The sequence below is a fragment of the Rattus norvegicus genome, chromosome 12, assembly GCF_021556685.1.
Source record: "Rattus norvegicus strain SHRSP/BbbUtx chromosome 12, alternate assembly SHRSP_T2T, whole genome shotgun sequence".
Taxonomy (NCBI): domain Eukaryota; kingdom Metazoa; phylum Chordata; class Mammalia; order Rodentia; family Muridae; genus Rattus; species Rattus norvegicus.
The window spans coordinates 25,335,488-25,406,441 of record NC_141545.1 but is presented as its reverse complement, the minus strand read 5'-3'; the positions used below and the strand labels follow the sequence as shown (position 1 = coordinate 25,406,441).

The window sequence follows — 70,954 nt, the reverse complement described above, 5'->3', positions numbered from 1 at the left end:
TTAAAACTTTAAGAAAATGCTATAAATATAAGAGTATTTGTAGAATGAATAATTCTGTACCTTACCTCCTTACAACATTAAAACACTACAGAGACAGTGCACAACATTTTCAAATTCTAATGGCAGTTTTGCAAAAGTAAAGGATTTGTTTTCTATTATAATGAGTATTCTAAGAAACAAAAGTGGGGACACAGTGAAAGAGGCCATAATCCCAGCACTAGGCAAGGGGAGAGAGGAGCATCAGGAGTTCAAGGCATCAGCAGTTACATAGCTGTAGGCCACTGGGCTCCAAAGTCCTTGTACACACAACATGAGTCCCAGGCGAGGACCGAGGTCAGAGCATATTTAAAGTCATGGGATCTGGAAGACTATGGAATAAGAACAGAGATTAATAGATGGTGGAATGTGGTGGAAGTTTACAAATAAACATTTAAATTTGCATAGCATCATTTGAGACAGACTCAGCCATCCAATGGGATCAGTAGAGGTGTGGAAGAGCTGCAGCCTGAAAGACAGCAGAAGTCTGACTGAGTCGGTCAGGAAATCAGAGCAGGGGAAGGAAGAAAATGGACACAGGACATGGGTCAGTACATTAGTAGTCATTCCTCTGACTTGCTGTGTTGTACAGAAGGTTAGCTGACTACTGGCTTCAGGTAGTGGTGATTCTCAGACCTGTCCCTGCCTGGGTGGAGCAGAGCTGTTTGCTGCCTGGGTCCCTCCTGTTGTTTGCACACAGAGAACAGCTGAGAGGCAGGACTGAGAACCAGTACTGCTGACACAGGGACACTGTTTCTTCTTCTATAGGTCAACAGAGTAAAGTCTAAACCCCAGGCAGGTGAGTGCCTGTCACCCCAAGGGGCAGCTGAGGGGCTGTTGGGAAGGTTCTAATGAGAGGCATGGAAGGGAGCCAAAGAGATGATTCAGCCAGATATGCATAGGTATCAGGACCTGAGTTTGATGGATCAGGAGCTCACACATTATAAGCCATGGATGTGACAGGAAATTGTAATTCTAGCCCTGGTCAAGCAAGAGACAGGCAGAGTCATGATTTGGCTGTCCACCTAGTCTAGAACAATTGTGAGTCCCAGTCGAATCAAAGAGCATGTCTTTAAAAATGACAGGGATTGCTGATGGTGATAAATCACAGACAATATTTTCTAAATTTATTTGAAGTGAAGTATTTTAAATTACATATTTATCAGCAAAAATAGTATGTGCCAGTGAGATATCTCAGTTGGAAATGGAGCCTGCTGCCTAGCCCAATGACCTGTGTGATTCCTGGGGATCCAAATGGTACAAGGAATAAACTGACTCTGGACAATTGTCCTCTGCCTCTCAGGGTAACCCACAGGCTCCCTGTGAGACATCATCTCTTAGTCCCAAAATAATAGACCTCTTAGTGCCAGGATCTCTCAGCAGAGAGTTCAGTTTACATTGAAGTGGTTATTGGTGACTACATACTGAATTCATTCCTGAATACCACCCCCTTCTATGTCTCCTCTCTGAGAATCAGAACTCATGGCTGCAGGATTGTTCTGTGAAACATCAACATTCTTGGGAAGATGTAGGTAGATAACCCCTCTTCTGCCATGTGGGTTCTGATACCCTCTCCTTGGAAACCAGGCCATCCTGTGTCTCTGGTCCTGAGAGCCTGACTGTGCTGCTATCTCTGTGCTCATGAAATTTTTGACACTTTCTACGAAGATCTTATTCCCAGCATCCCACCTCAATGTATCCTGAGCCCCCACCCCTTGCTCCACATGACACCTCTTAGAGAGGCGCACAATGTATCCAGGATGCAGGTCTCAGGGAATGATGCAAGGACCATGGTCCACCTTGATAACTACTTCCTGAGATCCTGGTTCCCCTCTCCCTTACTCCCTGGCCATGATCATCTTATCCACAACTCTGATCTTTCGGTGCTACCTATCAGATGACCGACTTTGGCTTGCTTGAGTCCCACGTTGGAGTTCCTTTCCTCAGAAGCCAACTAAATGTACTCAATTCCTCATTCCCTGTCATGTTGATATTCTGGTCCCTTTGGTCTTTCTTGGCAAAACTTCTGTCCCATAACCAGTCTGTCTTAATATTTGGTACTCAGCTGGTCAGCTAACAGAAAGCTTGTGGGAACACGGGAAACTATGCAGACTGATCAAGTAAGAGAGAAATCAGGCTTTTGTTTTACCCAGAAGTGGTATATGGTCATGCCTGATAGGTATCTACCAAGGATAGCATGCCATAGATGTAGTGTGGAACAGAAGCAGATCCAGTCCACCAACCACAAGTCTCAAATGAGTAGCGTTCATGGGCATTTTCCAAGGTATTGAGAAAAAGATCTTCAATCCCAAGAGACCAGCTGGAGATAATTGGGGTCAATGGACTGTGCTGCCACAGAGAAAATCTGGTAAGGATGAGAGGATTAAGTATCTCAAACACATGGGCACTGGGGAAAATTTCCTGAACAAAACACCAATGGCTTATGCTCTAAGATCAAGAATCAACAAATGGGACCTCATAAAACTGCAAAGTTTCTGTAAAGCAAAGGACATTGTCATTAGGACAAAACAGCAACCAACAGATTTGTAAAAGATCTTTACCTATCCAACACCTGATAGAGGCTTAATTTTCAATATATACAAAGAACTCAAAAAGTTAGACCCCAGAGAGCCAAATAAACTTATTAAAATGGGGTACATAGCTAAACAAAAAAATTATCAGCTGCGGATTACCAAATGGCTGAGAAGCACCTAAAGAATTGTTCAACATCCTTAGTCATAAGGGAAATGCAAATCAAAACAACCCTGAGATTTCACCTCACACCAGTCAGAATGACTAAGATCAAAAACTCAGGTGACAGCAGATGCTGGCAAGGATGTAGAGAAAGAGGAACATTTCTCCATTGTTGGTGTAACTACAAACTGGTACACCCACTCTGGAAATCAGTCTGGAGGTTCCTCAGAATATTGGACATTCCACTACCTGAGGAACCAGCCATCCTTCTCGTAGGCATATAACCAAAAGATGCTCCAACATACAACAATGCCACATGCTCCACTATGTTCATAGCAGCCTTATTTATAATAGCCAGAAGTTGGAAAGAATCCAGATGCCCTTCAACAGAGGAATGCATTTAAAAAGTTGTACATCGACACAATGGAATACTACTCAGCAATCAAAAACAATGTCTGCATGAAATTCATAGGCATATGGAATGAACTAGAAAATATCATCCTGAGTGAGGTAACCCAATCACAGAAAAACATACATGGTATGCACTCATTGATATATGGCCATTAGCTGAAAAGCTCGAATAGCCCAAGATGCAATCCCCAGAACACAGGAAGCTCAAGAAGAAGGATGACCAAAATTCAGATGTCTCTACTCCTCCTTAAAAGGGGGAACAAAACCATACATAGGAGGGGATATTGAGGCAAAGTTGAGAGCAGTGACTGAAGGAACGGCCATTCAGAGCTTGCCCCACTTCTGGCCCATATATATATATATATATATATATATATATATATATATATATATATATATATATATATATATCTCCACCAAAACTAGGTAAGATTGATGAAGTTAAAAAGTGCGTCCTGAAAGAGACCAGATCTCTCCTGAGAGACATAACCAGAGCATGTCAAATACAGAGGTGAATGCTAGCAGCAAACCACTGAATTGAGAATGGGATCCCCTGTGAGGGAATTAGAGGAAGGATTGAAAGAGCAGAAGGGGCTTACAACCCCATAAGAACAACAATGCCAACCAACCAGAGCTTCCAGGGACTAAAGCACTACACAAAGACTATACATGGGCTGATCCAGGGCTCCCATTGCATATATACCAAACCATAACCAAGGAGAAGTCCTTGGTCCTACCAAGGTTAGATCCCCCAGTGCAGACAAGTGTCGGGGGGGGCAGTAAAGGGGAGGGGATGGGGAAGACAGCCTTATGGGAGAGGGGGATGTGATAGGGGGCTTGTGGACAGGGAACTGGGAAAGGGAATAACATTTGAAGTGTAACTAAAGAAATATAACCAGTAAAAAAAGAAAGCCCATCAATTCTCATATTTGAAAATGGTGTGTGTTTAAATCTACTCCTGACCAGGTTCTTGTTTTGAAACTTGTGACCATGACATCCCATGGACAGGACTGTGACAATCAGTCTAGACGTCCCAAGGCCCCTCCACAAAGGAGGCATCCCTAACATCTCAGACCAAGCCAATAGAAAGCATCTGCCTTTAGACCCCCCACCCCAATACATTTATAAGATTGTATCCATAGGGAATAAAGAACATAAGTTATTTCACCAAAGCCCTCTGAGGCTGCCTGCTTTACTGAACTGTAACACCCTAAGGGAAGAGTATTCTCTCCTGAAGCTTTTGTCACTGGAAGCTGCTCCAGCCTACTGCAGCGACATCCTGTTCTCATGCCCAAGTTCCTCTTAGTACTTTTTCCTACTGTTCCCTCAGGCTAGAAACACGCATTGTGAATAAGTGTAGCCAGGGCAGAAGCCAACATCTCCCCACGTGGACCATAAATTTCCCTTGTAGCAAATCACAGATCCACTCTCCCTAAGTGTATTCAATCAGCGGTAAGCACCTCTGATGTTGAGTATGTTGGCTCTGTGTGAAACGTTGCTGTGGGCTTGTCTATATTTTTTCCCATTTGAGCAATGGAAAAGAACATGGGAAGTCACATGACCGTTTGAGCAACTGCATTAAGGGCCCCTTTCTGTGTGCAGTTGCCTGTGGTGTTGAGCTGAGAATGCACCACTTTGGATGACTACACAGATCACCATCATGACATCTTGCTGTGAGAACGCATCAGGGATGCTCAGAAGAAACATCACCCTTGCTTCCATGATCACTGTGCCCATAAGAGCTACTGAGTTCAACCTCAGAAGGCTTCGATGCAGTCACAACCACTGCAGACACCTCAGAGCTGCCCCAGGACACCTCACTTTAGCTACAACGAGCTTTGGTGGCCTCTCCATGGACCCAGTTATCTAGAACTAGTCTCATGGTATTGGGGATCATTTTCCCAATGCCTCATCAAAGGCCCATGAATAACACCCATTTGAGACTTGTGATTGTTAGACTGGAGTTACATCTGTTCCACACTGGAGCTATGGCTAAATGTGGTTGGTAGATCTTTATCCATGGGTCACTCTGGATGGTTTCTGGTGTTTCAACAGGTTTTCTGGGAGAGGCTGATCTGCTGACTATCAAATGTTAAGACAGAGTAGACATGGGAAAAAAGACCTGTCCTAGGAGATAACCCGGAATTCAGAATATCAACATGGCAGAAAATGAGAAAGTGAGTGTGTATAGCTAAACCTGTGAGGAAAGGAATCCCCACATGGGATTAAGCAACCCATGGTCTTTCACTGGATGTGAAACATAAGGGGATCAAGGCTCTGGGTGAGATGGAAATGGCTAGGGAGAAGGGATATATTATCAATCTATGGTTCTCAATTTGGAACATGGACCTTGTCCCTCTCCTGTGACTTGTATTCTGGAGACAGGCTGCAACTCACTTAGAGGTCTCATATGGGAGAAGAGTGTCTACAGAAACTTCCTGATAGATTGCTTGGAGTAAGACTTTTATTTGTTTGCCTGGTTCTTCTTCTGACCTCAATGTATGCAGGCAAGTTGAACTCAGGGCTGGAATGAAAGGAACTAAACTTATCTGTGTTGATGGGTTGACAGGATCTCTTCTAGATTGAATCCTGTTGAGAAACAGGCTTCTGTGTATTTCTATCAGTTAAGCAGCTGTCTTTTAGTTGGGTAACAAGGTCTATATGAAACTTATTGATTGATTATTGGTTATAGGATGACTGTGCATTATTGGCTTATGCTGAGGTTCTGAGGAACCTTCAATTGCCTGAGGAGGAATTCCAGGTGCTTGATGGACATGTGTCTATGGAGAGAGGGGAAGGAAGAGCTGTAATTCAGCCATCTTGTTATTACTTTTTCAAGGGTGGCAGAGGTGGCGGTGGTATGGGCTTCTTGGATCTGAACATGCAGACTAGAGCAAGCAGGGCACAGTCCTAACTTCTGCTGGTCACAGAATGAGATTTTCTGGTTTGAACTTGTCTTGATCTCAGTATTACTCTGAACCTACTCAAGTTTATTGATTTACGATTCCACATTTATTAAAAAATTTAAAAATTCACAGAGAACAGCAGTCAGGCTCTCAGGACCAGAGACAGACAGGATGACATGGTTTCTAAAGAGACGACATCAGAGCTGACATGGATTCTTAGGATGTGTCACACACAATCCTGAATCCATGGGCTCTTATTCCTATACAGGAGACAGGGAGGATAGTGGTATGCAGGGGGTGTGCCCTCAATCACTACTTTGAAGTAACTCACCTACCTGGTGCGAGATCCTGGCACCAGAAAGTCTGTTCTCTGAGGACAAACAGATGATGTCTTACCAGGGGTCTGTGAGTGATCCTGAGAGGCAGAGGACAATTGTCCACAGTCAGTTTTCTCCATGTACCATTTAAGTCACCAGGAATCACACCCAGGTCACTGTGCTAGGCAGCAGGCTCCATTTCCACTGAGATTTCTCACTGATTACACTGTTCATTAATATATCATTTTAAAATACTTCATTTAACATAAATTTATAAAAGGTTATGACCATAATTGACCATCTTGAGAAATCTACATTTTTTTTATATCATGGCACTCATCGGTTTGGGACTTACCAATTAGTCTTGAGTAGCTACATGGTCAGCCCCATGACTCTCCCTGTCTCTTGCTCATACAGGGCTGGGATTACAAATTCCTGCCATATCCCTGACTTATAGTGTGGCTGCTCTAAGTCAAACTCAGGTCCTGCTACCCATGTACACCTCTCTAGCTGAATCATCTCTCTTGCTACCTTGCATGCTTCTCATACTAAACTTCCTCAAAGGGTCTCAACCTGCCTTAGGGACAGGTGCTCAACTGACAGGTATTTAGGCTGTGGCTTGGCCAAGCTTGCCCTTAAATTTGTTATGTATTCAAGGATGATCTGGAACTCCCACAGATCCTCTCGTCTCTGCCTTCCATTAGTGGTGAATATAAGTGTGCACCATCCTGCTCCTTTGTTTCACAGTGGACAAAGAACATCATTTTCTGTCCATGACAGGCAAGAAAGCACTCTACCAGATGAACATCTTTGGGTCAGTGAAGTCTGTACAAATGTCCTCCTGGCCATGAGAACTCACCTCCAGATTCATCTGCCTTACTTTGTCTGTCTGAGGTTGTGGGCAGAAGGTCATCTGATAACTAACCCACCCAAGAAGGGGACTGGAACTGACAGAACTGCCATAAGTCAGCTGCTGGACCCCAGCATTTGTATACAACAGGCTCTGATGGGTTCTAAGGATGCCAAATACCCATTGTGCTCAGCTGCACTGCTGCCACCTGCTGGCTCCTTAATCCCAAGTCATGCTCTCATTTGGGACCGGAAGTCTGTGGTTTTGGGGTGCACACGGGGCTTTTGCATATCGCAGGACCACGGGGAATGTCAGCCTGCAGGGTTGGAATATGTGTGATGCTCAGGCACATGGGTCCCTACCCACACCACACACCCCAGAATGAATAATTGTTATTTAAAATATCATAACCCATGATAGACATACACATACATGCTTCAAGTCTGAATTTGGTAGGAGGAAGGCAGAGGCACATGGATCTCAGTGAGTTTGAAGCTTGCCTGGTGAAAGCTTGTATGGAAGAATAAACAAACAAACAAAAAAAAAAACCCAACAACATAAACCAAGGAATCCCAGCCAAACCTAAAATAGCCTATGTATCAAACTAAATACCAACCAATCAAAAACAGAAACACAAAATTTATGGTGAATTTGGATGGTGTTGCTAATTACCATACCTGAGGTTGTCCTCTGCACTTCTGTACACGAGCCCAAACTGACTTGCACACACGTGCACTGGATCTCAGAAACAAATCATGTAAGGATCCTTTCATAGCTGATCTGCCACCACATATTAACCCCGTATTTATTCTGACTAAACAAAGCTTCCCTATGTCCAGGCTCTGTTATTCTTCAGAATCTAGTTCTTTTCATTGTCTACAGCATTCGGACTCTGACTTTATACCCAATTAACTTATCCCATGACAGCAGAGGGAGAAAACAGGCTCAAACCTTCCTGTTTGTCTGTGGATGATTCAATTCCAGAACCATCCTTCAGATAATGCCTACTCTAGGCTCTGTGGGTTCAGTAGATACCCTCATAGATGAAACCTGTCCCTGTCTTCTCCAGTCTTTTCACTACTTCCTTACACACACTCTCATTGATCTCTCTTCCTTGGTGACAACACATAGATCCAGCGTCAAAGTAACACTCCGACTGGTGCCTGAGGAGAGTGGAGAAGCTAGAGAGGACGGCAGCTTGTGGTATATACAGGATGCACAGGCTGCAGCTTAATCTTTACAATAGCACAGCTGCCTGCTGCCATCTGACCTTGTGTTTCTTCCCTAGGATGACATCATCATCTTCATCTGCCTCACCTGCTCCTCAGCCTCAGATGAGCTCCTGCGTGAACCCCTACCCAGGGTGTTCCTGGAACTAGGCTCTATACTGTGCCCTAAAGGCCAGGTGAATGGGACTCGGGGAGGAGCTCAGACCCCTCCAACATCTGCTGATAGCCAAGAACAGAGACATTTATAAATGTGTCATCAAGCTTGTGGTCACAGAAGCAGACAAACTCCCACCCTCTCTCAGATTTATTATATTTAGGTTAAAACAAACCAAAACCAAAACAAATAAATGAACAAAAGCCAGAAATGTGTTAATCCCCTGGCATGGAGGTACATTTTATAGAATGCAGAAGGAGGAGATTTTCTGACTTTGAGGCCAGCCATTGTGTGTAAAGCAAGTTCCAGGAGAACTGACCTATATAATAGAGAAACCCCCTCCTCAGACACAGAAGGAAACAAAAACAAACATGCAAAAACTAAAGTATTGGCAGTCACAATTTTTTATGTAAATCTGGAGAGAATACTGGTGCTATATTCGAGTTCTCCATCTCTAACCAAAAGGGAGCTGAGGACCTTTATCCATGACCCTCTTTATTGTTTTCAGTTTTGTTAGGCTTTGCTGTTGATTTAAAGACAGAGTCTCATGCAACCCAGGCTGGCCTAAACTCAAGAGGTACCAAGAATAGCCTCCAATTCTGTGGTTCTCAAGCTTTGTAATGCTGTGATATTTCCTCATGTTGGGGTGACTCCAACCATAAAATTATTTCATTGGTAATTCATGACTGTGATTTTGCTACAGTTATGATCATAATATAAACATCTGATATTCAGGATATCTGAAATTTGACTCCTGTGAAAATGTCCTTCTAACTTCAAAGAGGTAGTGACCCACAGGTTGAGAACCAATATTCCAATTGACAATCTTCACATCACTACCTGTCAATAGTAGGGATGACAGGCATGTTTTGATTCCCAATTTCTTTTAGTACTTTTTTTTTACCAATCATCTCAGTCTAGGGAACACACATACCAAACACTTGTCACCAGGGCAGAAACCAGTGTCAACTTCTAGTTGGCCCATAATGTTCCCTTTGGCACATCAGAGATACAGTCTGCCTAAATGTATTCAACTGGAGCTTAAGCACCTATGTTGTTGAGAACGTTGTTTCTTTATGTCTTTGCTCTGGTTTTGTCTCTTGATTTTCCCTCTTGAGCAATGAAAAAGGACCTGAGAAGTCACATTTGAGCAAGTGGATTAAGGCCCCTTCTCTGAGTACAGATGCCTGAGGCATGGACCTGACAAATGGACTCCTTGTTATGGCTGGGCAGACTACCATCATGGCATCCTGCTGTGAGAACCCTTCAGGAATGCTCAGAGAAAGTATCATCCCTGCTCCAAAGGTCCCTGTAGTCATGAGAGCTGCTGTGTTCAGTCTTAGGGTGTTAGGATGCAGTCACAACAGTAGATACCTCATAGCTGCTCCAGGAGGCTTCACTTTAGCCACATGAGTCTTGGTGACCTTTTCACGACCCCAAGTAGCTCTAGCTTGCCTCATGGGATTGGGAACAGTTTCCCCAATTACCCAGAAAACACCCATGGATGATACTCATTTGAGCCTTGTGATTGGTGAACTGGAGCTGTATTTGTGCCACTTCAATTATGGCTCACTGTCGTTGGTAGATCTGTATTGAGCATGTCCATGAACTTCTTCTGTCATGAGAAGCCTGGTTTCATTCCTCCTGGGTCACTCTGGATGGTTTTCTGTGTCCCCACAGGGTTTTATTAGAAGTTAATGTGCTATCAAATGTTAGGACAGATTGGACTTGCGACAAATGTCCTATTCCAGGAGAGAACCCAGAGTCCAGAATGCCGACATGGTAGGAAATGAGAATGTGAGTGCATACAGTTGAGCTTGTGAGGAAAGGAAGCCTTGGTCTGACACTTGATGTGTAGCATGTGGGGTGGGGGTCGGGCTTTGGATGAGATGTCTGCCTCCTGAAATTAAGGAAGAGGTGAACCTTGATTATCAGGATGTTGGTTTCAATGCAGACTATTTTCCTTATATCTATCCCGGTGACCCACATCCTAGACACAGTGTGCCACTCTCTACGTTGTGTTATGAGGGGGCTCAGGAGAGACATGGAGATGGATTGCGGGAAGTGAGGTATTTATTAAAAGTGTCAATAAGTCCATGAGCAGAGAACGAAGAGCACAGTCAGGCTTTCAGGCCCAGAGACATACGATATGAAGTTGGTCCCAAGCAGAGGGTTTCAGAGACCATGTGGCAGAAGTGGGGGTTATCCAAGTATGGTGATCTTTCACAGCAGAACTTTGCAGCCATGAGCTCTGATTCCCAGAGAGAATCACATGGGAGTTTGTGGGATGCAGGGTGTGTGATCACCAATAACTACTTTGATATAAACTCACCTCCCTGGTGAGAGATCCTAACACTGGGAGGTCTCTTATTTGAGGAAGAAGGGATGATTTCTTATCTGGAGCCTGTGGATGACCATGAGAGGCAGGTGACGATTGTCCTGAGTCAGTTTTCTTTATAATCCATTTCTCTAACTGGAACTCACTGTTTTTGTTCATTAATATGTAATTTAAAATATTTCACATGAATTTATTTTAGAAAATGTTATGACCATGACTTATCACCTTGAGAAACCTCCCTAGTTTTTAAAGTCATGATCTTTCATAGGCCTGAAACTCACCAATTGTTCTAGACTAGGTGTTCAGCCATCCTGTGACTCTCACTGTCTCTTGCTTGACCAGGGCAGGACTTGCAAATTCTAGCCTCATCCCTGGCTTATAATGTGTGAGCTCTGGATACATCAAACTCAGGCCCTCCTACCCATATCCCCTGCGTTTCTGACCAAATCATCTCTCTGGCTCCCTTCCATTCTTCTCATAATAAACTTCCCAACAGCCCCTCATCTGTCCTTTGAGATGACAGTCACTCACCTGGCTGGGGTTTAGGTGTTACTCTGCTGGCCTGTAGGAGAAGAAACTGTGTCAGTGTGTCAACCATGCTGGTTCTCAGTCCTGCATTTCCGCTGTTCTCTGAGTTCAGATAAAATTAGGGGACATGGACACCAAACAGCTCTGCAGCAGCCAGGCAGATACAGGTCTGACAATCACCAGGACCTGAGTCCAGTAGTCAGCAGACCTTTACAACACTGCAAATCAGAGCAATGAACTAGTGTACCAACCCACTTCTATTTCTTCCTCTTCTTTTTTCCCTCTTCTCTGACCTCTTGACACATCTCTGCTTTCTTAGCTCTGTTCACACCATATTTCCCTTTTGCCTTTCTGGAATCTGGCTCTCTAGTTCTTCCTTTGAGTGTAGGCTCCTGCACCCTGCAGACTCAATCTCATGGTTTGAATTCTGGTGAGTCTCTGTTGCCTCCCTGGCTGCTGCTTTTCCACTTCTCACTTCTTCTACTTACGGTAATCGAAGGCAGAGCCTGTCTGAAACTGTCCCATGCACATTTAAATGATCATTTGTAAACTTTCATTACACTTCAACATGTATGCATCTCCATCCTTATCCTGTAGTCCCACAACTTTCAATCTGCTCTGACCTCAGTCCACACGTAGGTATTGTGTTGTGTGTGCAAGGTCTTTGGAGCCCAGTCGCCTACAGTTTGCTGTGTAACCATAGATATCCTTGGACCCATGATTCTCCTGTCTGCATTTTCCGAGGGCTGAGATTATTGTGTCTCCCTCTGTGCCCCCATTTTTATTTCTTAGACTACACACCAATTTTTGAAAACAAATCATTTATTATTACAAAAATGCTATTGGATTTTGAAAAAGAACTTCATTGTATTTTCAGGTGAATGTGTGTGTGTGTGTGTGTGTGTGTGTGTGTGTGTGTTTTGCAGGGACTTAGTGTATAAAATTTTCCATTGTGCAAATATTCTTACATTTATAAGACTTCCCTAATGTTTCTTTTTAAATTCACTTTGAACAGAGCATAACCACATGTGAATATTTGCAAATGTGAACAATCATGTGCTACTGGCGGACCACCTTGGGCATTGTCCTTTAGGAGCTGTCCTCTCTAGATTGTGAGTCAGGTCAGTCATTGGTCTCACGCAGTAGGTAAGGTTGGCAGCCCAGGGAGCCAGAGCGATCCTATTGTCTCCACCTGCCCAAGCATCTGACAACTCTTGTTGTGGCTCCTGGGATGATACTCATGTCCCTGTTTGTGGAGCAATCACTTCAACTGAGACACTTCAATGGGTGTTCCATACTTTTTCAGGGGGGTTAGGTTTCTAGTGTTCAACTCTTTTACTTGTTGTAGTGTTAGGTTCTCCATACACATTTCTTCTGTTTGTGGCTTTATTACACACCAGACTCTTAATTTCCATTTTAGTCACACATACCCAACTAAAGAGGTGTCTCTTTTTATAGCTATCTCTGCCTTTAACATGTTGTCTGCTTGTGCTGGTATACTCTCAGGTACGCGTCATCAGCTATAGCTCTTTCCAGTTAAGCAGTCAGCTCCTGTGTCTCCTGCATGCCTCTTTGAATTCCTTCAGAGCAGGCTCTGTGTTCATCTGCATTTGCTACTCTAATTTCCAGGTGGTCTGGAAGGACATCAGGATCCAGGAATGCAGTCCTTGGGGAGTTCCAGCACCTTTCTTTCCTTCTGTTCTCTTTACTGTGCACTGCCCTTCTCCATCTCCCACAGCTGAGAACACTCCCCGTGGGGAAGCTCGGGTGAAACTTGTCCTGGACCACTTACCTTTTCTTCCACCACAGGAAGATCATCCATCCGTAGAGGGGGATGATGACTACAACTTTGGCCACAACCATCCCAACCATGGCTCCCAGGTTCAGCAGTGAAGGATTCCTCTGGCCCCTTATGTCCTCCAGGCCAGCTGTGGGGTCTGCAGAGGTGATGATGGAGGGGGTCCTCATGGTAGTACTGAGAGCTGTGGAGAGATGAGAAGTGAGCAGATCACTCCTGAATGAGGGAGGGATAGGTGAATGTCACATCTTGTCTTCTGTTGCATGTGGGATGGGGAAGAGCTAGAATTTCTCACAGGGAAGGGAACACATGCTTAAGGCTGAGACTCAAGGAGAATAAGCACAAATACACAGTCCACAACTATCCTGGCTGTGTCCATATTTCCATTGGGACACAGATAAATAAGTTTGAGAAATACAATGATTTTTTTTTACACTTATATATATGTAACATACAGATACACTTATTTCATACAGTGCTTGTTTCTTGGGCCACAGAGCCTGAGTTTGGTCCCTAAAATACATTTCAAGCACCCGGTGAAGTGTGCATGACCCTTGATCCTAGCCCAAGGGACAGTGGCATGCAGAGCTCTGAGAGTGGACAATTAGCCTGATCTGTGTGTCTAGTTCCACACCAAACACAGCCAAATGAGCTGTAATCCTAGTACTGAGGAGGTGGAGACAGAATTGTCTCTGTGGCTCATTCAGTGCCAACCTAGCCTCCATGGGAAACTTAAAGCCAGTGAGAGGGTCTATCCCCCAAAATAAGGTGGCTGAATACCTCAGGATCTCCTCTAGCTTCTACATACATAAACACATAAACATATAAACATAAACAGAAACACACACACACATACACACACAGACCATGACTTTCAAGCACAGATACATACAGACTTTCACACACACACACACACACACACACACACACACACACACACAGAGAGAGAGAGAGAGAGAGAGAGAGAGAGAGAGAGAGAGAGAAACAGACACAGACACAGACACAGACACAGAGACACAGAGAGATGGAAACTTACACACACAAACACACACACACAAACACACACACACAAACACACACACACAAACATACACACACAAATCTGGCTTTACAGACCCACCAGTTCATACACAGTGAATATACCACAATGTTTATGTGTGTAGCTCAGTCCAGGGAAGAATACATTCCTTTGCTTCACACACATAACTAAGAATAATTTCCCAAACATTTACCTATTTTTGAATTCTAGACCCGTGGTTCTCGACCTGTGCATTGTTATTCCAACATGGATTGCATATCAGGTAATAGACATGTCAGGTGTTTAATTGTGATTCATAACAGTAGGATAATTAAAGTTATGAAGTAGCAATGATATACTTTTATGCATGTGGGTCCCCATAACATACAGAATTGTATAAAAGATCTACAGCTTTAGGAAATTAGAGAATGACTGAGCTAGACACATATATGAAATGGCTCCTTTCTCTCTGATTGCAGGCAGCTGCTGACTCTACTACAGGTCAACATGTTAGCTGTAGCCTGCACAGGTAACTGTGCTGTGGGTGTCCTCTTATAGGTTGTCCTAAGTACAGTCAAGAGCCACCTCTGGATGTGGTGACATATGCTCTAATGTCAAGACTCAGGAGGCAGAGGCAAGACAGATTGCTGTGAATTTAAGGCCAGATGGGTATATATTGTGAGTACTAGGACAGCCAGGACTACATGCTGAGACACCAACACAAAATAAATAGAAAAAGACAGAAAGAAAGAAGGAGAAAAAACAGGAAATAAAGAAGTATTCACATAAAAAGTGGGGTTTTGGGGAGCAACAGAGAAAGGTTGTAAGCAACAATGCACAACACACAGTTCCCAGGTTCTGCTGGTCCATATGCAGGAACACACAGTCACTACACTGGGCTCAGGGATCCCAGTACAGGGGACTGCATTTCCTTCTGCATCAGAGGGGCTGGAGGGATCAGAAGACAGAATGGACACATAATGGAAATGGCGATATTTTCTTATTCACTTTCTAATGACTGAAGAGACTGGGGAGAGAAGAAAGATGTGTCCTGGGGAACTATGAGGTGAAATGAGGGACTGTGGTGACATGTGGCAGTTAAAGTTAGACCAGAGGACACCAGAACATCCATGGTCCCTACTATAAGTTCTGAACTGAAGTTGGAGCTGTATGTAGATGCTGCATACAGGGACCAATTGGAGCCCTGCCACAGGAGAGAGTCAGCTACACCCTGGAGAAGCTCATTCACCTTGAGGTCATGGGTCAAAGTGGGCAGGACTGTAGTTAGATTTGGAACAGTAAGGGTGTGAGCAATGGTATACTGAAGCTTAGAGTTAGGTCTGGTTCTGTCTGAGCAGAGGCTGACAGATATAGGAGGCTGCAAAGACTTGTCACAACTACAAAGTAAAGATTTTTTTGCAGATATTTGAACAGATCCAAGGGAACGTAATATGAAAGGAAGATCAGAGTTGTGAAGCCTGAGGTGACAGTAGGAAACAAGAAAGCCATGTGCCATGGTTGCTCACCATGTGTAATATTGAGTTTTGTCCCAGGAATAGACTGCCAACACTTCATGCCTTCTGTTGTTTGCAGACAAACTTTGCTGAAGTATATGGCCTGGTCATTCTCCTTCAAGTTCAGGATTCTGTGGACTCCGGATGTTTGACCCTGTGTCCAGTTTAGGATGAGCCGGTCCTTGAAGTGCTCATGAATGAAAGATAGAGTGGACTTGTAGATGAATTCCCCATGGAAGTTCTTCCATCTCCAGGCTATGCTCATCTGTGGATCCTTGGCCAACTCCCAGGGGAAGTAGAATGAGAAGGGGATCTCAATGGAGCTGCCTTGGAATCCATTGAGGACAGCTGGTTGGTCAACACCATAGTCCTGCATTTTTTGATATCCTGCTGAGTTCCCTGGGAAGGACAGGGAGAATCTGAAGCCACTGCAGGGATTTAAAGGACAACCCTGATCATCCTGAGTCTTCATCTGCAGGGAGGGGTGGGACACAGGGCAGGACTGTCCCTATGACTGCAGGGACAGCAAAAAGAAAGAAGGGTTGGATTGTGATCACTTTGAAGGTTGAACTCTTATGTCAGAGAGGGCCTGGCTGGCTCCTCTACCAGACACTCTACACAAGACACCCACTTTTCCCAGCCACTCTGTCCCCTCCTCTGGTTCAGTCCCTGCTAATGAGGTCCCCACCACTCACCAGTGTGCAGACATGCTGCCAACAGCAAAAGAAGGAGAGTCTGAGCCACAGCCAGATTCCGTCCAGGAAGTGAGGGCAGCCGGGTTGTCAGGAAGGCATTGATGCCCTGCTAGGGACACTGGGGCACTCAGCAGTCCAGAGAGAATCAGGGTAAAGTGATACACATGCTTGGACCTTCTCAAGTGGAGGACTGAGTTGGGCAGGACCTCTCCATCTCCACCTCCTTGTGGCCAGCAACTTCCTTATTGATCTGGCTTCTGCTTTTCCCATATTGCAGAAGATCCGCTCTTGTGGTTACTGACAACATAACAGGGCTCTTGGGCCTGCATTTTTGGCTGGGAGACACACCCTAGTCCTTGGCATGGTTGGCTCTCTTCTTTTCCACCTTGACTGTCTGCCTTATCTACTTTATTCCATTTCCTAAGTGGCTTGTTAATCACTCTGCCCCTTTCCTCTATATTTCCTCTATTCCTTCCCTCTCCATCTCAATCTCTTCTGTATTATGTCTCCCACCATGATGGTTACTGTGTCTCTCTAATAATCTCACATAATGAAGTGGTCAGTCTCTTAACCACTTCAGACATAATGAAGAAGGTGGTGATGAGAAAACACTTTCAGTCCCCCTAGCACAATGACCTCCCCTTATCATTCTCCTCCTTCCCCCTCCCTGCACCCCAGCTGTGCTTTGGCATTTTTGTGTCTTTTAGGTGCCCCTCACAGTGCCCCGGCAGAACCAAGTCCTGGTTGACTCTCTTTTGACTTGGCCTGCTCCCTGTGGCACAGTCTCCAACTTCCCTGGGCAAGAGGACAATGACTCTAAATCTAATCAAGTTTTTAAAGAAGCCTTTCTACCAGCATCCCATTCCTCTCTCTCTCCACCAACATAACAGTCACTCATAACAGGATAGCAAGGATCACAGAAGCCATGGCAGAAGTCACATGACTATCACATGGCTGATTGACTGGATGTTAGTCACATTGAGTTATTATAGTCTTCCTTTCCTCACAGAGACTTCCATCGGCTGACTCAGTGCAGCCTCTGAGGAGGCTCTTTTCATAAAGCTCTTGACTGACTCTCTCTTGTTACAGTTGCTTTCTTTAGAAAGTTATTCCAGGAATTTCTTTGGAATAAATGGGAAAAGAAGGCTCAGAGAAGCCATGTGTCTGTCACTCAAGACATAATGCCTGGGATATGTCTGACAGTGGACACAGCTGGCCTGTGACTTGGGTGAAGACATGAGAGGTGGGAGCAGAGGCTGTGGGGGCCTCAGCACTTGTTCTATGGAGGTTCTTCCTACCCTTCCCCAGGACACAATGACATCAGCATTCTGAAGGGCAGGAAGACATGATTGTATCAGAGGAAGTGACATTATTATCTCTGTAGCATGTGCAGAGGCATCATCCCATTTCCTTACTTTCCTGGCATTGGCTGCCTTGTCCAAGTTTCCCTGAAGCTGGCTATGTAGGCTGCCCTCTCTCATGTCTGCTTCTCTGTCCTACTTGTGTTCCTGTGCTCCTCAGATACATTGTCCTGAGCCAGAAACAATCTCTCATGGCCTCCCTGCCAGCTGCACATATCCATAGTACCCTTGGAGACACTGAGGCACAGAACCTTTGGGATGAGTTGGCCATACATGGAAGGTCTAGGGCTACGGTCCTTGTCACAAAGAATTGTGTGTGTGTGTGTGTGTGTGTGTGTGTGTGTGTGTGTGTGTGTAAGTTTTATCTCAAGTAGCCCAAGCTGTTACTTGAACTTTTTATCTAGCTAAAGATGACCATGAAGGACTACAGATCCACCTACCTTGACTTCCCATGAACAGGGACTACAGGTGAGCACCATCAGGTCCCTTTATCTCCTGTAGGACATAAAATGTTTACTTCTGTGCATGCCAGGCCAGCTCTACCACATGAACCACATTCTTAGCTGCAGTGAGGTCTGTGAGGATGCCCTCCTGGTCCTGAGTCCTCACCTCTAGATTTCATCTGCCTTTCCTTTACTCTCTGGGGCCTCTGGGCAAACACCATTGCTGACTCATGCAAGAAGGGGATGGACCTGATGAGGCTCTCATATGTCATGTGCTAAGCCTCAGTATTTTTACACAATAGGCCCTGGTGAGTCTACAGGATCCCAGCTGCCCCTTGTGCCCTGCTCCACTGCTGTCACCTACTGGCTCCTTAATCCTGAGTCATGGGTCTGTCCTAGTTTCATGTTTTGGACTCAATTGAATTTCTATGTGAACCCTGCTATGGGAAGAGACAAATGAATATCTCTGAGTTTGAAGCCAGTCTGGTCTATGTATCCAGTTTCAGGGCAGCAACACTACATAGTAAAAATTTGTCTCAAAAAAAAATCTAGGGTTTGTGGATTTAGCTCAGTGGTAGAGCACTTGCCTACCAAGCGCAAGGCCCTGGGTTCGATCCCCAGCTCCAAAAAAAAAAAAAAATCTAAACCAAACCAAACAAACAAAAAACAAGAAAACCAAAACCAAAACCAACCAAAACCCAAGAAAACCAAACCAAACCAAACCACTACCACCACCACCACCACCACCAACACCACCGCCAACAACAACAAAATCCCACATATCAAAATGCCAAGAAACCAAGCACAGAAACCAAAGGTTGATAGTGCAATAGGGTGGTGTCCCTAATCATAACGAACGAGGGTGTCCTCTGGACTCTATATATCTGAACACACAATTACTTATATATGCATGAACCTGAGTGTGCACATAGGCTCTCTCTCTCTCTCTCTCTTTCTCTCTCTCTCTCTCTCTCTCACACACACACACACACACACACATACACACACTCACACATATACACTCACACACTCATAGAAACACACACTCACACATTCTCTTTCTCTCTCTCTCTCACTTTTTCTCTCTCTGTCTCTCTCTCACACACACATACAGAGAGACAGAGACAGAGATCATTCAAGGCACCTTTGACAGCTGATCAGCTTCCACAACTTTCCCCAGTCTTCATCCTGAGCAAACATGACCTCCCTCAGACCAGCCTCAGTGACTTTTAAGAGTCCACTTTCTGACAAGTCCACAGTACTGAGTATCTGATTTTGTGCCCAAATTGATTATCCCATGACAGTGATGAGAGAGAACAGGCTCAAGGCTTCCTATTTCTCTCTGACCTCTCCCATTGGAGAAACATCTCTCAGATAACACATACTGCAGGCGATGTGGGCCCTGACCCAATAGATAACCTCAGACGAAAAGTAGGATGGTATCCTACTTTTCTCCTCTCCATTTGTGTCACACCCCCTACCTACACACTTCTTGATTTCTCTTCCCTAATGACAACACACAGACCTCAAGGAAACTCAAAGTACCCTACTCAGACTGTGGGCTGAGTAGAGTGGAGAAGCTAGAGAGGGTGGAGGAGGGATGATGGCTGGAGGTGCAGACAGGAAGCTGAGGCTGCAGCTGAAGCTTTACAATAGCACAGCTGCCTGCTGCCATCTGATCTCGGGTTTCTCCCTAGGATGACGTCGTCATCTTCCTCTTCCTCATCTGCTGCCCAGCCTCAGCATGAGCACCCCCTGTCACCCTGTCCAAGGGAGTCACCAGGAAGTGGGTCTACACTGTGTCCTAAAGGTCCAGTGAGTGGGATTGGGGGACTAGCCCAGTCTCCTCTGGTAAGACGTCTGCCAACTTCTGCCGATAGCCAAGGACAGAGGCATTTATTAATGAATCATTGAGTTTGTGGTCACAGAAACAGAGAGACTTTCACTTCTCGCTGTGTTAGTGCTAGGTATGTAGCTTAAAAGCAAAACAACAATAAGCAACCCCCCAAAGAAACTGAAAACTACTAATAAACCAAGCATGGTAGTGGAACACTTCATCCCATTTTGGAAGATGCAGCAGCCATCCCGTCTCTGAATTTGAGGCCTGACTTGGTCGACAAAGCAAGGTCCAGCACAGTCAGATCTATAAAGTGGAAAGACCCCTTTCTCAAAAACAAAAAGAAAACAAGAGCAAACAAATAACATACTCTAAAGTATTATAGTCACAATTTTTATGTAAATCTGGAGAGAAAACTGGTATCATCTTCAAGTTCTCCATCCTCAATAGAAAGGGAACCACCAGATGACCTTTCTCCATGACCTCTCTGTGTTGTTTGAAGTTTGGGTTGGCTTTGCTGTTGGTTTCAAGACAAAGTCTCCTGTAACTGAGGGGGCCTCTAACTCAAGAGTTCCTAAGTATAGCTTCAGTTTCAGTGGTTCTCAAGTTTCATAATGCTGGGTTCTCATAAGCGTCATAATTTCCTCATGTTGGGGTGACTCCACCCATAAAAGTATTTCATGACTGTGGTTTTGTGACTGCTATGATCTTAATATAAACATCTGATATGCAGGATATCTGTTATGCAACCCTTGTGAAAACCTCTTTCTACTCTCAAGGAGGTGAGGACTCACAGGTTGAGAACCAGTGCTCCAACTGATTTATCACCTTGAGGAATCCCTGTTGTTTTTAAAGACGTGATCTTTCTTTGGCCTGAAACTCATCAATAGGCTAGACTACACAGACCGCCAATTGATGACACTGTTTCCTGTCTCTTTCTTGGACGGGGCTGCGATTGCAAATTTCTGGCACATCTCTGGGTTGTAACGTGTAGTCTCGGGATCAAACTCAGGTCCTCCTACCCATGTCCCGTGCTTTTCTGACTGAATCCTCTCTATGGCTCCCTTGCATGTCTGTCATAATAAACTTCCCCACATTCCCTCAGTGCCCCTTGAGATCACAGGTTCTCACCCTGCTGGGGATTAGGCTTTACTCTGCTAGTTTGTAGGAATAGATACTGTGTCAGTTTGTCAGCCATGCTGGTTCTCAGTCCTGCCTCTCAGCTGATCTCTGTGTTCAGACAACAGGAGGGGACCAGGGTAGCAAACAGCTCTGCTGCATCCAGGCAGGGACAGAACTAAGACTCACCGGGACCTGAGGGTAGTGGTCAGTTGATCTGTACAACACAGCAAGTCAGAGCAATGCCTACTAGTGTACTGACTCATTTCCCTTCCTTTCCCCTTCCCTTCCGTCCCCCTGCTCTAACCTCTTGACACATCTCTGCTTTCTCTGTTCTCTCCACACTATGTGTCCCCTTTGCCTTCATGGAATCTGAATCTTCAACTCTCCCTCTTGATGCAGGCTACTACCGTCCTGCAGATTCAGTCTCAGGGTCTGAAGCTCAGTCAGACTTCTGCTGTCTGTCAGGCTGCTGCTCTTCCACCTCTCAGCTCTTCTACATAGTAGTGGAGGGCAGAGCCTGTTTGAAACAGTGGGATGCACATTTAAATGTTTATTTGTAAACTTCCATTACAGGCTACCATCTATGCATCTGTGTTCTTATCCTGTAGTCTTCTAGTTCCCATGGCTTTAAATCTGCTCTGACCTCAGTCCATGCTTGGCTCTTGTGCTGTGTGTTCAGTGGAGCACATTGTCCTACAGCTTGCTGTAACTGCTGATGTCCTTGAACTCCTGATCCTCCTCCCTTCCCTTCCCTAGTGCTGGGATTATGGCATCCCCCAATTTGTACCCATTACTCTTTCTTAAAATACTTACGAGTTTTAGGAGACAAAACATTTAATTTTATAAAAATGCAATTGGAATTCAAAACTGAACTGCATTGTATTTTTAGTGTTTTTGTGTTGTAAGGAGAGAATTTTCCTTTCTGTATAGAATTTTCCATTCTGCAAATATACTTTTGCTTTTAGTATTTCCCTAATGTTTTAAAAACTTTACTATGTCCAGTTTGTTTCCACATGTGCATATTTGCATATGTACACACATGTGGATGATAGAGGAAAACCTTGGGCATTGCCCTTTGGGAGGTGTCTTCTCTAGATTGTAAGACAGGTCAGTCATTGGTCTCACCCACTATGTAAGGCTGGCAGCTCATTGAGCCCCCACGATCCTAGTGTCTTTGACTGTCCAATCATCTGACAACTCTTTATATGGCTCCTGGGATGATGCCCATATCCCTGTTTGTGGGACAAACATTTCAACTGAGCCAAAAGCTCAGATGGTGCTTTGTAATTTTGTTCAGGAGTGTTAGGTTTCTAGTGTTCAACATTTTTTTTTGCTTCTTGTAGTTTTAAGATCTCCCTCCACATTTCTGACTGTTTGTGAGTCTATTACACACCATGCTTTTAATTTCCATTTTAGTCTCACATGCCCAACTCAAGAGGTGTCCCTTTTTATAGCTATCACTGCCTGTAACATGTTGGCTGCAAACGCTGGTCTACCCTCAGATCTTCTTTAACAGCCACAGCTCTTTCCAGATGAGTAGTCAGCCCCTGAGGCTCCTGGTGCCTCCTTGAATTCCTTAAGAGCAGGCTCTGTGTTCATCTGCATTTGTTCCTCTAATTTCCAGGTGGTCAGGAAGGACAGCAGGTTCCAGGGATACAATTCTTGAGGAGTTCTGGCACATTTCCCTCTTTCTGTTCTCTTTACTCTTCCCTGCCCTTCTCTATCTCCCACTGCTGAGAACACTACCTGAGGAGAAGCTCATGTGAGGCCTGTCCTGGACCACTTACCTTTGTTTCCACCACAGGAAGATCATCTAAGGGACAAGATGACCACAATTTTGGCCATGACCATCCGAACCCTGGCTCCCAGGTTCAGCAGTGAAGGATTTCTCTGGCCTACTCTGTCCTCTAGACCAATTGTCTTGAGTGCAGAGGGGATGATGAAGGGGTTCCTCTGCTCACACATCCCTGGGTTGTAACATAGTGGTGCTGAATGCTGGGGAGAGTTGAGAAGTGAGCAGACCCTTGCTGGATGAGGGAGGAATGGGTGAGTGTCACATCCTGTCTCCTCTGTGGGATGTGGGATGGGGAACAGCTCTTAGAAGTTCACACAGGGAAAGATACAGATGTTTAAGGCTGAGCATTTTTATTGGAAAGTAAGCTCAAATGCACAGTCCATAACTGTCCTGGCTGTGTGTCCACAGATTTTCAATGGGTCACAGATAAGAAAGCCAGTGATTTTTTTGTACATAATTGTATGAAACATACAGATATGATCAGTTCATAGGGAGTTTGCTGCTTGGGCTTTGGAACTAGATTTGATCTCTAGTTTCCATATAAAGAGGCCAGCAAAACCTTTAATCTTAGCAAAAGAGACAGTGACAGGCAGTGCTCTGTGAGTGGACAGTTAGCCTGGTCTGTGTGTCTAGTTAGCCTGCTCGATGTGTCTAGTTCCACACCAAACAGAGCTGAGCGATCTGTAATCCTAGGACTGAGGAAGTGCAGACAGGCTTGTCTGTACAGCTCACTGGCCAGTCAATCTAGCCTCCACGGGAAACTTGGAGTCAGTGAGAGAGCCTGATGCAAAAAATGAGGAGGATGAGACCTTAGACTCTCCTCTAGCTTCAACATGGATAAACCAATACATGCACACAAAGACAGACACACAGAAACACACACACATAGACACACATACAGGTATATTTTATGCTTTTACTTTACAAAATGATAATAGTTGTGCTCACTTTTATTTGAGATAAAGTTTTTTTTTAAATTAGACAGAAAGGGTGAAATATAGGTTGATGTCATTATGTAGGTGAAGGCAGGTATAGGATAGAATGAGTCCTGCAATTAGATAAAAAGGAAGGCTGGGTAGGAGAAAAGTTTTAGAGGAGGAGAAGACTGGAGCAGGAGGGAAGGCAGCCGAGGGAACATGGTGGTGGAGGTTGAGATTTTTCCACATTTACCAGTTGTTATGACTATTCTTAAGGGATGGATGTGTACAGGATTTTATGTGTCTAGATGAGTAAATTATATCTTATTTAGGTGGACATTTATATCTTATCAATTGGATCAGAGGTTATTGTGCTGTGTGTTCTTTCTTGTGGTGATTTAATTGAGTTCAAGAGATTGTGTGGTGACTGGACACACTGGGCTACCATGGAATCAGGATGTGTACGTCTGGCACCGTGTCAACCTGTCTTGGGAACTAGATGGCTGGAGAGATTGTTGCTAGGCAAAGAGAGTAGCCATCGGCAGTGTGATATGGGATGGAACATAGTGTGTGAGAAGCTTTGTTGACTGAAATGAAAATATCCAACAGATGCCTTGTGGCCTTATGGGCTGACACTAATGTGGTATAAAAGAAACTATTTAAACATTTTTTTTACTGCAACAGTGGTGGACACAATACAAAAGAGATTGAGAAGGGGGAGGAGGGAATAAATATAGAGGAAAGGGGCAGAGAGATTACAAGTCACTTAGGAAATGGAATAGTGTAGATAAGGTAGACAGTCAAGGTGGAAGAGAGGAGAACCAGCTATGCCAAGGGCTAGGATATGTCTCCCAACCAAAAGTGGGGGCTGGGTCCAAGAACACTGCCATGTTGTCAGTAACCACAAGGGTGGATCTTTTGCAACATCGGAAAAGAATCAGCCAGATCAGTAAAGGAAGTTGCTGGCCACAAGGAGGTAGAGATGGTCGTGCCCAACTCAGTCTTCCCCTGGAGAATGTCTGAGCATGTGTTTTTATTTACCCTGATTCTCTCTGGACTGCTGAGTGCCCCAGTGTCCGTAGTCAGGGCAACCTCGACTTCCTGACGGCCCTGCTGGTCTCACTTCCTGAACAGAATCTGGCTATGGCTCGGATCCTCCTTCTTTTGCTGTCGGCAGCATGTCTGCACACTGGTGAGTGGTGGGGACCTCACTAGCAGGGACTGAACCAGAGGAGGGGACAGAGTGGCTGGGAAAAGTGGATGTCTTGTATCCAGTGTCTGGTAGAGGAGCCAGCCAGGTCTCTCTTTCCTAAGAGAGCTCAACACTCAGAGTGAGCACAACCCAACCCTTCCCTCTTTTTGCTGTCCCTGCAGTCATAGGGACAGTCCTGCCTTGTGTCCCACCCCTCCCTTCAGATGAAGGTTCAGGATGCTCAGGGTTGTCCTTTAAATCCCTGCAGTGGCTTCAGATTCTCCCTGTCCTTCCCAGGGAACTCAGCAGGATATCAAAAAAAGTATGACTATGCTGTTGACCAACCAGCTGTCCTCTCTGGAGTCCAGGGTGGCTCCATCGAGATCCCCTTCTCTTTCTACTTCCCCTGGGAGTTGGCCAATGATCGGCCGATGAGCATAGCCTGGAGATGGAAGCACTTCCATGGGGAATTCATCTACAACTCCACCCAGCCTTTCATTCATGAGCATTTTAAGGGCCGGCTCATCATGAATTGGACACAGGGTCAGACATCTGGAGTCCTCAGAATCCTGAACTTGAAGGAGAATGACCAGGCCACATACTTCAGCCGAGTTTTTCTGCAAACAACAGAAGGCATGAAGTTGTGGCAGTCAATCCCTGGCACCCAACTCATCATTCATGGTGAGTCACCATGGCTCAGGCTTTGACACCTGTGGCTTCCTGGTTCCCTAGATATCACATCAGGGTCCACAAGTCTGAGCTTCTTTTCATATTCCTTTCCCTCGGTTCCACCCAAACATCTGCCACCAGCATCTTTCCTTGCAGTTGGGAGAAGTCTTTGCTGCCTCCTATGTCTGTCATCCTCTGCTCAGACAGAATCAGAGTGGACTCTAGGCTTCAGTACCCCATAGTTCACACCCTTATTGTCCCAAAACTAACTACAGTCCTGCCCTCTTTCGTCCGTGACCTCAAGGTGAATGTAATTCTACAGGATGGAGCCGACTCTCTTGTTTTTGTGGCAGGGCTCTATTTGGTACCTCTGTGCTGCATCCTCACATAGCTCCAATGTCAGCACAGAACATAGAGTAGGGGCCATTGGATGTTCTGGTGTTCTCAGGTCTAACTGTAACGTCCACATATCACCATAGTCCCTCATTTCACCTCACAGTTCCCCAGGACACACCTATCTTCTCTCCCCAGTCTCTTCAATCATTAGAAAATGATTGATTAAGACAGTGTTTCCATCTCCATGATGTGGCTGCTCTGTCTTCTGATCCCTCCCGCCCCTCTGATGCTGAAGGAACTGGAGTCCCCTGGATTGGGAGCCCTGAGCCCTTTGTAGTGACTTGTGTTTCTGCATAGGAACCAAGAGAATCTGGGTCCTGTGTGTTGCTGCATTGTTTCCTTCCTCCTTTCCCTGCTGCTCCCCACAACCCTACTTTTTTAAATGTGAGTACTTCTTTATTTCCTGTTTTCTTTCTATCTTGTTTATTTATTTTATATCAGTTTCTCAGCTTGTAGCCCTGGCTTTTCCAATACTCAGTATATAGACCCATATTGAACTCACACCAATCTGCTTTGCCTCTGCCTCCTGAGTGTGGACAGTACAGTGTGTTCCACAACATCCGGAGGTGCCTCTTGACTCTCCGAAGCCAAACTATGAGAGGATGTGCACAGCACAGTTATCTGTGCAGGTTATGGCTACAATATTGACCTCTAGTAGAGTTTGAGAGCCGCTGCCTGGACTTAGAGAGAAGTGAGCCATTTTATGTATGTGTCTAGTTGAGTCATTCTCTAATTTACTAAAGCTGCAAATCTTTTATACATTTTTTCATTTTCAGGGGACCCACATGCCTAAAAGTATATCATTGCTAGTTCCTATCTTTAATTATCCTGTTTTTATCAATCACAATGAAATAACTTAAATGTATGATACCTGATATATAATGCATGATGGAAAATGATGCACAGGTCAAGAACCCCTGGGATAGAATTCACAAATAGGTAAATATTGGGAAAAATTTTCTCAGTTATGTGTGTAAAGCATAGGAATGTATTCTGCCCTGGCAGAGCTGCACACATAAATCTAAAATTGTGTTTTTTCTTTTAAACATTTTGGTTTATTCAGTGTGTATGAACATGTGGGTCTGTAAAGGCAGATGTGTGTGTGTGTATGTGTGTGTGTGTGTGTGTGTGTGTGTGTGTGTCTGTATACATATGTTTATGTCTGTAGTGGCTAGAGGAGATCCTAAGATCTCATCCACCTTACTTTGGAGGACTAGCTCTCTCACTGGTTTAAGTTTCCCATGGAGGCTAGGTTGGCAGGCCAGTGAGCCACAGAGACAAGTCTGTCTCCACTTCCTCAGCTCTAGGATTATAGCTCCCTTGGCTCTGTTAGACATGAACTAGGCACATAGACCAAGTTGCCTATCCACTCACAGCGCTCTGCCTGCCTCTGTCTCTTGGGCTAGGAGCAAGGGTCATGCACACTTCACCAGGTTCTTGACATTGATATTGGGGACAAAACTCAGGTTCTTGGGTCTAGGCAGCAAATTCACTCTGAACCAAGTCTATCTGTGTGTTACATACATTTATGTGGAAAAAATATTGCTGAATTTTTCTAACTCAGTTACCTGTAAGCCAATGAAAATTTGTGAGTACACAGCCAGGACAGTTGGGGACTGTGCATCTGAGCTTACTTTTCTGGAGTCTCAGTCTTAAGCATGTGTGCCCTTCCTTGTGTGAACTTCTAACAGCTCTTCTTAATCCCACATCCAACCGAGGAGACAAGGTGTGACACTCACCCATTCCTCATTTCATCCATGGAGGATGTTCTCACTTCTCATCTCTCCACAGCTTTCAGTACTACCCTGGGGAGCCCCTCCATCATCCCCTCTGCAGTTCCCACAACTGGCCTGGAGGACACAAGGGGCCAGAGGAATCCTTCACTGCTGAACTTGGGAGCCATGGTTGGGATGGTTGTGTCCAAAGTTGTGGTCATCATCCCCCTCTATGGATGGGTGATCTTCCTGTGGTCGAAGCAAAGGTAAGTGGTCCAGGAGAGGCCTCACTCGAGCTTCCCCATGGGGAGTGTTCTTATCTGTGGGAGATGGAGAAGGGTAGGGAACAGTAAAGTGAACAGAAGGAGGGAAATTTGCCTGAACTCCTCAAGAACTGCATGGAGCCTGCTGTCCTTCCTGACCATCTGGAAATCAGAGGAGCAAATGCAGATGAACACAATGCCTGCTCCTAAGGAATTCAAATAGGCACGCAGGAACCTCAGGGGCTGACTGTTCATCTGGAAGAACTGTGTGTGCTGTAGAAGAAACGAGGGTAGACCAGCTTTTGCAGATAACATGTTACAGGAAGTGATATGTATAAGTAGAGACACCTCTTTGAGTTGGGCATGTGTAACTAAAGTGGAAATTAAGGGATACAGAAAGAGAAAGAAATGTGTATGGAGAACTTAACACTACAAAAAGCAAGAGTTGGACACTAGAGATCTCACCCTCCTCAGTCAAATCATGAAACACCCATTGAAGTGTCTCAGTCGAAGTGATTTTTCCACATTCACATGAGCATCATCCCAGGAGCCGTATAAAAAGTTGTGAGATGCTAGGACAGGCTGATGCGGTAGGATCCCTGAGGCTCCCTGTGCTGCCAACCTTATCTACTGGGTGAGACCAATGACTGACCTGTCTCACAATCCAGAGAGGACAGCTCCTAAAGGAAAATGCCCAAGGTTGTCCTCCAGCAGCACATGAGTGTTCACATTTGCAAATATTCACATGTGGTTATGCTCTGTTCAAAGTAAATTTTACAAAAAGATTAGGGAAGTACTCTAAATTCAAGCATATTGGCAGAATGGAAAATTTTATACATTATGTCCCTGCAAAACACACACATACATACACAACACACAAACAGACACACACACACTGGAAAATACAGTGTTCTTTTGCAAAATCCCATTACATTTTTGTATAAATAAATTTTCTTCAAATATTTATGGGTACTCTAAGAAATAAAGATGGGGACACAGTGGGGGACAAAAAATTCCAGCCATTGTGAAATCCAGAGAAGGGATTCAGGGGTTCAAGTCTATCTACAGTTACATAGCAAGCTGTAGGACACTGGGCCCCAAATGTCTTGTACACCCAACACAAGACCTACATGTGAACTGAGGTCAGAGTTGATTTAAAGCCATTGGGACTACAGGATATGGATAGAGATGCATAGATGTTGGAGTGTAATGGGAGTTTACAAATGAACATTTAAATGTGCATCCCACTGTTTCAGACAGGCTCTGCCCCCTGTTACTGTAAGTAGAAGAACTGAGAGGTGGAAGAGCAGCAGCCTGAACGACCGCAGAAGTCTGACTGGCATGAAATCCCCGAGGCTCAAACTGCAGGATGCAGCAGCCTACACTGAGAGGGACAGCTAGAAAGCAAGGTTTCAGGGACGCAAGAGGGAGACACAGTGAGTGCAGAGCAGAGGAGGCAGAGATGTGTCAAGAAAGCAGAGCAGGGAAAAGGTCAGAAAGGGAGATGGGATATGGGTGAGTTCACTAGTAGTCATCTGACATGCTGTGTTATACAGAAAGTAGGCTGACTCCTGGTGTCAGGTCCTGCAGATTCTCAGACCTGTGCCTACCTGGATGCTGCAGACATGTGTGATTCCCTGGTCCCCTCCTGTTGTGTGCACACAACAGCTGAGATGCAGGAATGAGAAACAGCGTGACTGACCCACTGACATAGTTTCTTCTCCTACAGGCCAGCAGAGGAAAGACTAAACCCTAGTAAGGTGAGTGCCTGTCATCTCAAGGGACACATGAAGAGCTGCTTGGAAGTCCATTATGAGAGGCATGGAAGGGAGCCTGAGCAATGATTCAGTCAGAAACGCATGGTACAGGGGTAGGAGGACCTGAGTTTGATGGATCAAGAGCTTGCACCCAGGGATGTGGCAGGAATTTGCAATTCCAACCCTGGTCAAGCAAGAGACAGGCAGAGACAGATTGGCTGAACACCTAGTCTAGAACAACTGGTGAGGTTCAGGCCTGTGAAAGAATGTGTTTTTAAAAACGAGGGGGATTGCTCAAGGCGATGAATCATGGACATAATATTTTCCAAATTGATGTTACCTGAAATATTTTAAATTACACATGAAGGGAGAAAAATAGTATATGCCAGGGAGATAGCTCAGTCGGAAATGGAATCTGCTGCCTAGCCCATTGACCTGGGAATGATTTCTGGGGACCCAAATTGTACACAGAGAACACTGGCATCTGTGTTTCATGGTCGGCCACCAGATCATGGTGACAAATAATCTTTTATTCCTTAAATAACAGGCTCCCCAGTGCTAGAATCTCTCACCAAGGAGGCAAGTTTACATCAAAGTAGTTGTTGGTGATTACACACCCTGCATCCCACAGCCTTCCATGTCTTCTCGCTGGGAGTCAGAGATCATGGCTGCAGGATTCTCTTGTGAAAATCATTCTTGGATAACCTCCAGTTTTGCCATGGGGGCTCGGATACCTTCTCCTGGAACCAAGGTCCTCCTGTGTGTCTCTGGGCCTGAGAGCCTGACTGTGCTGTTGTCTCCATGCTCATGGAGTTATTGACACTGTTAATAAATATCTTACTCCCATCAATCCATCTCAGTTTCTCTCCTGAGCACCCATCCCTTCCCCTTCCTGACACTTCTTAGATAGTGTATACTGTGTCTAGGGTGTAGGTCACTGGAATAGACGTAAGGGCCATTGTCTTCATTGAAACCCACAGCCTGAGAATCAGAGTTCTCCTCTTCCTTACTCTCTGGATGCTGACATCTCATTTAGAGCCCAACCCCCACCCCACATGCTTCACATCAAATGTCAGAGCGTGGCTTGCTTGAGTCCCATGTTTAGCTTTCTTTACTCACAAGTCCAACTGTATGCACTCACTTTCTCATTTCCTGCCATGCTGACATTCTGCCCTTTGGGTTCTCTCCTAAAATGGGAAATTTGATTCAAGTCCAGTCTGCCGTAAGATTTGAGAGTCAGCAGGTCACCTTATAATAAAAATTTGTGGGTACAGAGGAAACCATCCAGAGTGACCCAGAATGAATGAAACCATACTTCTCATGGGAGAAGAATTTTATGGTCATGCTCCATAGAGATCTACCAACGATAGTGAGCCATAAATGAAGAGGTATGGATACAGCTCCAGTTCTCCAATCACAAGCATCAAATGAATATCATTCATGGGCCTTTTCTTGGTCATTTGGAAGCTGTTCCCAATGCCATGAGACAAGCTGGAGATATTTGGGGTCATGATGAGGTCCCCAAAACTCATGTGGCTAACGTGAAGTATCCTGGAGCAGCTGTGAGATGTCTACTGTGGTTGTGACTGCATCCTAGCCCCTGAGACTGAACTCAGCAGCTCTCATGGGCATGGTGATATTGGGCATTTCTGGTGTGTTTACACAGAAGGCTACCAAGATGCTGCTCTGTCCAGTCATCTCAAGAAGTCTCAACACCTGAATGAAGGGGCCTTAATCCACTTGTTCAAATGGTCGTGTGACTTCTCAGGTCCTTTTCCATTGCATAAGAGGGAAAATCGAGAGATAAGCCCAGAGCAAAGACTTACAGAGTCAACATTCTCACCTCTACATATGTGCTTAAGCTCAGGTTGTATAAACTTAGGTAGACTGTGTCTCTGATCTGCCAAAAGGGAACATTATGTTCCAACTAGAAAGTAGATATTGGCTTCTGCCCTGGTGACAAGTGTTTGGAATTTATATTTCCTAGACCGAACTGATGAGTAAGAAAAAGGACTAAAAGAAATTGGGGATCATAACATTCATGTCATGGCAACAATTGAGAGGTAGTGATGGGAATATTATCAATTTTAACACCTGATTCTCAAGCTGTGGGTCACCACCTCTTTGAAGCTAGGAGAACATTTTCACAGGAGTCACATTTCAGATATCTTGAATATCAGATGTCTATATTATGATCATAACTGTAGTAAAATTACCATCTTGAAATATAAATGAAATAATCCTATGATTGGAGTCGCCCCAACATGAGGAAATGCCAAAGCATTAGGAAGCTTGAGAACCACAGAATTAGAGGCTATTCTTGGTAGTTCTTGAGTTTAGGCCAGCCTGGGTTACAGGAGACTCTGTCTTTAAATCAACAGCAAAGCTTAACAAAACTGAAATCAGTAAAGTGTGTCATGAGAAAAGGCCCTCACTTAGCTCCCTTTTCCCTGGAGATGGAGAACTTGAATATGATACTTAGCTTCTCTCCAGATTTATATAAAATATAACGTGACTAACAGTACTTCAGTTTTTGTATGTTTGTTTTTGTTTTCTTCTGTTTTGGAGGAGGGGCTTTCTATATTACATACATCTGATTGTCCTGGAACTTGCTTTGTACACAAAGTCTGGCCTCAAAGTCAGAAAACCTCCTGCTGTTGCATCCTACTAAATGTACCTACATGGTAGGGTATTAATACTTTCCGTTTTTTCTTCATTTATTTGTTTTGGCTTTGGTTTATTTTAAGCTAAATATAATAACCCTGAGGAAGGGGGTGTGAGTTTCTTTGTTTCTGTGACCACAAACTTGATGACATACCTATAAATGTCTCTGTCCTTGACTATCAGCAGATGTTGGGGGAGACTGAACTCTTTCCCCAGTCCCACTCACTGGACCTTTAGAACACAGCGTAGAGTCTCTTACTCGGCACTCCCCTGGGCAGGGGTGCAGGCAGGAGCTCATCTGAGGCTGAGGAGCAGGTGAGGCAGATAAAGATGATGATGTCATCCTAGGGAAGAGACATGAGGTCAGTTGGCAGCAGGCAACTGTGCTATCGTAAAAGTGAAGCTTCGGCCTGAGCATCCTGACTACACCACCAGCTGCCATCCTTCCCCCACCCTCTCTAGCTTCTCCACTCTGTTCCGGCAGCAGTCTGGGGGGTAACTTTGTGACCACACTCTGGATCTTTGGGTTGTCACTAGGGAAGAAAGACCAATGAGTGTGTGCGTAAGGAAGTGGTGACAACAATGGAGAAGACAGGGACAGTTTTCATCTATGAGGGTATCTGCTGGGCTCACAGAGCATACAGTATGTGTTATCTGAGAGATGTCTCTGGAATTGGATCATCCACAGAGAATCAGGAAGGGTTGAGCCTGTTTTCTCCCTCTGCTGTCAAGGGATAAGTTAATTAGTTATAAAGTCAGAGAGTCTGAATGCTGTGAACAACGTCAGGAACTAGAGTCTCAAGAATCATAGAGCCCAGTCTTAGGGAGGCCTTGTTTAGTCAGGATGATGACGGGCAATATGTTGTAGCAGAGCATATGTGTCGCGCCCACCTCGTCCAGCAAGGAAGACGCAACACGGTTGGATTCTTCTCAACAGCCTTTACTGCAGGACAGCTTCTTTGTTGATACAGGGAGGCGGCGGCAGCCAGTCCTAATTGTTACAGCTTCAAGTGTTACAGCTCCAAGTGTTACAGCTTTTAGTGTTACCGTGCCGAGCGGCAAAGCCACTCGGCTTATATACACAACAGTATGTTAATCTTCTTTCAGGGATTGGTGGGGCACGAGTCACCCCACTGCCATCCCAGCTACTTGTCCTCCAGAGATTGGCGTGGCATGAACTCCTATTTAGCATAGTACCGCCCCAGCCAGACTGACGTCAGGTGCAAAAACCCCACACATGCGCAGTACTGTTGTTAGGAGGGTGCCAGATTCACCTCATTATCATACAGCTGCCGCGCCGCTCCCTACACATATGTGAAAGGATCTTTGCATGATATGTGTCTGAGATCCGGTGCATGTGTCTGCAAGTCAGTTTGGGCCCATGTGTGGAAGTGTAAAGGACAACCTCAGGCATGGTAATTAGCAACACCATCCAAGTTCACCATCAACTTTGTGTTTCTGTTTTTTGTTGGTTGGTGTTTTGTTTGATACATAGACTTTTGTAGGTTTGGCTGGGATTTATTGGTCATGTTGTTGGATTTTTTGTTTGTTTATAATCTTTTTTGTTATAATCTTTTTTTTCTTTTTTTTCGGAGCTGGGGACTGAACCCAGGGCCTTTTGCTTGCTAGGCAAGTGCTCTACCACTGAGCTAAAGCCTCAACCCCATAATATTTTAAATAATACTTATTGATTCATTCTGGGGTGTGTAGAGTAGGTAGGGACACATGTGCTACTCCCTCAGCATCACACATATTCCAACCCTGCAGGCTGACACTCCCCATGGTCCTGTGATATGCAAAAGCCCTGTGTGCACACAAAAACCACAGACTTCTTGTCCCGGTGAGATCATGACTTGGGATTAAGGAGCCAGCAGGTGGCAGCAGTGCAGCTGAGCACAGGGCATAGTTGGCATCCTTAGACCCCACCAGAGCCTGCTGTATTAAAATCGTGGTGTCCAGCAGCTGACTTATGACAGTCCTGTCATTTCCAGGCCCTGCTTGTGTGGGTTAGTAACCAGATGACCTTCTACCCAGAGACCTCAGACAGGCAGGGTAAGGTAGATGAACTCTGGGTGTGAGGGCTCATGGCCATGAGGACATTCTTACCTCACTGAGACAAAGATGTTCATCTGGTAAAATGTGTTCTTGCCTGTCATGGACAGAAAATGATGTTCTTTGTCCACTGAGAGACAAAGGATCAGGATTGTGCACACCTGTATTCACCACTGAGGGGAGGCACAGATAGGAGGGTCTGTAGGAGTTTCAGATCGTCCTTGAATACATAACAAATTTAAGGACAAGCTTGGCCAAATCACAGCCTAAATATCTTTCAGATGTTTACCTGTTGGGGACCCTTTGGGAAAGTTTATTATGAGAGTCATTCAAGGGAGCAAGAGAGATGATTCAGCGAGGGAGGTGTACATGGGTAGCAGGGCCTGAGGTTGACCTGGAGCAGCCACACTATAAGTCAGGGATATGGCAGGAATTTATAATCCCAGCCCTGAATGAGCAAGAGACAGGGAGAGGCATGGGGCTGACCGTGTAGTTATTCTAGCCTAATTGGTGAGGTCAAAACCCATGAGAGCCATGGTATAAAAAACTGTGTGGATTTCTCAAGATGATCCATCATGGTCATACCATTTTATAAGTTTATGGTAATTGAAGTATTTTAAAGTGCTATATTAATGAACAACAAAACAGTGTATGGCAGTGAGATATGGAGCTCAGTAGAAATGCTGCCTAGCACAGTGACCTGGGTGTGATTCCAGGGGACTCAAATGGTACATGGAGAAAACTGACTGTGGACAATTGTCCTCTGCCTGTCAGGATCACCCATAGGCTCCTGGTGAGACATCATCTGTTAGTCCTCAGGTAACAGACCTTCTGGTGCCATGACCTCTCATCATGGAGGTGAGTTACTTCAAATAGTGATTGAGGGGACTCACCCTGCATATCACCACCTTCCCTGCCTCCTGCATGGGAATGAGAGCACATGGATGCAGGATAGTGTGTGATACATCCTAGGAATCCATGTCTGCTCTGATGCCCTCTCCTTCGAACCCATGTCATCCTGTCTGTCTCTGGTCATGAGAGCCTGACTGGTGTTTTCTATTGGTTTATGAATTTGTAATACTTTGTAATAAATGTGGGATAATAAATAAAACATTTCAAAGAGCCAGTTCAGAGCAATACTAAGATCAAACCAGAAAATCTCATTCTGAGAACAGCAGAAGTTAGGAGTGTTCCCTCCTTCTCCAGTCTGCGTGTTCAGGTCCTAGAAGCATGTACCTCCCCCACCTCTGCTACACTTGAGGAAGTAATAACAAGATGGCCGAATTTCAGGTCTAATTTCCTGTTACTCAATAGAGACCTATCCAGCCCCTGTAATTTCTCTTCATGCAAATGAAGCTTTATCAGACCCTCAGCACAATCCAATCATGTACAGTCATCCTATAACCAATATCCATTTAGGAAATTTCATATAGCCCGTGTTACCCCCAATAAATCACAGCTCTTTCACTGAAAACCTCTCTGAGAAGCCTGTTTCTCCACAGGATACAATTTAGAAGAGATCCTTTGAGTGTCCAACCCTGGGAAACCTTTGTTCCTATCTTTCCAGCACTGAGCTCAACTTTCCTGTAGACCTTAAGGTCAGAAGAAGAACCAGTCCAGCAAATAAAAGTCTCACTCCAAGCAATCCTTCTCAGTATTTGTCTTGACCATTTTCTTCTATATGTGCCCTCTGAGAGTGTGGCAGACTCTGTCCAGGATACAGGTCAGTGGGACAGGGGCAAGGACCATGGTCCATATTGAGAATAACAGCCTGAGAATCGGGGTTCCCTTCTCCCTTATTCCCTGCACACTGCCATCTCATCCAGAAGCTTGACTCCCTCCCTCCATGCTTCACATCCAGTGGCAGACAAAGGCATGTTTAAGCCCCATGTTGGGCTTCCTTTCCTCAAAGATCCAACTATAGTTTTCTCACTTCCTGCCATGTTGATATTCTGGACTCTGGGTTCTCTCCTAGGACAGTTCTTTTTCCCCATGTCCAGTCTGTCTTAACATTTGATAGTCAGCAGATCAGCTCCTAACAGAACACAGAAACATTCCATTCTGACTCATGCTTGATAGAGTTCCTTCAACTACAGTGTGTCATAGCTGTAGTGTGGCACAGATGTAACTCCAGTCCACCAATCACAAGCCTGAAATGAATATCATTCTTGTGCCTTTGCTGAGGCATTTGGAAAATCATCCCCAATCCTATGAGACTAAATGGAGATAACTGGTGTCATAGAGAGGTCATCAAGGCTTCTTATGGCTAAAGTGAAGGGTCCTGGAATATTTTCGTTGTGTCTGCAGTGGTTGTCAGCCAAGCCTCTTGAGGTTGTTGAGGTTGAACTCAGCAGCACTGATGGGCATGGTGACCTTTGGATCTGGGGTGGTGTTTTCTCTGAGCATCCCTGATGTGTTCATACAGAAGGATGCCATGATGGTGGTCTGTGTAGTCATCCATAGTGGTCCATTTGCATCTCAACACCACAGGAAGTTGCACACAGAAAAGTGACCTTAATGTAGTTGCTTAAATGATCATGTGATTTCACAGGTCCATTTCCATTGTTCAATAGTGAAAAACCATAGATAGTCAGTCCCACAGCAATGATTCAGACAGAGCCACCATTCTCAACATTACATAGGTGCTTATCCTTAATTGAATACACATAGGGCAATGTGCCTGAACTCGACAAGGACTGCATCCATGAAGCCTGCTCTCCTTTGCTCATGGAGTTAATGATACCTTTTAGTAAAAGAGTTATCAGAAATTCAGGCAACTCAGGGAGCTAATTCAGAGCAAGGCTGAGGTGTATATGTGTCCAAACCCTGAAAACCTTATCCTGACACCAACTGAATTATGACAGGTCTGCGTGTTCAGGAGCAAGAAGCCTATACCACCCCCACCTCCTACACCCTTGTGGTAGGCACAGAGAAAGTTGGCTGTATTACAGGTCTGACTTTCTCTTGGGACAGGTCCAGCAAGCACATGGAATTTCTCTTCATGTAAATGAAGCTTTCCCAGAACCTATCACACAGAGAGTTTCATATAACCCTTGTTACCTCCATAAAAGAGAAGTGTTTCATTGAATATCTGTTGGAGAAGGCTATTTGTCCACAGGACTCAATCTTGAAGAGATCCTGTGAACCCATCAATCTGGATGAGCTCAGTCCATTACATTCCACCCTGTGCTCAGCTAATCTGCATGCCCTACAGGCAGAAGAACCTTGACAGCAAATAAATATTTTATTTCCCAGAAATCTATTTCAGAGTTTGTCTTGACCTGCTTCTCCCATATGAGGCCTCTAAGAGATTTGCAGAATGTGTCCAGGAAACAAGTCTATGGGAAAGGGGCAAGGACAATGGTCCACAATGAGATCCACAGCCTGAGATTTGGGGTTCCACTCTCCTTACTCCATGGACACTGCCCTCTCACCTACAGCCCCAATCCCTCCATGCTTCACATTCAGTGACAGACCATGGCTTGCTTAAATCCCATGTTGGATTTCCTTTCCTCACATATATTCCTAAATATAATGCACTCAATTCCTCATTTCCTGCCATGTTGATATTCTTGAAGCTTTGGTTTTTCTTAGGACAAAACTTCTGTGCCAAGTCCAGTCTCTCTTTCAATTTGGTGGTCAGCTGGCCAACTTCTAACACAAAGCTTGTGGGAACACAGGAAACCATCCAGATTGACCAAGTAAGAGTGAAATCAGGCTTTTCTTGTAGCCAGAAAATGTGCATGGCCATACTTGATAGAGATCTACCAATCACAGTGAGCCATAGGTGCAGTGTGGCACAGATGCAGTCCACCAATCACAAGCCTCTAATGAGTATCATTCATGGGCCTTTGCTGAGACATTGAGAAAATGACCTCCAATCCCATGAGACCAAGTGGAGGTAATTGGGGTCATGGATAGGTCAGCAATGCTCCTTGTGGCTAAAGGGAAGTGTCCCAGTCCAGGTGTGAGGTGTTTGCTTTGGTTGTGACTACACCCAAGCCTCCTGAGCCTGAACTTAACAGCTCTCATGGGCATGGTGACTTTGGGTTCTGGGGTAATGTTTCCTCTGAGCATCGTTGAATATTAACACTCCTAGATTCTTTCTCATTGTGAAAAGGGAAAAAAACAGAGATGCACACAGCAAAGACTTATACAAGCCAACATTCTCAACATCACATAAGTGCATAAATCTTGGTTGTATACACCTAGGCACACTGTATCTGATCAGCCAAAAGAAAACATTATGGTCCTACTGAGAAGCAGACTGGCCTCTGCCCTGGCTACCAGTGTTTGGAATGTGTGTTCCCTGGACTGAGCTCATTAGTAAGAAACAGTACCAGAGGGATCTGGACATCATAACATACGTGTCACCTCAACTATGGACATGTATTGATGAGATGATCATCAGCTGGAGCACCGGTTCTCAACCTCTGTGGGTCAACATCTCTTTGAAGGAAGAACAGCATTTTCAGAGAAGTGGCATGTCAGATACCCTGCATATCAGGTGTTTATATTAAGATCATCACAGTCACAAAACCACAGTCATGAAATAGCAATGAAATACTTTTATGGTTGGAGTCACCCCAGCATGAGGAACTATCCCAGTATTAAAATTCTTGAGAACCCATGAAACCAAAACTATTTTTAGTACCTCTTGAGTTTGAAGTTAGCCTGCATTATAGGAGACTTTTTCTTAAAACCAACAATGCTAACCAAAACTCCAAACACTCAGAGAGGTCATGGAGAAGAGTCATCTGTTGGTTCCCTTTCTGTTGAGGATGGAGAACTTGAAGATGATACCAGTTTCCTCTTCAGACCTTGATGTTTAGCAATGTGAGTATCAATACTTTAGCTTCTTGTTGTTTGGTTGTTCACTGTTGTGTGTTTCTGTTTTTGTGAACGGGCTCTCTCTACTACATAGATCTGACTGTTCTGGAACTTGCTCTGTAGACCAAGGCTGGCCTCAAATTCAGTGACACCCCTGCTGCTGCGTCTTACAGATTGGGATGAAGTCCTGACCACCATGCCTGGTTATTATTACGTTTTGGGGTTTTTGGTTTTGATTTGGTTCATGTTAAGCCATGTACCACTTACAGAGGAGTGAGGGGGAGTTTCTATCTTTCTTTGGAAGGCCTCAAACCATAGGAGGCAGAGCTGGTCACCCAGTATCACTCACTGGGCCTCTAGAACACAGTATAGAGAGTTAGCATTTTGTCTAGGCTTCACCCCACGGTTATCTGGCATTCTTACTTTATTTTAATGAAACACAACTTAGAATCACTTCCTGGGGGCTCCCCTATACAGGGGTGGAACAGACGCTCCTGCTGAGGTAGGGAGAAGATTAGGGAGATGAAGCTGATGACTCAGGAAGAAACAGGAGTTCAGATGGCAACAGGCAACTGTGCTATTGTAAAGCTGCAGCCTGTGCATCGGGTCTGCATCACCAGCCACCAACCTACCACCACCATTTCTAGCATCTCCTCCACAGTCTTGAGGCCACTTTCTGGATGGGTATTTAGAGTTTCCATCTGTATCTTGTCACTAGGGAAGGGAAATCAAGGAATATGTGTGCAAGTGGTGTGACATATGGAGTAGAGTTCCTTTTCATCCATGAAGTTATCTGCTGGGTCAGGGCCCACAGAGCCTGTAGTTTGTGTTATCTGAGGGTTGTTTCTGGAATGGGAGGATTCAGAGAGAAATCGAAAGCCTTGAGCCTGTTCTCTTTCACTGCTGTCATAGGATAGCCCAGTTGTGTATAAAATCAGAGAATCTGAATGCTGTGAACTTGTCAGGAACTGGAGTCTGAAGAGTCACTGAGCCTGGTCTCTCTCTCTCTCTCTCTCTCTCTCTCTCTCTCTCTCTGTCTCTCTCTCTCTGTCTCTCTCTGTCTCTCTCTCTTCTCTCTCTCTCTCTCTCTGTGGGTTTCTGTGGGTTTACTGGCACATGTGTGTGCAAGTAAGTGTGTGTCAGATATGTGGAGTCTGGAGCACAACCTGAGCACACCATTCAACTTGACTATCGACTTTGGGTTTTTTGGTTGGTTTCTTGGTATTTTGAGATGTGCTTTTTTTTGTCGTTTTGATTTGGTTTCCTTTGTTTTTTGTTTTTATTTGTTTGTTTTAGGGAGATGAGTTCTTTCGTGTTTCCTTTTTGCGTTTCTGGTTTTGTTTCATTTTTTTGAGACATGTATGTACTTCCCACATCAGGGTCCCCAGAGCAATTCAGCTGAGTCCAAACCATGAAACCAGAACAGAGCTCATGATCTGTGTGTGATTAAGGAGCCAGCAGGTGGCAGCAGTGGAGCAGGGCATAAGAGGCATCTGGGTTCCTTTAGAACCCACAAGAGACTGTTGTGTAAAAATGATGCTGTCCAGTTCATGACATGGCAATCTTGTCAGGTCCATCCCCTTGCTGGGTGAGTTAACAATCGAGTCACTATTTACACAGAGACCTCAGGCAGTAAGGGAAAGGCAGATGTAATCTGGAGGTGAGAACTCTGACCAGGAGGGCATCCTCACAGACCTCACTGCTGCTATAGATATGGTGCATGTGGTAGAGTGAGTGCTTACTTTCCTGGCATGCAGAGAACCAAAGGTTTTATGTCTAATAGAGGATAAAGAGACCTGATGGTGCACAAGTGTAAAATCAGCTCAAGGGAGGACCAGGCAGGATCATCATGGTCGTCCTTGGCAACGGCAACATAACAAGTTCACAAACCAGCTTGGACTACTTGAGATAAAATTGAAGCGCGCGCGCACACACACACACCTACACACACACACACACACACACACACACACACACACAAACACATGCACGCACACACGCACATGCACGCACGCAGGCCCACAAGCATGCACGCATGAAAAGCAACAAAAATCTCATTCTTACAAGACCATATCCATAATTCGTGTCCTGAATGACCTAACATGTTGGGTCAACTCATCTCAATGGTTCGGTGCCTCAGTGTGTCCATGGTACTCTGGATACAGAAGTCTGTCCATGTGTGGCTGGCGGTGAGGCCAGGAGAGATTGGGTCTAGCTCAGGTCAAGGGATCTGAGGACCATGGAGACTGTGAGGATGGCAGGTGTGAGAGAGTGCAGGCTGCATAGTCAGCTTCAGGGAAGCATGAACAAGGCAATCAATGCCAGGAAACCTAAGGAAATGGGAAGCCCCTGTACATGCCACTCAGGGGGAATGATTTCACTTTCTCTGATACAACCACATCTTCCTGCCTTCCAGGAAGCTGATCATGGGGGAGGGGGTAGAAAGACTCCTTTGTAAATTTGAGTATCTTCAGAGTCACTGTCCAGGAAGCCCAGGGAAGCTGGAGTCTTTCAGCAGGGATCAGGCCAAGGCAGTGAGAGTCCATCAGGTCGTGGTTCTGCCTGAACTCTGTGAAAGGTCCCTGAATGGCAAGAAAAGTCCAAAGAATAGAGTGGAGAAGGGGAAGGAAAAGCAGAGGGAGCAGCAGGCGTCCACTGTGCTAGGACCAGGGACTGAATGCTTTTTCTCATCACCACCTTCCTCATTGTGTCTGAAATGGTTTAGAGACTGACAACTTCATTATGTTAGATTATTATAGAGAGACCCAGACAACCAGCCTGCTGTGAAATATAATAAGAAACAGAATGAGGAGGGGAGGTAAGGAATGGAGAAAACACAGAATAAAGAGAAAGATGACAAACCACACAGGAAATGGAAAAGAGTAGGCAAGGCAGAACGTCAAGGTGGTAGAGAGGTGAGTGCTGCCTGTGGAGGACAAGGCCATCTTTTTCAGTCAGTAATGGAGGCCGAGCTTCTTGTCTTGATCAGAGGGTGTACCTTCTTCAACATCGGAAAATATAGGCCAGATCATTAAAGAAAGTTGCTGGCCACAGGAGGTAGAGATTTGGAGAGCCTGTCTCCAATTAGTCCTCCAATTCGGAAGCCTGGCTGTTGTTCTCACTTTACTCTGATTCTCTCTGGACTCCCGAGCACCTCAGTGTTGTTGTTCAAGGCCTCGTCTTCTACTTGTAGGCTTTCATGGTCTCATTATCTGGTGGGACTCTGGTCATGGTGAGTCACCATGGCTCAGGCTTTGAACCAATCCCTTCTTTGTTCCCTGCTGTGCCTCACAACTCTGAGCTTCCTTTCATATTCCTTTCCATTGGCTCTGCCTAAATCATCCTTTCCTTGTAGTTGTGACAAGTTTTTGCTGCCTCCTATGTCTGTCTTCCTCTGCTCAGACAGAGGGAGACCTGACTGTAGGCTTCAGTTACCCTTTCCTCACACCCTTATTGTTCCAAATCTGACTACAGCCCTGCCCACTTTCACCCATGACCTCAAGGTGGATGTACTTCTTTAGGATGGAGCTGACTCTCTTCATCCTGTGGCAGGGCTCCAATTGGTCCCTGTGTGCAGCATCTCCACGCAACTCCAACCTCAGCTCAGAATACATAGTAAGTGCCATTGCATGTTCTGGTGTTCTCAGGTCTAACTGTTACTGCCATATGTCACCACAGTCCCTCATTTTACTTCATAGTTCCCAAGGACACAACTGTCTTCTCTCCCTACTCCTTCCGACATTAGAAAATGAAAAAAAAAAAGTCCTCATTTTTATGACGTGACTGCTCTGTCTTCTGATTCCTCCAGCCCCGCTGATGCAGAAGGGATTGCAGTCCCCTGGACTGGTAGCCATGAGGCCCAGCATGGTCACTGTGTGTTCCTGCATATGGCCCTCCAGCAGCTGAGAAACGTGTGTTGCTGCACTGTTTCGTACACCCTTGTTCTGTGGCCTCATGTCACTATTTTTTAAAGTTAAGTGCTTCCTTATTTTTTCTTTCTTCCTTCTGCTTATTAATTAATTTTATGTAGAGGTCCAGCATGTAGCCCTGTCCTAATACTGACCATAGACCTATCTGGACATGAACTCCCAGCAATCTGCCTTGCCTCTGATGTTTCTGTTGGACAATAGAGCATGTGCCACGACACCCAGTGGTGGCTCTTGAGTGTACTAAAGGTAACCTATGAGAGGATGCCCACGGTGAACTCATCTGTGCAGGCTTCTGCTGCCACATTGACATGATTACATTCAGATAGCAGCTGCCTGGATTCTGGGCAGAGAGAGAAAACAGGTGTTTCCTGTATGTGTCTAGCTCACTGGATCTCCACCTTCCTAATGCCACGAATCTTTTATAGAGTTCCACATGTTATGGGAACGCATAAAAGTATGTCATTGTTACTTCCTAACTTTATTATCCTACGATTATGAATCACAATGTAAATATACTTGATATTCATGATATGTAATCCATAATCCAGGTTGAGAAGCACAGTTCTAGAATTCAAAAAAAGGTAAATGCCATGGAAATTACCCTTAGTGATGTTTGTAAAGCAAAGGAATATATTCTGCCCTGGAGTGAACTGTACATATGTAGCTAAATTGTTTATTTTTTTACACAATTTGGTGCACTCAATGTGTGTGAATAAATGTTTCTGTTAACTCAGATGTGTGTGTGTGTGTGTGTGTGTGAGTGTGCAAGTTCCTGTGTCTGTGTGTCTCTTTATGTGTTATCTGGGTCATGTCTATGTCTCTGTTTCTGTGTTTGTGTCTCTGTGTGTATGTATCTGTGTGTATTTCTGTGTGTGTCTGTGTATAAGTCTCTGTGTAGTTGTGTTTGTATGTCTGGGTGTCTGTTTCTGGGAATGTGTGTATGTTTGTGAGTATATGTGTGTGTGTGTGTGTGTGTGTGTGTGTGTGCGCGCGCGCGCGCATGCGCACGCACATTTGTTCATTTACATGAGGAAGGTAGAGGACAGTCTAAAATGTCACCCACCTTATTCTGGGGACAGCCTGCTTATTGGCTTCAAGTTTCCCATTGAGACTAGGTTGGAAGGCTATAGATGCAGGGAGAAGCTTGTCTCCACCTCCTCTGTACTAGGATTATAGCTCACTCAGTTCTGTTTGATGTGGATCTAGACACATAGACCAAGCTGCTGGTCAGCTCACAAAAATTTGTCTGCCTCTGCCTCTTGAGCTAAGATTAAAGGTTTTGTGCGCTCTTCATATGGATACTCAAGATCAAACTCTGGATCTAAGGGCGAAGCAGAAAACTCCATGAACTAATCATATTTGTATGCTATATACATGTAAGTAAAAAATTATGACTGTATTAGTCTGGCTTAGTTATCTGTGACAAATGAAAATCTCTGGACACACAACCAGGACAGTTGGAACTGTGCATGTGAGCTTACTCTCCTAGAAGATCAGCCTTAAGCATCAGTTCCATTCCCTGTGTGAACTTATTTTTAACTGGAAGTTTTCAAATTTACATTTCAAACGTTATGCTGTTCCTCAGTTTCCAGTTCATAAATCCACTATCCCTTCCTCCCTCCCCCTTCTTCAATGAGGATATTCCCTCATAGTGTGAACGTCTAACAACTGTTCCCTATCACACACCCCACAGAGGAGACAAGATGGGACACTCAAACAACCCAGGGGATTGTTCTCAACAGTGGGAGATGGAGAAGAGAAGGCTTGTGCAGTCAATATTAAAGAGAAGAGAAGAAAGGAAATGTGCCTGAACTTACAGGGACTGCATCCATGGAGCCTGCTGTCCTTCTAGACCAGCTGGAAAATAGAGTTGCAAATGCAGATAAACACAGAGCCTGCTCCTAAGGAATTCAAGGAGGAACTGATGGGCTGACCGCTCATCTGAAAAGAGCTGTGGCTTTTAAAGAAGATCTGGGGTTAGACTAGCATTCAGGGACAATATCTCAGAGGATAGCTATAAAAAGAGAGACCTGTTAGAGTGGTGGATGTGAGATTAACATGTAAATGAAGAGAATGGTATGTAAGAGACTCACAAACAGAAAGAAATGTATAGGGAGAACCTAAAATCTACAAGAGGCAGAAGAGTTGGACACTAGTTGCTAACACTCCTAAGCAAAATTACCAAATGGAGAGTGAGGTTGTGGCTCAGTTGAAGTATTTGTCCCTCAAACGGGCATGAGTATCATCCCAGGAGCCACAGAAAGAGTTGTCAGATGCTTGGACAGGCAGAGCCACTAGGATCCCTGCGGCTCATTGTGCTGCCAGCCTTCCATAGTGGGTGAGAGCAATGACTGAGCTGTCACATAATCCAGAGAGGACACCTCCCAAAGGACAATGCCCAAGGTTGTCCTCCATCATCCACATGTGTGTGTACAATGCAAATATACACATGTGGAAACAAACTGTCCAAAGTAAAAATTTAAAACTTTAAGAAAATGGTATAAATGTAAGAGTATGTGTAGAAAGATAATTATGTACCTTACCTCCTTACAATATAAAAACACTACAGAGACGGTGCACAACATTTTCAAATTCTAATGGCAGTTTTGCAAAAGCAAAGGATTTGTTTTCTATTATTAATGAGTATTCTACGAAACAAAAGTGGGGAAACAGTGAAAGAGGCCATAATCCCAGTACTAAGTAAGGGGAGAGAGGAGCATCAGGAGTTCAAGGCATCAGCAATTACATAGCTGTAGGCCACTGGGCTCCAAAGACCTTGTACACACAACATGAGACCCAGGCGAGGACTGAGGTCAGGGCATATTTAAAGTCATGGGATCTGGAAGACTATGGAATAAGAACAGAGATTCATAGATGGTGGAATGTGATGGAAGTTTACAAATAAACATTTAAATTTGCATAGCATCATTTCAGACAGGCTCAGCCATCCAATGGGATCAGTAGAGGTGTGGAAGAGCTGCAGCCTGAGAGGCAGCAGAAGTCTGACTGAGTCTGTCAGGAAATCAGAACAGGGGAAGGAAGAAAATGGACACAGGACATGGGTCAGTACATTAGTAGTCATTCCTCTGACTTGCTGTGTTGTACAGAAAGTTAGCTGACTACTGGCCTCAGGTAGTGGTGATTCTCAGACCTGTCCCTGCCTAGGTGGAGCAGAGCTGTTTGCTGCCTTGGTCCCTCCTGTTGTCTGAACACAGAGAACAGCTGAGAGGCAGGACTGAGAACCAGCATGGCTGACACAGGGACACTGTTTCTTCTTCTATAGGTAAACAGAGTAAAGTTTTGGGTGAGTGCCTGTCACCCAAGGGGCAGCTGAGGGGCTGTTGGTAAGGTTCTAATGAGAGGCATGGAAGGGAGCCAAAGAGATGATTCAGCCAGATATGCATAGGTAGCAGGACCTGAGTTTGATGGATCAGGAGCTCACATATTATAAGCCATGGATGTGACAGGAAATTGTAATACCAGCCCTGGTCAAGCAAGAGACAGGCAGAGTCATGATTTGGCTGTCCACCTAATCTAGAACAATTGTGAGTCCCAGTCGAATCAAAGAGCATGTCTTTAAAAATGACAGGGATTGCTGATGGTGATAAATCACAGACAATATTTTCTAAATTTATTTGAAGTGAAGTATTTTAAATTACTTATTTATCAGTAAAAAATTGTGTGTGCCAGTGAGATATCTCAGTTGGAAATGGAGCCTGCTGCCTAGCCCAATGACCTGTGTGATTCCTGGGGAATCCAATGGTACAAGGAGAAAACTGACTCTGAACAGTTGTCCTCTGCCTCTCAGGGTAATCCACAGGCTCCCGGTGAGACATCATCTCTTATTCCCAAACTAATAGACCTCTTAGTGCCAGGATCTCTCACCAGAGAGTTTAGTTTACATTGAAGTGGTTATTGGTGAGCACATATTTTTGAATACCTCCCCCTTCTATGTCTCCTCTCTGAGAATCAGAACTCATGGCTGCAGGATTGTGCTGTGAAACTTCAGCATTCTTGGGGAGATGTAGGTAGATAACCCCTCTTCTGCCATGTGGGTTCTGATACCCTCTCCTTGGAACCCAGGCCATCCTGTGTCTCTGGTCCTGAGAGCCTGACTGTGCTGCTATATCTGTGCTCATCAATTTATTGACACTTTCCACGAAGGTCTTATTCCCAGCATCCCACCTCAATGTATCCTGAGGCCTTGCCCCTTGCTCTACATGACACCTCATAGAGAGGTGCACAATGTATCCAGGATGCAGGTTACAGGGAAAGATGCAAGGACCACGGTCCACCTTGATAACTACTTCCTGAGATCCTGGTTCCCCTCTCCCTTACTCCCTGGCCATGATCATCTTATCCACAACTCTGATCTTTCGATGCTACCTATCAGACGACAGACTTTGGCTTGCTTGAGCCCCACATTGGAGTTCCTTTCCTCAGAAGCCAACTAAATGTACTCAATTCCTCATTCCCTGTCATGTTGATATTCTGGACCCTTTGGTCTTTCTTGGCAAAACTTCTGTCCCATAACCAGTCTGTCTTAATATTTGGTACTCAGCTGGTCAGCTAACAGAAAGCTTCTGGGAACACAGGAAACCATGCAGACTGATCAAGTAAGAGAGAAATCAGGCTTTTGTTGTACCCAGAAGTGGTATATGGTCATGCTTGATAGGTATCTACCAAGGACAGCATGCCATAGATGCAGTGTGGCACAGAAGCAGATCCAGTCCACCAATCACAAGTCTCAAATGAGTAGTGTTCATGGGCTTTTTCCAGGCATTGAGAAAAAGATCTTCAATCCCAAGAGACCAGCTGGAGATAATTGGGGTCAATGGACTGTGCTGCCACAGAGAAAACCTGGTAAGGATGAGAGGATTAAGTATCTCGAGCACATGGGCACTAGGGAAAATTTCCTGAACAAAACACCTATGACTTATGTTCTAAGATCAAGAATCAACAAATGGGACCTCATAAAACTGCAACGCTTCTGTAAAGCAAAGGACACTGTCAGTAGGACAAAAAGGCAACCAACATATTGGGAAAAGATCTTTAACTATCCAACACCTGATAGAGGCTTAATTTTCAACATATACAAAGAAGTCAAGAAGTTAGACCCCAGAGAGCCAAATAACCCTATTAAAAATAAGTTACATAGCTATTAAAAAAAATTCTCAGCTGCGGATTACCAAATGGCCAAGAAGCACCTAAAGAAATGTTCAACATCCTTAGTCATCAGGGAAATGCAAATCGAAACAACCTGAGATTCTACCTTACACCAGTCAGAATGACTAAGATCAAAAACTCAGGTGATGGCAAATGCTGGCAAGGATGTGGAGAAAGAGGACCACTCCTTCATTGTTGGTGGGCCTGCAAACTGTTACAAGCACTCTGGAAATCTGTCTGGAGGTTCCTCAGAAAATTGGACATTCCACTACCTTAGGACCCAGCTATCCCTCTCCTGGGCATATACCCGAAAGATGCTCTAATATACAACAAAGACACATGCTCCACTATCTTCATAGCAGCCTTATTTATAATAGCCAGAAGTTGGAAAGAACCCAGATACCCTTCAACAGAGGAATGTATTCATAAAAGGTTGTACATCTACACAATGGAGTACTACTCAGCCAACAAAAACAATGACTTCATGAAATTCATAGGCATATGGAATGAACTAGAAAATATCATCCTGAGTGAGGTAACACAATCACAGAAAAACATACATGGTATGCACTCACTGATATGTGGCCATTAGCTGAAAAGCTCGAATAGCCCAAGATGCAATCCCCAGATCACAGGAAGATCAAGAAGAAGGATGACCAAAATGCAGATGTTCCTACTCCTCCTTAAAAGGGGGAACAAAAATATCCATATGAGGGGATATGGTGGCAAAGTTTAGAGTAGTGACTGAAGGGACAGCCATTCAGAGCTTATCCGACTTCTGGCCCATATATATATATATATATATATATATACAGCCACCAAAACTAGATAAGATTGATGAAGTTAAAAAGTGCGTGCTGAAAGGGACCAGATATAGATCTCTCCTGAGGGGCACAACCAGAGCATGTCAAATACAGATGTGAATGCTAGCAGCAAACCACTGAATTGAGAATGGGATCCCCTTCGAGAGAATTGAAAGAGCAGAAGGGGCTTACAACCCCATAAGAACAACAATGCCAACCAACCAGAGCTTCCAGGGACTAAAGCACTACACAAAGACTATACATGGACTGATCCAGGGCTCCAATTCTCTATGTAGCAGATAATAACCTTGTTGTGGCACCAATGGAAGGGGAAGCCATTGGTCCTTCCAAGGTTAGACCCCCCAGTGCAGGGGAATGTCTGGGGGGGCAGTAATGGAGGGTGGGTGGGGGAGACACCCTTATGGGAGAGGGGGAGGCGATGGGGGCTTATGGACAGGAAACTGGGAAAGAGAATAACATTTGAAGTGTAACTAAAGAAATATAACCAATAAAAAAGAAACCCCATCAATGCTGATATTTGAAAATGGTATGTGTTTTAATCTACTCCTGACCAGGTTCCTGTACTGAAACTTGTGACCATGACACCACATGGACAGGACTGTGACAATCAGTCTGAACGTCCCAAGGGCGCTCCACAAAGGAGGCATCCCTAACGTTTCAGACCAAACCAATAGAAAGCATCTGCCTTTAGACCCCCCACCCCAATACATTTATAAGATTGTATCCATAAGGAATAGAGAACATAAGTTATTTCACCAAAGCCCTCTGAGGCTGCCTGCTTTACTGAACTGTAACACCCTAAGGGAAGAGTATTCTCTCCTGAAGCTTTTGTCACTGGAAGCTGCTCCAGCCTACTGCAGCGACATCCTGTTCTCATGCCCAAGTTCCTCTTAGTACTTTTTCCTACTGTTTCCCTCAGGCTAGAAACACACATTGTGAACAAGTGTAGCCAGGGCAGAAGCCAACATCTCCCCACATGTACCATAAATTTCCCTTGTATCAGATCACAGATGCACTCTCCCTAAGTGTATTCAATCAGCGGTAAGCACCTCTGATGTTGATTATGTTGGCTCTGTGTGAAATATTGCTGTGGGCTTGTCTATACTTTTTCCCATTTGAACAATGGAAAAGAACCTGGGAAGTCACATGACCATTTGAGCAACTGCATTAAGGGCCCCTTTCTGTGTGCAGTTGCCTGTGGTGTTGAGCTGAGAATGCACCACTTTGGATGACTACACAGATCACCATCATGACATCTTGCTGTGAGAACGCATCAGGGATGCTCAGAAGAAACATCACCCTTGCTTCCATGATCACTGTGCCCATAAGAGCTACTGAGTTCAACCTCAGAAGTCTTTGATGCAGTCACAACCACTGCAGACACCTCAGAGCTGCCCCAGGACACCTCACTTTAGCTACAACGAGCTTTGGTGGCCTCTCCATGGACCCAGTTATCTAGAACTAGTCTCATGGTATTGGGGATCATTTTCCCAATGCCTCATCAAAGGCCCATGAATAACACCCATTTGAGACTTGTGATTGGTAGACTGGAGTTACGTCTGTTCCACACTGGAGCTATGGCTCAATGTGGTTGGTAGATCTTTATCCATGGGTCACTCTGGATGGTTTCCGGTGTTTCAACAGGTTTTCTGGGAGAGGCTGATCTGCTGACTATCAAATATTAAGACAGAGTAGACATGGGAAAAAAGACCTGTCCTAGGAGATAACCTGGAATTCAGAATATCACCATGGCAAAAAATGAGAAAGTGAGTGTGTATAGCTAAACCTGTGAGGAAAGGAATCCCCACATGGGATTAATCAAGCCATGATCTTTCACTGGATGGGAAGCATGAGGGGATCAAGGCTCTGGGTGAGATGGATGGCCAGGGAATAGGGATTGATTATCAATCCATGATTCTCAATCTGGACCTTGTCCCTCTCCTGTGACTTGTATTCCAGAGACAGGCTGCAACTCGCTTAGAGGTCTCAAATGGGAGAAGAGCATCTACAGAAACTTCCTGAAAATTGCTTGGAGTAAGACTTTTATTTGTTTGCCTGGTTCTTCTTCTTACCTCAGTGTATGCAGGCAAGTTGAACTCAGGGCTGGAATGAAAGGGACTAAGCTCATCTCTGTTGATGGGTTGACAGGATTTCTTCTAGATTGAGTCCTGTTGAGAAACGATTCTCTGAGTGATTATCAGTTAAACAACTTTCTTTTAGTGGGGTAACAAGGTCTATATGAAACTTCTTGATTGATTATTGGTTATAGGATGACTGTGCTTTATTGGCTTGTGCTGAGGTTCTGAGAAACCTTCAATTGCCTGAGGAGGAATTCCAGGTGCTTGATGGACATGTGTCTATGGAGAGAGGGGAAGGAAGAGCTGTAATTCAGCCATCTTGTTATTACTTTCTCAAGGGTGGCAGAGGTGGGGGTGGTATGGGCTTCTTGGATCTGAACATGCAGACTGGAGCAAGCAGGGCACAGTCCTAACTTCTGCTGGTCTCAGAATGAGATTTTCTGTTTCGAACTTGTCTTGATCTCAGTATTACTCTGAACTGGCTCAAGTTGATTGATTTACAATCCCACATTTATTACAAAATTTACAAATTCGCAAACAGAGAACACAAGTCAGGCTCTCAGGACCAGAGACAGAAAGGATGACAGGTCTTCTAAAGAGAGGACAACAGAGCTGACATAGATTCTTAGGATGTGTCACACACAATCCTGCATCCATGTGCTCTTATTCCTATACAGGAGGCAGGGAGGATGGTGGTATGCACCTCAGTCACTACTTTGAAGTAACTCACCTACCCGGTGAGAGATCCTGGCACCAGAAAGTCTGTTCTCTGAGGATAAACAGATGATGTCTCACCAGGGGTCTGTGGGTCATCCTGAGAGGGAGAGGACAATTGTCCACAGTCAGTTTTCTCTGTGTACCATTTGAGTCACCAGGAATCACACCCAGGTCACTGTGCTAGGCAGCAGGCTCCATTTTCACTGAGATATCTCACGGATATACACTGTTCATTAATATATCATTTAAAAATACTTCATTTAACATAAATTTATAAAAGGTTATGACCATAATTGATCATCTTGAGAAATCCACACAGTTTTTCATATCCTGGCACTCATGGGTTTGGGAATTACCAATTAGTCTTGAGTAGCTACACGGTCAGCCACATGACTCTCCCTGTCTCTTGCTCATGCAGGGCTGGGATAACAAATTCCTGCCATATCCCTGATCTATAGTGTGGCTGCTCTGGGCCAAGGTCATGCCCTGTTACCCATGTACACCTCTGTGGCTGAATCATCTCTCGTGCTCCCTTGCATGCCTCTCATAATATACTTCCCCAAAGTGTCCTCTACCTGCCTTTTGGGATGACAGGTGCTCATCTGACAGGTATTTAGGCTTTGTTTTCACCAAGCTTGTTCTTACATTTGCTATGTAATCAAGGATGATCTGGAACTCCTACAAATCCTCCCAACTGGGCCTCCCATCAGTGGTGAGTACAGGTGTGTAACATTCTTCTCCTTTGTAGAATGTGGACAAAGAACCTCATTTTCTGTCCATGACAGGCATGAAAGCACTCTACCAAACGAACATCTTTGGATCAGTGAGGTAAGAATGTCCTTGTGGTCATGAGTACTCACCTCCACATTCATCTACCTTAACTTGACTGTCTGAGGTTTGTGGGTAGAAGGTCATCTGATACCTAACTCACCCAAGAAGGGGGCCAGACCTGCTGCTGGACCCCAGCATTTGTATACAACAGGCTCTGATGGATTCTAAGGATGCAAACTACACCTTGTGCTCAGCTGCACTGCTGCCACCTGCTGGCTCCTTAATCCCAAGTCATGATCTCTTCTTGGGACAGGAAGCCTGTGGTTTTGATATGCACATGGGGATTTTGCATATCGCAGGACCATGGGGAGTATCAGCCTGCAGGGTTGGAATATGTGTGATGCTCAGGCACATGGGTCCCTATCCACACCACACAACCCAGAATGAATAAGTGTTATTTAAAATATCATAACCCACGATAGACATACACATACATGCTTCAAGTCTGACTTTGGGAGGACGAAGGCAGAGGCACATGGATCTTATTGAGTTTGAAGCTTGCCTGATCTATATATCCAGGTTTTAGACAGCAGAATCTGCATAGTGAAAATTTGTATCAAAGAATAAACAAACAAACAAAAAATCCCAACAACATAAACCAAGGAATCCCAGCGAAACCTAAAATAGCCTATGTATCAAACTAAATATCAACCAATCAAAAACGGAAATGCAAAGTTGAGGGTGAACTTGGATGGTGTTGGTAATTACCATACCTGAGGTTGTCCTCTGCACTTCTGTAGATGAGCCCAAACTGACTTGTATACACGTGCACTGGATCTCAGAAAGAAATCATGTAAGGATCCTTTCATAGCTGATCTGCCACCACATTTTAACCCAGTATTTATCCTGACTAAACAAGGCCTCCCTACGTCCAGGCTCTGTTATTCTTCAGAATCCAGTTCTTTTCATTGTCTACAGCATTCAGACTCTCCGACTTTATACCCAATTAACTTATCCCATGACAGCAGAGGGAGAAAACAGACTCAAAACTTCCTGTTTGTGGATGATTCAATTCCAGAACCATCCTTCAGATAACGGCTACTCTAGGCTCTGTGGGCCTAGTAGATACCCTCATAGATGAAACCTGTCCCTGCCTTCTCCAGTCTTGTCACTACTTCCTTACACACACTCTCATTGATCTCTCTTCCCTAGTGACAACACATAGATCCAGAGTCAAAGTAACACCCCAACTGGTGCCTGAAGAGAGTGGAGAAGCTAGAGAGGATGGCAGACGGATGGCAGCTTGTGGTATAGACAGGATGCACTGGCTGCAGCTTAAGCTTTACAATAGCACAGCTGCCTGCTGCCATCTGACCTTGTGTTTCTTCCCTAGGATGACGTCATCATCTTGATCTGCCTCACCTGCTCCTCAGTCTCAGATGAGCTCCTGCCTGAACCCCTGCCCAGGGTGTTCCCGGATAGAAACTCTATTCTGTGCCCTAAAGGCCAGGTGAGTGGGACTCGGGGAGAAGCTCAGACCCCTCCAACATCTGCTGATATCCAAGGACAGAGACATTTATAAATGTGTCATCAAGCTTGTGGTCACAGAAACAGAGAAATTCCCACCCTTTCTCAGACTTATTATATTTAGGTTAAAACAAACTAAAACCAAAACAAATAAATGAACAAAAGCCAGAAAAGTGTTAATCCCTTGGCATGGAGGTACATTTTATAGGATGCAGCAGGAGGAGATTTTCTGACTTTGAGGCCAGCCTTTGTGTGTAAAGCAAGTTCCAGGAGAACTGACCTATATAATAGAGAAACCCCCTCCTCAGAAACAGAACAAAACAAAAACAAAGGTGCATGGGGTTGGGGATTTAGCTCAGTGGTAGAGCGCTTGCCATGGAAGCGCAAGGCCCTGGGTTTGGTCCCCAGCTCCGAAAAAAAAAAAGAACCCCCCCCAAAAAAAACAAACGTACAAAAGCTAAAGTATTGGTAGTCACAATTATTTTATGTAAATTTGGAGAGAATATTGGTACCATATTCGAGTTCTCCATCTCTAACCAAAAAGGAGCTGAGGACCTTTATCCATTGTAGGGAGTGGCACGGTAAAAGAAAGATGGCGCTGATATCCAGTCCTGTCTGGATGTAAACAACTTATCACGTATGCGCAGGCTTGTCCCCTTGCCAGGGCAGTCTTAGGATAATGAGGTGATCCGGCACCCTCCTGTGGTACACAACAGTACTGCCCATGTGCGGGTTTGCACCTGGTGTCAATCTGGCTGGGAAGGTACCATGCTAATGGGGTGGTTCATGCTCCGACAAGTAGCAGAGGTGATAATGGGGTGATTCGTGCTCTGCCAATCCCTGAAAGACAATTAGAATAGCCCCAGTCTGTTGTATATATAAGGCGAGCGCCTTTGCTGCTCGAGGTCCCCGTAACAGCAATGAGGTGGTCCTGCAATAAAGGCTGTTGAGAAGAATCCGACGGTGTTGCATCTTCCTTGCCGGCCGAGGTGGGCGCGACAATCCATGACCCTCTTTATTGTTTTCAGTTTTGTTAAGCTTTGCTGTTGATTTGAAGACAGTCTCATGCAACCCAGGCTGGCCTAAACTCAAGAGGTACCAAGAGTAGCCTCCAATTCAGTGGTTCTCAAGCTTTGTAATGCTGTGATATTTCCTCATGTTGCTGTGACTCCAACCATAAACTTATTTTATTGGTAATTTATGTCTGTGATTTTGCTACAGTTATGATCATAATATAAACATCTGATATTCAGGAAATCTGAAATGTGACTCCTGTGAAAATGTCCTTCAAACTTCAAAGATGTAATGACCCACAGGTTAAGAACCAGTATTCCAATTGACAATCTTCCCATCACTGCCTGTCAATAGTAGGGATGACAGGCATGTTTTGATCCCCAATTTCTTTTAGTACTTTTTTTACCGATCATCTCAGTCTAGGGAACACACATACCAAACACTTGTCACCAGGGCAGAAACCAATGTCTACTTCCTAGTTGCCCCATAATGTTCCCTTTGGTACATCAGAGATACAGTCTGCCTAAATGTATTCAACTGGAGCTTAAGCACCTATGTTGTTGAGAACGTTGTTTCTTTATGTCTTTGCTCTGGGTTTGTCTCTTGTTTTTCCATCTTGAGCAATGAAAAAGGACCTGAGAAGTCACATTTCAGCAAGTGGATTAAGGCCCCTTCTCTGAGTACAGATGCCTGCGACATGGACCTGACAAATGGACTCCTTGAAACGGCTGGGAAGACTTCCATCATGGCATCCTGCTGTGACAACCCTTCAGGAATGCTCAGAGAAAATATCATCCCTGCTCTCAAGGTCCCTGTACTCATGAGAGCTGCTGTGTTCAGTCTTAGGGTGTTAGGATGCAGTCACAACAACAGTAGATACCTCATAGCTGCTCCAGGGCGCTTCACTTTAGCCACATGAGTTTTGGTGACCTCTTCATGACCCCAAGTAGCTCTAGCTTGCCTCATGGGATTGGAAACAGTTTCCCCAATTACTCAGAAAAGGCCCATGTATGGTACTCATTGAGCCTTGTGATTGGTGAACTGGAGCTGTATTTGTGCCATTTCAATTATGGCTCAGTGTCTTGGTAGATCTGTATAGAGTATGTCAATGAACTTCTTCTGTCATGAGAAGCCTGGTTTCATTCCTCCTGGGTCACTCTGGATGGTTTTCTGTGTCCCTACAGGGATTGGACCTGCGACAAATGTCCTATTCTAGGAGAGAACCCAGAGTCCAGAATGTTGACATGGTAGGAAATGAGAATGTGAGTGTAAGCAGTTGGGCTTGTGAGGAAAGGAAGCCTTGGTCTGACACTTGATGTGAAGCATGTGGGGTGGGGGTTGGGCTCTGGATGAGATGTCAGCCTCTTGAGAGTAAGGAAGAGGTGAACCTTGATTATCAGGCTGTTGGTTTCAATGCAGACTATTGTCCTTATATCTATCCCAGTGACCCACATGCTAGACACAGTGTGCCACTCTCTAAGTTGTGTTATGAGCGGGCTCAGGAGAGACATGGAGATGGATTGCGGGAAGTGAGGTATTTATTGAAAGTGTCAATAAGTCCATGAGCAGAGAATGAAGAGCACAGTCAGGCTCTCTGGCCCAGAGACATACGAGATGAAGTTGGTTTCAAGCAGAGGGTTTCAGAGACCATGTGGCAGAAGTGGGGGTTATCCAAGTATGGTGATCTTTCACAGCAGAATTCTGAAGAATTCTGGGAATTCTGATTCCCAGAGAGAATCACATGGGAGGTTGTGGGATACAGGGTATGTGGTCACCAATAACTATTTTGATATAAACTAATCTCCTTGTTGAGAGATCCTAACACTGGGAGGTCTCTTAGTTGAGGAAGAAGGGATGATGTCTCATCCGGAGCCTGTGAATGACCATGAGAGGCAGATGACAGTTGTGCTGAGTCAGTTTTCTCTTTAATCCATTTGGGTCCCCAGAAATCATTCCCAGGTCATTGAACTAGGGAGCAGGCTCCATTTCCCATTGAGTTCTCTAACTGGAATTCACTGTTTTTGTTCATTAATATGGAATTTAAAATATTTCACATGAAATTATTTTAGAAAATGTTATGACCATGACTTATCACCTTGAGAAATCTCCCTAGTTTTTAAAGTCATGATCTTTCATAGGCCTGAAACTCACCAATTGTTCTAGACTACATGTTTGGCCATCCTGTGACTCTCCCTGTCTCTTGCTTGAGCAGGGCAGGACTTGCAAATTCTAGCCTCATCCCTGGCTTATAATGTGTGAGCTCTGGATACATCAAACTCAGGCCTTCCTCCCCATGTCCCCTGCGTTTCTGACCGAATCATCTCTCTGGCTCCCTTCCATTTTTCTCATAATAACTTCCCAACAGCCACTCAACCTCCCTTGAGATGACAGTCACTCACCTGGCTGGGGTTTAGGCGTTACTCTGCTGGCCTGTAGGAGAAGAAACTGTCAGTGTGTCAACCATGCTGGTTCTCTGTCCTGCATTTCAGCTGTTCTCTGAGTTCAGGGAACATTAGGGGACCTGGGCACCAAACAGCTCTGCAGCAGCCAGGCAGAGACAGGTCTGAGAATCACCAGGACCTGAGTCCAGTAGTCAGCAGACCTTTACAACACTGCAAATCAGAGCAATGAACTAGTGTACCAACCCACTTCTATTTCTTCCTCTTTTCTTTTCTTCCCTCTTCTCTGACCTCTTGACACATCTCTGCTTTCTTTGCTCTGTTCACACCATATTTCACTTTTGCCTTTCTGGAATCTGGCTCTCTAGTTCTTCCTTTGAGTGTAGGCTCCTGCACCCTGCAGACTCAGTCTCATGGTTTGAATCCTGGTGAGTCTTCTGTTGCCTCCCTGGCTGCTGGTTTTCCACCTCTCACTTCTTCTACTTATGGTAATCGAAGGCAGAGCCTGTCTGAAACTGTCTGATGCACATTTAAATGTCCATTTGTAAACTTCCATTACACTCCAACATCTATGCATCTCCATCCTTATCCTGTAGTCCCACAACTTTAAATCTGCTCTGACCTCAGTCCACACATAGGTATTGTGCTGTGTGTGCAAGGTCTTTGGAGCCCAGTCGCCTACAGTTTGCTATGTAACTGTAGATATCCTTGGACCCATGATTCTCCTGTCTGCATTTTCTGAGGGCTGAGATTATTGTGTCCCCCTCTGTGCCTCCATTTTTATTTCTTAAACTACACCAATTTTTGAAAACAAATCTTCTATTTTTACAAACATGCTATTGGATTTTGAAAAAGAACTTCATTGTATTTTCAGGTGAAAGTGTGTGTGTGTGTGTGTGTGTGTGTGTGTGTGTGTGTGTGTGTGTGTGTTTGCAGGGACTTAGTGTATAAAATTTTCCATTGTGCAAATATTCTTACATTTATAAGACTTCTCTAATGTTTCTTTTTAAATTCACTTTGAACAGCGCATAACCACATGTGAATATTTGCAAATGTGAAGACTCATGTGCTGCTGGCGGACCACCTTGGGCATTGTCCTTTAGGAGCTGTCCTCTCTAGATTGTGAGTCAGGTCAGTCATTGTTCTCACACAGTAGGTAAGGTTGGCAGCACAGGGAGCAACAGCGATCCTATTGTCTCCACCTGTCTGGCAACTCTTTTTGTGGCTCCTGGGATGATACTCATGTCCCTGTTTGTGGAGCAATCACTTCAACTGAGACACTTCAATGGATGTTCCATACTTTTTCAGGGGGTTTAGGTTTCTAGTGCTCAACTCTTTTACTTGTTGTAGTGTTAGGTTCTCCATAAACATTTCTTCTGTTTGTGGCTTTATTACACACAAGACTCTTTAATTTCCATTTTAGTCACACACGCCCAACTAAAGAGGTGTCTCTTTTTTATAGCTATCACTTCCTGTAACATGTTGTCTGCTTGTGCTGGTCTACTCTCAGGTATTCTTCATCAGCTATAGCTCTTTCCAGTTAAGCAGTCAGCTCCTGTGTCTCCTGCATGCCTCTTTGAATTCCTTTGGAGCAGGCTCTGTGTTCATCTGCATTTGCTACTCTAATTTCCAGGTGGTCTGGAAGGACATCAGGATCCAGGGATGCAGTCCTTGGGAAATTCAGGAAGATTCTCCCTCCTTCTGTTATCTTTACTGTTCCCTGCCCTTCTCCATCTCCCACAGCTGAGAACACCACTCTCCTTGGGGAAGCTCAATTGAGGCCTGTCCTGGACCACTTACCTTTGCTTCCACCACAGAGAGATCATCCATCCGTAGAGGGGGATGATGACTACAACTTTGGCCACGACCATCCCAATGATGCCCCCCAGGTTCAGCAGTGAAGGATTCCTTTGGCCCCTTATGTTCTCCAGGCCAGCTGTGGGGTCTGCAGAGGTGATGATGGAGGGGGTCCTCATGGTTGTATGTGATCTGTGGAGAGATGAGAAGTGAGCAGATCACCCCTGGATGAGGGAGGGATGGGTGAGTGTCACATCTTGTCCTCTGTTGCATGTGGGATGGGGAAGAGCTAGAATTTCTCACAGGGATGGAAACACACGCTTAAGGCTGAGACACAAGGAGAATAAGCACAAATACACAGTCCACAACTATCCTGGCTTTGTCCACATATTTCCATTGGGACACAGATAAATAAGTTAGAGAAATACAATTATTTTTTTACACTTATATATATGTAACATACAGATACAATTATTTCATAGAGTGCTTGTTTCTTGGGCCACAGAGCCTGTGTTTGGTCCCTAAAATACATTTCAAGCACCCAGTAAGTGTGCCTGACCCTTGATCCTAGCTCAAGGGACAGTGGCATGCAGTGCTCTGAGAGTGGACAATTAGCCTGATCTGTGTGTCCATTTCCACATCAAACACAGCCAAATGATGTGTAAACCTAGTACTGAGGAGGTGGAGACAGAATTGTCTCTGTGGCTCATTCAGTGCCAACCTAGCCTCCATGGGAAACTTAAAGCCAGTGAGAGGGTCTATCCCCCAAAATAAGGTGGCTGATACCTCAGGATCTCCTCTAGCTTCTACATACATAAACACATAAACATATAAACATAAACAGAAACACACACACACACACACAGACCATGACTTTCAAGCACAGATACATACAGACTTACACACACACACACACACACACACACACACACACACACACACACACAGATACAGACACAGAGACACAGAGAGATGGAAACTTACACACACACACACACACACACAAACATACACACACAAACACACACACACAAATCTGCCTTTACAGACCCACCAGTTCATAAACACTGAATATACCAAAATGTTTATTTAAAAAAATAAGATTTTAGCCATGCGTGTGCAGCTCAGTCCAGGGAAGAATACATTCCTTTGCTTCACACAGATAACTAAGAATAATTTCCCAAACATTTACTTATTTTTGAATTCTAGACCTGTGGTTCTCTACCTGTGCATCGTTATTCCAACATGGATTGCATATCAGGTAATAGACATGTCAGGTCTATTGTGATTCATAACAGTAGGATAATTAAAGTTATGAAGTAGCAATGATATACTTTTATGCATGTTGGTCCCCATATCCTACAGCACTGTATAAAAGATTTGCGGTTGTAGGAAATTAGAGAATGACTGAGCTGGTCACATATATTAAATGGCTCCTTTCTCTCTGATTGCAGACAGCTGCAGACTCTACTACAGGTCAACATGTTAGCTGCAGCCTGCACAGGTAACTGTGCTGTGGGTGTCCTCTTATAGGTTGTCATAAGTACAGTCAAGAGTCACTTCTGGATGTGGTGGCATATGCTCTACTGTCAACACTCAGGAGGCAGAGGCAAGGCAGATTGCTGTGAATTTAAGGCCAGATGGGTCTATATAGTGAGTACTAGGACAGCCAGGACTACATGCTGAGACACCAACACAAAATAAATAGAAAAAGACAGAAAGAAAACTGAAGAACGAAAATAGGAAATAGAGAAGTATTCACATAAAAAGTGGGGTTTTGGGGAGCAACAGATAAAGGTTGTAAGCAGCAATGCAGCAACACACAGTTCCCAGGTTCTGCTGGTGCATATGCAGGGACACACAGTCACTACACTGAGCTCAGGGATCCCAGTACAGGGGACTGCATTTCCTTCAGCATCAGAGGGGCTGGAGGGATCAGAAGACAGAATGGCCACATAATGGAATTGGAGATATTTTCTTATTCATTTTCTAATGACTGAAGAGACTGGGGAGAGAAGAAAGATGTGTCCTGGGGAATTATGAGGTGAAATGAGGGACTGTGGTGACATGTGGCAGTTAAAGTTAGACCAGAGGACACCAGAACATCCATGGTCCCTACTATAAGTTCTGAACTGAAGTTGGAGCTGTGTATAGATGCTGCATACAAGGACCAATTGGAGCCCTGCCACAGGACAAGAGAGTCAGCTACACCCTGGAGAAGCTCATCCACCTTGCAGTCATGGGTCAAAATGGGCAGGACTGTAGTTAGATTTGGGACAGTAAGGGTGTTAGCAATGGGGTGCTGAAGCTTAGAGTCAGGTCTGGTTCTCTCTCAGCAGAGGCTGACAGGTATAGGAGGCTACAAAGACTTGTCACAACTACAAAGAAATTTTTTTGCAGATATTTGAACAGATCCAAGGGAACATAATATGAAGGGAAGATCAGAGTTGTGAAGCCTGAGGTGACAGTAGGGAACAAGGAAGCCATGTGCCATGGTTGCTCACCTTGTGTAACAATGAGTTTTGTCCCAGGAATAGACTGCCAACACTTCATGCCTTCTGTTGTTTGCAGGCAAACTTGGCTGAAGTATGTGGCCTGGTTATTCTCCTTCAAGTTCAGGATTCTGAGGACTCCGGATGTCTGACCCTGTGTCCAGTTTAGGATGAGCCGGTCCTTGAAGTGCTCATGAATGAAAGATAGAGTGGACTGGTAGATGAATTCCCCATGGACTTCCTTCCATCTCCAGGCTATGCTTATCTGTGGATCTTTGGCCAACTTCCAGGGGAAGTAGAAGGAAAAGGGGATCTCAATGGAGCCACCCTGGACTCCAGAGAGGACAGCTGGTTGGTTCACCCCAAAGTAATTTTTTCTTGTGTATCCTCCTGAGTTCCCTGGGAAGGACAGGGAGAATCTGAGGCCACTGCAGGGATTTAAAGGACAACCCTGAGCATCCTGTGCCTTTATCTGAAGGGAGGTGTGGGACACAGGGCAGGACTGTCCCTATGGCTGGGGGGACAGCAAAAAGAGGGAAGGGTGGGGTTGGGCTTACTCTGAGTGTTGAACTCTTAGGTCAGAGAGACCTGGCTGGCTCCTCTACCAGACACTGGACACAAGACACCCACTTTTCCCAGCCACTCTGTTCCCTCCTCTGGTTCAGTCCCTGTTAGAGAGTTCCCCACCACTCACCAGTGTGCAGACATGTTGCCGACAGCAAAAGAAGGAGAATCTGAGCCATGGCCAGATTATGTCCAGGAAGGAAGAGCAGCAGGGCTATCAGGAAGGCATCCATGCCTGTCTAGGGGCACTGGGGTGCTCAGGAGTCCAGAGAGAATCAGAGTAAAGCGACACCCGTGCTCAGACCTTCTCAAGTGGAGGACTGAGTTGGGCAGGACCTCTCCATTCCACCTCCTTGTGGACAGCAACTTCCTTTATTGATATGGCTTCTTTTTTTCCCATGTTGCAGAAGATCCTCTCTTATGGTTACTGACATGACAGGGCTCTTGGGCCCCCAGTTTTGACTGGGAGACACACCCTAGTCCTTGGCAGGGCTGGTTCTCCCCTCTTCCACCTTGACCGTATGCCTTATCTTCTCTATTCTACTTCGTAAGTGGCTTGTTATCACTCTGCCTCTTTCCTCTGTACTTCCTCTATTCCTTTCCTCTCCCTCCTCAATCTCTTTTGTCTCCTACCATGCTGGTTACTGTGTCTCTCTAATAATCTCACATAATGAAGTTGTCTGTCTCTAAACACTTCATACAGAATGAGGAAGGTGGTTATGAGGAAACACATTCAGTCCCAAGCCTTGGCCTAGTGACCCTTTACCCTATTCCTACTTCCCCCTTCCTGTACTTCATATACGCTTTAGTATTTTTGTGTCTTTTAGGTGCCCCTCACAGTGCCCAGGCAGTATCAAGGCCTGGAGGACTCTCTTTCGACTTGGTCTGCTCCCTGTGGCACAGTTTCTAACTTCCCTCCACAAGCGGACAGTCACTCTAAATCTAGTTTTTAATTGAGCCTTTCTACCAGAATCGCACCCCTTTCCCTCCCCACCAACATAACACCCACTCAGAATAGGATAGCAAGGATCAGAGAAGACCTGGCACAAGTCACATGACAGTCACATGGCTGATTGACTGGACATTAGTCACATTGAGTTCTTATAGTCTTCCTTTCCACACAGAGACTTCCATAAGCTGGCTCAGTGCAGCTTCTGAGAAGGCTCCTTCCACAAAGTTCCTGAGTGACTCCCTCTAATTATTTTTAGTTTCTTTGGAAAGTCATTCCAGAATTTTCTTTGGAATAAGTGGGCAGCGATGGCTCAGTCAGCTATGTGTCACTCAAGACATAAGACCTGGGACATGTCTGACAGTGAACACAGCTGACCTGTTACTTGGGTGACGACATGAGACATGCAAGCAGAGGCTGTGGTGGCTTCAGTGCTGGTCCTAAGGAGGTTCATCCTACCCTTCCCCAGGACATGGTGACATCAGCTCCCCAAAGGGCAGAAAGAGATGATTGCAACAGAGGAAGTGACATCATTCTTCCTGAATGGAATGTGCAGAGTCATCTTCCCATTTCTTTACTTTCCTGGCATTGGCTGCCTTGTCCACACTTCTCTGAAGCTGTCTATGCAGGCTGCCCTCTCATGTCTGCTTCTCTGTCCTACTTGCATTCCTCTGGTTCTAAGGTACATTGTCCTGAGCCATTGGGATGAATTGGCCATACATGGAAGGTCTAGGACTATGGTCCTTGTCAGAAAGAGTTTTGTGTGTGTGTGTGTGTGTGTGTGTGTGTGTGTGTGTGTGTGTGTGTGTGTGAGAGAGAGAGAGAGAGAGAGAGAGAGAGAGAGAGAGAGAGTTTTATCTCAAGTAGCCCAAGGTGTCCTTGAACTTTTTATGTATCTAAAGATGACAATGAAAGTCTACAGGTCCTCCTGCCTGGACTTCACATGAGCAGGGATTACAGGTGAGCACCATCATGCCGCTTTATCTCCTGTTGGACATAAAATGTTTGCTTCTGTGCATGCTAGGCCAGCTCTACCACATGAACCACATTCTTAGCTGCAATGAGGTCTGTGATGATGGCCTCCTTGTCCTGAGTCCTTACCTCTAGATTTCATCGGCCTTTCCTTTACTCTCTGGGGCCTCTGGGCAAACATGATTGCTAACTCATGCAAGAAGGGGGTGGACATGACAAGGGTCTCATATGCCATGTGTATTTTTACACAACAGGCCCTGGTGAGTTCTACAGGATCCCAGCTGTCTCTTGTGCCCTGCTCTACTGATGCCACCTGCTGGCTCCTTAATCCTGAGTCATGGGTCTGTCCTAGTTTCATGTTTTGGACTCAACTGAATTTCTATGTGAACCCTGCTATGGGAAGAGACAAATGAATCTCTCTGAGTTTGAAGCCAGTCTGGTCTATATATCCACTTTCAGGTCAGTAAGCACTACATAGTAAAAATTTGTCTCAAAAAACCCAAACCCAACCAACCAAACAAAAAACAAGAAAAACAAAACCAACCAACAAACAAAACCCAAAGAAATCCAACCAAACAACAGCAAAATCCCACATATCAAAGTGCTATGAAACCAAGCAAAGGAAGCAAAGGTTAATAATCAAGTAGGATGGTGTCCCTAATCATAATGCCCAAGGGTATTTTCTGGACTCTATACATTGAGTACACACTTACTTATGCATACACTTGAGATCGAACACAGGCACTCTCTCTCTCTCTCTCTCTCTGCCTCTCTCTCACTCTCTCTCACTCACTCACTCACACACACACACACACACACACACACACATGCACCCACTCATACAAATCACACTCACACACATTCACAGAAACACACACACTCACACACACACTCTCTCTGCCTTTCTCTCTCTGTCTCTGTTTTTTCCTCTCTCTCTCACACACACACTCATACAAACACACACTAACACACACTCACAGAAACACTCACTCACACTCTGCCTATCTCTCTGTCACACACACACACACACACTCACACATACACACACTCTCACACACACACTGACACACACATACAGAGAGATTGAGCCCAAGATCATCGAAGGCACCTTTAACAGTTGATCAACTTCCACAACTTTCCCCAGTCTTCATCCTGAGCAAACTTGGCCTCCCTCAGACCAGGCTCAGTGACTCTTCAGACTCCAGTTTCTGACAAACCCACAACATTCAGACTCTCTGTTTTATGCCCAAATTGATTATCCCATGACCAAGATGAGAGAGAAAAGCCTGTAGTCTTCTTATTTCACTCTGAACTCTCCCATTTGAGAGAAATCCCTCAGATAAGACATACTGCAGGATCTTTGGGCCCTGACCCAACAGATCACCTCGGATGAAAAGTATCCCTCTCTTCTCCATTTGTGTCACATCACCTACCTATACAGTCCTTGATTTCTCTTCCATAGTGACAACACAAAGACCCCAAGGAACCTCAAATTACCCTATTCAGACTGGTGCCTGAAGAGATTGGAGAAGCCTAAGACAGTGGTGGAAGGATGGCAGCTGGTGGTGGTGACAGTATGCTCAGGCTACAGCGGAAGCTTTACAATAGTTCAGTTGCCTGATGCCATCTGACTTCATGTTTCTCCCTACAATGACATCATCATCTTCCTCTCCCTCATCTGCTTCAGCAGGAGCATCCATTGCACCCCTGCACATGGGAGCCCCCATGAAGAGACTCTATGTTGTGTTTTACCAAATTAAAAAGAGACGGAATGCCAGGTAACTGTGGGATGGGGCCTAGACAAATGCTAACTCTCTATACTGTGTTCTAAAGGCCCAGTGAGTGGTACTGGGGGACCAGCTCAGTTTCCTCTGGTTCGACATCTGCTGACTTCTGCTAATACCCAAGGGCAGAAACATTTATATATGTGTCATCAAATTTGTGGCCACAGAAAGAAATAAAATCCCCCTTCCTCCTCTGTAAGTGGTGTGTGGCTTAAAACAAAACAATTCAGAAAGAAAGAAAGAAACAAACAAAAAACCAAAACCTATTAATAAGTCAGGCATGGTAGTCAGGACTTCATCCCGTTCTGTAAAATGAAGCAGCAGGGGGAGCTGCTGAATTTGAGGCCGGCCTTGGTCCACAGAGCAAGTTCCAGATCATTCAGATCTATATAGTAGAGAAAGCCATTTCTCAAAACCAGAAACATACCACAAGGAGTGAAAAACCAAACATCAAAAAGCTAAAGTATAGATACTCACATTTTTTGCTTCCATATGCCCTCCTATGGATATTTTCCCCTTTGAAGAAGGAGTGGGAGCATCCTCATTTTGGTCATCCTTATTGAGTTTCCTGTGGTCTGTGGATTGCGCCTTGGGCAATTCGAACTTTTTGGCTAATATCCACATATCAATGAGTACATACCAAGTGTGTTTTTCTGTGATTGTGTTACCTCACTCAGGATGATATTTCCTAGTTCATCCCATTTGCCTATGAATTTCATGAAGTCATTGTTTTTGATAGCTGAATAGTACTCAATTGTGTAGATGTACCACATATTTAAATCCATTCCTCTGATGAAGGGAATCTGGGTTCTTTCCAACTTCTGGCTATTATAAAGAAGGCTACTATGAACATAGTGGAGCATGTGTCTTCCTTGTATGTTGGAACATCTTTTGGGAATATGCCCAGGAGAGGTATAGCTGGGTCCTCAGGTAGTGGAATGTCCAATTTTCTGAGGAATCTCTAGACTGATTTCCAGGGTGGTTTTACCAGTTTGATATTCCACCAACAATGAAGGAGCGTTCTTCTTTCTCCACATCCTTGCCAGCATCTGCTGTCATCTGAGTTTTTTTATCTTAGCCATTTTGACTGGCGTGAGGTGGAATCTCAGGGTTGTTTTGATTTGCATTTCCCTGATGACTAAGAATGTTGAACATTTCTTTAGATGCTTTTTGGCCATTCGATAATCCTCAGCTGAGAATGTTTTGTTTACCTCTGTACCCCATTTTTTTAATGGGGTTACTTGGCTTTCTGGAGTCTAACTTCTTGAGTTCTTTGTATATTTTGGATATTAGCCCTCTAGCAGATGTAGGGTTGGTAAAGATATTTTCCCAATCTGTTGGTTGCCGTTTTTGTCCTAATGACAGTGTCGTTTGCCTTACAGAAGATTTGCAGTTGTTTTCTTCATCCTTATTAACTTAGGTATTTCTTACTGACATTTTGACTGTTATTCCCATCCTGGTTTCCAGGCCAACATCCCCCTAGCCCCTCCCCCTCCCCTTCTATGTGGGTTTTCCCATCCCCATCCTCCCCTCATTACCGCCCTCCCCCCAACAATTACATTCACTGGGGGTTCAGTCTTGGCAGGACCAAGGGCTTCCCTATTCACTGGTGATCTTACTAGGCTATTCATTGCAACCTATGTGATTGGAGTCCAGGGTCAGTCCATATATAGTCTTTGGGTAGTGGCTTAGTCCCTGGAAGCTCTGGTTGGTTGGCATTGTTGTTCATATGGGGTCTCAAGCCCCTTCGAGCTCTTTCAGTCCTTTCTCTGATTCCTTCAACAGGGGTCCCATTCTCAGTTCAGTGGTTTGCTGCTGGCATTCGCCTATGTATTTGCTGTATTATGGCTGTGTCTCTCAGGAGAGATCTACATCTGGTTCCTGTCAGCCTGCACTTCTTTGCTTCATCCATCTTATCTAGTGTGGTGACTGTACATGTATGGGCCACATGTGGGGCAGGCTCTGAATGGGTGCCTCTGTTCTAAACTTTGCCTCCCTATTCCCTGCCAAGGGTATTCTTGTTCCCCTTTTAAAGAAGAGGAGTGAAGCATTCACATTTTGGTCATCTTCTTGAGTTTCATGTGTTCTGGGCATCTAGGATGATTCCAGCACTTGGGCTAATATCCACTTATCAATGAGTGCACACCATGTGTGTTTTTCTGTGATTGGGTTACCTCACTCAGGATATTTTCCAGTTCCATCCATTTGCCTATGAATTTCATAAAGTCATTGTTTTTGATAGCTGAGTAATAATCCATTGTGTAGATGTACCACATTTTCTGTATCCATTCCTCTGTTGAAGGGCATCTGGGTTCTTTCCAGCTTCTGTCTATCATAAATAAGGCTGCTATGAACATAGTGGAGCATGTGTCTTTTTTATGTTGGAGTGTCTCTTGGGTATATGCCCAAGAGAGGTATAGGTGGGTCCTCAGGTAGTTCAGTGTCCAATTTTCTGAGGAACCTCCAGACTGATTTCCAGAATGGTTGTACCAGTCTGCAATCTCACCAGCAATGGAGGAGTGTTCCTCTTTCTCCACATCCTCACTAGCATTTGCTGTCACCTGTGTTTTTGATCTTAGCCATTCTCACTGGTGTGAGGTTAAATCTCAGGGTTGTTTTGATTTGCATTTCCCTTATGACTAAAGATGTTGACCATTTCTGTAGGTGTTTCTCAGCCATTCAGCATTCCTCAGCTGTGAATTCTTTGTTTAGCTCTAAGCCCCATCTTTTAGTAGGGTTATTTGTCTCCCTGCGGTCTAACTTCTTGAGTTCTTTGTATATTCTGGAGATAATCCCTCTTTCAGTTGTAGGATTGGTAAAGATCTTTTCCCAATCTGTTGGCTGTCATTTTGTCCTAGCCACAGTGTCTTTGCCTTACAGAAGCTTTGCAGTTTTATGAGATTCCATTTGTCGATTCTTGAACTTAGAGCATAAGCCATTGGTGTTTTGTTCAGGAAAATTTCTATAGTGCCCACATGTTCAAGTTGCTTCCCCACTTTTTCTTCTATTAGTTTGAGTGTATCTGGTTTGATGTGGAGGTCCTTAATCCACTTGGAGTTAAGCTTTGTCCAGAGTGATAAGAATGGATCGATCTGCATTCTTCTACATGCTGACCTCCAGTTGAACCAGCACCATTTGCTGAAAATGCTATCTTTTTTCCCATTGGATGGTTTTGGCTCCTTTGTCAAAAATCAAGTGACCATAGGTGTGTGGGTTCATTTCTGGGTCTTCAATTCTATTCCACTGGTCTATCTGCCTGTCCCTATACCAATACCATGCAGTTTTTATCACAATTGCTCTGTAATACTGCATGAGTTCAGGGATAGTGATTCCCCCTGAAGTCCTTTTATTGTTGAGGATAGTTTTAGCTATCCTGGGTTTTTTGTTATTCCAGATGAATTTGCAAATTGTTCTGTCTAACTCTCTGAAGAATTGGGTTGGAATTTTGATGGAGATTGCATTGAATCTGTAGATCAGTTTTGGTAAAACGGCCATTTTTACTATATTAATCCTGCCAATTCATGAGCATGGGAGATCTTTTCATCTTCTGAGATCTTCAATTTCTTTCTTCGGAGGCTTGAAGTTCCCATCATACAGATCTTTCACTTGCTTGGTTAAGATCACACCGAAGTATTTTATATTATTTGGGATTATTATGAATGGTGTCATTTCCCTAATTTCTTTCTCGACTTGTTTCTTTTTTGTGTAGAGGAAGGCTATTGATTTATTTGAGTTAATTTTATACCGAGGCACCTTGCTGAAGGTGTTTATCAGGTTTAGTAGTTCTCTGGTGGATCTTTCGGGATCACTTAAATATACTATCATATCATCTTCAAATAGTGATATTTTGACTTCTTCCTTTCCAGTCCTTTTTCCTTTGATCTCTTTTGTTTTCTGATTGCTCTGGCTAGGACTTTGAGAACTATGTTGAATAAGTAGGGAAGGGTGAGCAGCCTTGTCTAGTCCCTGATTTGAGTGAGATTGCTTCAAGTTTCTCTCCATTTAGTTTAATATTAGCTACTAGTTTGCTGTATATGACTTTTATTATGTCTAAGTATGGGCCTTGAATTCCTGTTCTTTCCAGGACTTTTATCATGAAGGGTTGTTGAATTTTGTCCAATGCTTTCTCAACATCTAATGAAATGTTCATGTGGTTTTTATCTTTCAGTTTGTTTATATAGTGGATTACGGTGATGGTTTTCCGTATATTAAACCATCCTTGCATCCCTGAAATGAAGCCTCCTTGCTCATGATGGATGACTGTTTTGATGTGGTCCTGGATTCAGTTTGCAAGAATTTTATTGAGTATCTTTGTGTTGATATTCATAGATGAAATTGGTCTTAAGTTCTCTTTCCTTGTTGGGTCTCTGTGTGGTTTAGGTATAAGAGTAATTGTGGCTTCATAGACGGAATTTGGTAGCACTCCATCCATTTCAATTTCGTGGGATAGTTTGGATAGTATTGGTATGA

At 44.6% G+C, this 70,954-nt stretch overlaps 3 protein-coding genes and 1 non-coding gene across 25 annotated transcripts; 2 read left to right on the top strand and 2 right to left on the bottom strand.

The window, feature by feature from the left end:
- Positions 1–8,738: 8,738 nt before the first annotated feature.
- LOC148002262 (paired immunoglobulin-like type 2 receptor beta) lies at positions 8,739–16,727 on the bottom strand. 7 transcript variants are annotated; one of them, XR_015634706.1, is made up of 6 exons: positions 16,489–16,727; positions 15,806–16,307; positions 13,256–13,445; positions 11,467–11,497; positions 10,930–11,001; positions 8,739–10,497 (listed from the first exon to the last, which is right to left on the bottom strand). XR_015634706.1 is itself a non-coding variant. In XM_087579715.1 (5 exons), the coding sequence occupies exons 2-4, from the start codon at positions 16,263–16,265 to the stop codon at positions 11,485–11,487; spliced, it is 663 nt and encodes a 220-aa protein (XP_087435841.1). In that variant the 5' UTR covers positions 16,266–16,307; positions 16,489–16,727; the 3' UTR covers positions 8,739–10,497; positions 11,467–11,484. The 7 variants fall into 7 exon arrangements, 4 of the variants coding, with proteins under 4 accessions (XP_087435841.1, XP_087435842.1, XP_087435843.1 ...); XR_015634707.1 differs by having other exon boundaries at positions 15,806–16,192; XR_015634708.1 differs by having other exon boundaries at positions 15,806–16,183.
- Positions 16,728–18,846: 2,119 nt separating this feature from the next.
- Trnag-acc1 (transfer RNA glycine (anticodon ACC) 1) lies at positions 18,847–18,921 on the top strand. Its single transcript has one exon. It is a non-coding gene; the product is annotated as a tRNA-Gly (tRNA).
- Positions 18,922–24,743: 5,822 nt separating this feature from the next.
- Positions 24,744–30,805, top strand: Pilrb2l3 (paired immunoglobin like type 2 receptor beta 2 like 3). Of its 8 annotated transcripts, none has more exons than XM_087579707.1 (6): positions 24,744–25,155; positions 25,453–25,836; positions 26,518–26,604; positions 28,012–28,201; positions 29,928–29,958; positions 30,503–30,805. In XM_087579707.1, the coding sequence occupies exons 1-6, from the start codon at positions 25,107–25,109 to the stop codon at positions 30,515–30,517; spliced, it is 756 nt and encodes a 251-aa protein (XP_087435833.1). In that variant the 5' UTR covers positions 24,744–25,106; the 3' UTR covers positions 30,518–30,805. The 8 variants fall into 8 exon arrangements, with proteins under 8 accessions (XP_087435833.1, XP_087435836.1, XP_087435837.1 ...); XM_087579708.1 differs by having other exon boundaries at positions 24,912–25,155; positions 25,462–25,836; XM_087579709.1 differs by having other exon boundaries at positions 24,918–25,155; positions 25,519–25,836.
- LOC148002261 (paired immunoglobulin-like type 2 receptor beta) lies at positions 30,451–64,211 on the bottom strand. 9 transcript variants are annotated; one of them, XR_015634711.1, is made up of 7 exons: positions 62,910–63,467; positions 62,228–62,614; positions 59,727–59,915; positions 57,927–57,957; positions 52,229–52,312; positions 51,493–51,588; positions 30,451–32,963 (listed from the first exon to the last, which is right to left on the bottom strand). XR_015634711.1 is itself a non-coding variant. In XM_087579719.1 (6 exons), the coding sequence occupies exons 3-6, from the start codon at positions 59,900–59,902 to the stop codon at positions 32,774–32,776; spliced, it is 546 nt and encodes a 181-aa protein (XP_087435845.1). In that variant the 5' UTR covers positions 59,903–59,915; positions 62,228–62,614; positions 62,910–63,467; the 3' UTR covers positions 30,451–32,773. The 9 variants fall into 9 exon arrangements, 4 of the variants coding, with proteins under 4 accessions (XP_087435845.1, XP_087435846.1, XP_087435847.1 ...); XM_087579719.1 differs by lacking the exon at positions 57,927–57,957; XR_015634712.1 differs by lacking the exons at positions 51,493–51,588; positions 52,229–52,312 and having other exon boundaries at positions 31,278–31,726; positions 32,774–32,963.
- Between the last annotated feature and the right edge of the window lie 6,743 nt (positions 64,212–70,954).

Bases quoted from the DNA above. Each gene is read 5' to 3' on its own strand.
- LOC148002262 (XM_087579715.1), bottom strand. From the start codon at position 16,265: ATGAAGACTCAGGATGATCAGGGTTGTCCTTTAAATCCCTGCAGTGGC. The intron at 13,446-15,805 runs GTGAGCAACCAT...ATCTCTCCACAG, and splicing joins AAAACTCAATATTACACATG to CTCTCAGTACTACCATGAGG.
- Pilrb2l3 (XM_087579707.1), top strand. From the start codon at position 25,107: ATGGCTCGGATCCTCCTTCTTTTGCTGTCGGCAGCATGTCTGCACACT. The intron at 25,156-25,452 runs GTGAGTGGTGGG...TGTCCTTCCCAG, and splicing joins GGCAGCATGTCTGCACACTG to GGAACTCAGCAGGATATCAA. The intron at 26,605-28,011 runs GTGAGTACTTCT...ATCTCTCCACAG, and splicing joins ACAACCCTACTTTTTTAAAT to CTTTCAGTACTACCCTGGGG.
- LOC148002261 (XM_087579722.1), bottom strand. From the start codon at position 63,012: ATGGATGCCTTCCTGATAGCCCTGCTGCTCTTCCTTCCTGGACATAAT. The intron at 62,606-62,909 runs GTGAGTGGTGGG...CAGGGAACTCAG, and splicing joins GGCAACATGTCTGCACACTG to GAGGATACACAAGAAAAAAT.